Below are 67,054 nucleotides of genomic sequence, written 5' to 3'. Positions count from 1 at the left end.
AGCTGTTCTTAATTGCCACTTAATAGCAGGGTGTTTAATTAGGGTACGACACTACTCCTTTCGGGTTTTAAAGCAAACATCCCATCAGTTTCCTTTGCCGGTCTTAAAACCGGTGTGCAAATCGCGATCAAACCTGCCCTCAGTAGTTAACTCCTGCTTCCCGAAATCGCAGCATCCTACCTGGAGCGGTGCCCCGCGGTCACTCGTGAGCAGGGATGGCGCTGGCCTCGCAGGTCCCCGCATCGGATGCTCGGCTTTGGGGAAGGTCTGAGAGGAGAAAACACCGAAGTGCACGTTTGAAAACGTGATGACTCTGGGCCAGGGTGCAAACGGAGTCCTTTCTGCTGACAGAAAGGCAGTTACAATGGCACGGAACAAGATTTGATGCAGCTGTGTTTGTAGTGGTGAAGGGGGAGGTGATGTGAAGCCCGGAGGAAAAAGACCTGGACAAAGCAGGAAGCCGTGACCATAGGATAATGGAAGAAAGGGAGGTTGTGTATTTTGAAGAGCTCAGAAAATGTGGCTTTAACTCATTGCAAGTAGAAGGGATCTACCCATGTGGTTAACAAATATCCTTAACACTACATAGACTGTACAAAGCATAAGAATTATATTGAAGATCTGGACTACCCTGGGTGATGGCAGATCCTTGGTACTGAATATCAGCCAGGGCTATGTTGTTTGTAATCCTCAAAAGACCAGAAATTACTTATTTTCTGACTCAGAGGAAGGAGAAGGAGCAGCAGCAGGCTTGTAGTTTGCTTAGGATTCCTCCAGAGCCAAAAGGCAGGTGCAGGAGTTTTCAGAGCAGAGTGTTACACTGCAGATGGCTTTGTGACACCTGGGATGTGGAGGGATGCTCTGTCCAGGGAGGGTGCCCTAATGAAAGCAGGGAGGTGAAGAGGGCCTTGTGGAGGAACTGCTGGGGCATCACCAGGACCCTGAGAAAGGAGATGGGTGCTGACAGGAAAAGGGAACCAGGAAAGTGAGGGGTGATTCACACTTGTGCAGTTTCCTTTCAAAAAGCTACTCAGCAGGGTGGGAGATGGGATCGAGAGAGCAGGACAGTCAAGAATGGAGTCGAAACATGTGTGGGATGGGCTGGGGATGAGGGTCCAGGGTTCATTATTCATCGCAGCTGTTGGCTCACAGCCACAGCAATTAGGAGGGAGAACCTGATTTTGTGTGGAAGTGTTCCTTTAAATCTCCATCAGATGACTCCAAAGATGGTGTCAGCTCTAATTACCAAATGCAGTGGGGCTTGCATTAAATAACACTCAGTGGCTGCAGTTACCCTTGTGGCAGCCTCTCTCCTTGTGCTATATACCATTACTTATTGTCTCCTGCTCCATGAGGTGTGCACCACTGGCTCTTCTAAGCTGTTAGAAGTTAGATGTGTTTGGTTTTGTGATTCCTGGTCCACGTAGGTTTAATCTGTGTCCACCACACATTAGAATCAAGCTCAAGTGTGATGCTGTGGGAAGAGTTTCCTTCTGTATTTTTGTTTCCTTGTGGGAAGTTTTGAAGATCCGTATATACATTTCAATGCAGTTGACTGTTACTGGACACAAAAGCAAGAAAGATCTAAGTAAATCTGTCTCGGGTGTTTTCTGAGGGTTAACTGGCCGGGCTGGATTGGAGTTGCTCCTTGCAGGGTTTGCCATGTCCCTGCCCCACCTCTCTGCTCTTTACATTAAGCTGCTGTGCAGTACCAGCCCTGGAAATCCATCAGGATATCAGCAGATCCCCTGCCTCAGATGGCACTGGCCTTGTGCAGCATCTGTGTGAGAGGGAAAGGGTCGTATTGATGGCCTGGGCTCTGTTGTTCCTGGTTCCTCTCTCGTCCCACACGTGCACATCCTGGCTGTGGGAAGGCCAAGAGCTGCCTGTCATTGCTGGCACGTGGCATGAGGCATCTGATCAGTCTTAACAGGTAAAGTGGGAGAGAAGAGCTTCAAAAGACCAGCTGGGGATGGGGGGGAAATAAAACAACAGACTGTTCCAGAGAGGAGATGATGAGATTCAGCATTGGCAACAGACAGCCTGAGAGCAAGGCTCTTCAGTTACTTTACATGATCATTCAACAGGACAATTTCCCTTCTAAGTTTTACAAGTAAGAGTCTAACAAAGACTAAACCTTTAAGGATATTTTGATTGGTCTTTTTAAAGTAAGCTCCTGTGATTTCTGGTGCACCAGCACACTCCTTGTGGCACTGAGTAAGCAGGAGCATGCTTGTTCTTGGTCAGTCTGAAAAGCTTACTACAGTTCACAGTGTTTGTAGAGCTACTTTGATTCCTTAAATACTGGGAACCACTTACATTAGTAATTTAAATCCTAGGAACAGCAAAAAGCTGAATCTGAAAGCAGGTCAGTTTAGAGCTGTTATATGCTCTGCAGAAGAGGTCTATGAAAAGTGAGATATTATTTCACTTTTCTACAGGCATCTGCAAATCAAAATATTATGGCCACGTGTTTAAACCCAATACTATATCTTCAGAGAATTGCTTTATTACAGGGAAATATTCCTATGCATGTTAGTGATGGAATCTTTTCCATAGCAATGTTCTGGCAAGAGAAGTGAACACAATACTGGATAATCATCCTCAGCTGATACTAGTCTTGGCAAAAAGCAAGCTGCTCCTAATTAAAAACTACTTTCAGATGTATAGATAACTTGATCCAGCTGAAGTCAGGTAAGTCTGTGCCCATGTTTAGTGGAAATCCTGTCGGGACAGGTTGCTCTCAGGTAACTGCCACAGGAGTAAACCACGATGGCTATAAAATGTCCTTCCCTCCTAGAGTGGCAGCTTCACCCACACTGGAGGTAGTTGGCCAACAGTTGCATGGGGAAGAAGATGATTAATTTTAATATGCCAGTTGTCTGGGCAAAACACAAGTGCTACACTAAATCCAGAAAGAGATGTAGCAAAGCCAGTAGGTTGTCCTCCTGCCCAAGTGTGAAAGGGCTAAGAGCTTAAATTGCAGCAAGGGGGGTTTTGATTAGCAAAAATCCAGTGGAATAGCTTGTAGAATCTCCATCCTACCATAATTAAATGCCTTAATAATTCTGTTTAAGAGGAGGATCAGAGAAAGTGTAGAGCATTTCAGTTCCAGCTGGTCCTGCCATGGCAAAATAGGAAGAATTGTGTGTTTTTGTTAAGCCACTTGTGTGCCTACTTCTTACAGTGCTGCAGTAAACCACACAGGATGGGTACCAGTGCCTGAATCACAGGGCAGTTTTGGATCTTGCATTTCACTGACCCAGCACCTTCCCTTTGTAGGCTCCCACCATTCAGCAGTACTTTTAGTTAAAGGAGGAAAAGCTGCTTACATGTAGCAGTTCCTGTCAATGAGTGCAGCCCAAGGGCATTCAAACCACAAAGATGTTTCATTTACAACAAGGCAAACCTCCCAGTACTCTTGCTGTTTGAGGTGTCTCCTGGCTGCCCACCAGCCCCCCCTGACATCCTCCTGGTCCTGCCCATGGCCACACTGAGGCCACCAAGGTCATGGCATGTCCTGGGGCTGTGCTTAGTCAGGAGCTGCACTCATTGCCCTGCCCTACCAGTCTTCATAAATACTGATATTGTAAAAAACTTCTATTAGTTTTTATAACAAAGGCACTCTAGAGAAAACTTAATTAGAATGCCCTGCTTCTGCTGGGGACCCTGATGGGCTGGGTCAGTCTGTGGGCTGCTCTGGGAGCAGCAAACAAACAAACAGCCCTGTTCATACCTGACCCCTGCCTTGCTCTGCTCCTGGAGATTCGTTTCAATTGAGCAACACTTGGATCCATTTAAACAGCAGCAGCCTTAAGCTCTGCCTTCTAAATACAACCTGTGACAGTTCGTATTCTTCTAAGGTTCACTGAAAACTTTAGTTCTTCAGCTGAATGTGATTCAATCAAACAAAGCAAAGGTTGACAGAGAACTCATTTGCCTTCCTCAGGTAATCAAACTTTGTGCTCATGTCTAATGATGGCAGTAGATGGAGGTTTGAGCTGTTGGATCTGGTCAGTAGTGGGTTTTGATCACTGTAGTTAGTATTGTGTCTAAAACCATCAAGCAGTAAAATAAACACACTGGCATGTCTGCAAAGCTCACATCTCCCAGATCTTTTCTCAAGCTGCCCAGTCCTTGAGAATTTTACATGTGTTGGCAACATTATCACAGTCTCAAATAATGGAAGTTAATAACACAGATGGGGGAACAGAGCTTTAGCTGGTGCAGTGATCACTGACATCCACTCCTGTGTAAAACTGTCTTTGTATGGATAATATTAAAACTATGTAACTGAAGGTATAACAATCACTTTTTACATATTACAATGGCTGGGGAGAGGCAAATGTACCTGTCTTTGAAAAAGACTGAAATGATCATCTAAAAAACTACAGGCCAGATGGTGTTGCTTCAGTCCCTGGGAAAATCACAGAGGAAGACCTTTCAGAGCCTGTTTTTGGGCACATGCAGGAGTTGAAGATTGGGAACAGCCAGCAGGCATTTACTGAGGGCAAACCATGCCTGGCTAGCCTGCCTTCTACAACAAAATAACTTTGTGGCCAAGGGACGGAGCAGTGGATGTTCTTCATCTCAACTGTAGCAAGGGTGTCAGTGCTGTCACACAATATCCTGGCACCCAGGTGAGGATGTTGCAGCCCACACAGCAGTGGGCACAAAAACTGGCTGGATGTTTGGGCTCAGCACGGAGGGCTGGGCTGCAGCAGGTGAGGGGCATCCAGGGGGCTGCCCTGGGACTAGCCCTCTCCAGGCTCTGGAGGCAGCCATGGGATGTGCCCTCAGCAGAGCTGTGGATGCCACTGGAGTGGGAGGACCAGCCCACAGATCTGGGATGCTCTCCAGAGGGACCCACAGGCTGGGCAGGAGCCTGGTGAATTCAATGAGGAGAAGGGCAGGGTCCTGCCCAGCCAAGGAAGGAGTCCTTGCAGTCACGGGCTGGGAGGTTCAAATGCCCCTTGGAAAAAGGGGAGCACGAGGCAGCAGATCCCAGGCTGTTTGAACTGGACCACAGCCTGTGGAAGGGAAGAATCCCAGCACTCAGCAGATCCATCCTGACCCCTGTGTGCCCTGTGGGGTTCCATTCCCCCCATACCAGGACATTGCCAAATCTGAGTGAGTTCAGCAGAGGGCTGAGAGGATAGTCAGGGCTGGAGCACATGCCTTGGGAGGAAATGCTGAGGGAACAGGGCTGGTTCAGCCTGGAAAACAGGAAGGTTTCAGGGAGACTTCACAGCAGTCCTACCACTTCCTACCAGTACCTGGAAAATTCAGGCTTTTCACAGCAGTGCACAGGCAGGGAGACACAGGGTAGAAGCCAAAAAGAGAGAGGGTTAAGCTTTTTGGGGGTCACAGAAATGAACAGAAGGCTGGAGCACCTTCCTACGAGGAAAGGCTGAGAGAGTTGGGGTTGTTCAGCCTGGGGAACAGAAGGCTCCAAGGAGACCTTATTGTGGCCTTTCAGCACTTAAAGGGAACCTAGGAGAAGGATGGAGACATTTTTTGGCAGGACCTGTTACAATAGGACAAAGGGTAATGGCTTTAAACTGAAGGATGGTCAATTTAGATTAGATACAAGGAAGTTTCTTTGCAATGAGGGTGGAAAACACTGGCACAGGTTGCCCAGAGAGAGGGTGGATGCTCCATCCTTGGAAACATTCAAGCTCTGACTGTGATCTGGTTGAAGATGTCTGTTCTCATTGCAGGGGGATTGGAGTAGATGACCTTTAAAGGTCCCCTTCAACCCTGTGATTCTGATTTTTCAGTCTGGTGCCAGTCAAGCACTGGAAGAGACTGCCCATAACAGCACTCCACATCCCAAGACCACACTGGAGAAGCACAGTTCTAAGTAACACAACAATTTCACAGCCAGCAGTGAAGAGAGCTCCTGGGTCCCTTTTAACAGGACTGACCCTGTGATCCTGTGACACAGAATGCAAGGACAGCAACAGGTGGCTGAACAACAGCAGCAGCCACTGCTCCAGATCTATGTGCTGTTCCTGGATAAAATAACCAAAAACCATGGTGTCTTTTTATGCTTAGAAAACACTACTCCTCTGAAGGAGTTCTGTGACTCAAGAAATCACGTGACAAGCTCCAAAGACACAAAAATCAAGCTCTCAGATGTCTGTGAGAGCAAGTGTTTCCCAAGATACCTGCTGGTCCTGGATAACTCAGAAGAGGGCAGGAAAAGGACAAGAGGAGTATTACGGACTTCTGGTCACACACCAACTTTCTCAGGGAGAAATTATCCCAGGTGCTCTCCTATTCTCCTTCAGCTGCTGCAGAACAGGTATGAGAACAGAAAAGGGTTGTTCAACAGCTGTTCTGCATGAACACACACTGCAGGGAGCTACTAAAAAGTCAAAACACAGCAGTTAATTCCTTAAGTCGTTTATTTATCATTGAAGAAACACACAGCAGCAAGTTCTGTGTTGGCTTCAGTGTGATCAGATCCCTAATCGTTGTTACCGCACCCCAGGTTTGAAGTCAACACAGCCATTACTACAAATCACTTTTCTGGAAAGGGAAAGAATTGACCCTGAAGACAAAGAATTGGGGGAAAATTGAACAATTTCTCCAAAACCACACATTTTAAATATGACAATATTTAAAAATCCTTGAAAGGCATGAATTATCCAGTAATGGAAAAAGCAGTTGTGATGTTGGCAACAGAAAGTACATAGCCATATGCTTACCAAAACACTGAAATGGTGAAAGCTGCAAGTTGGATTGTACACTGCAGCAGTGTATACATTACTGGAACTGTGACTGCAAAATGGCCTCAGAGGTATGATGGATTCAAGTAACTCTACAGAAAATATCCCAGTGTAGCTAATGCTCATAATGTTTATTGTATTTAATTCAAATTTAAACAACTTACTGAATTTAGATAGTGATAAAATAAGTCTCAGAAACCGCCTGCCCTCCAAGATACCTATGTAAAAGAGGGCTTTCCTATTTTTTTTGGCTAATTATGCAAATTAATTTAGCTCTGCTTTTTCAATAATTCCACTCTGTGAACAGAGGTGTTTTCAAATGCGTGTTCTGTGATGATAATACCCCATTCCAAACTAAGAAAGACTCAAAATAAAAAGGGCAGCCTCTTCTGGTGCGAGATAGAAGCCGTACTGAAGACAGCTGTTGGGCTTGCTTCTTTTTATTTTAGCAACAAATGACCCATGAAATAAGCATCATTTGAAATTTCAAAAACTGGCATTTCCATTTCCAACCTTCTGCTGTGAGTTTTGTGCATGATCAATCTATATGAGTAAGTAATTCATGCTTTCATGTTACCTCAAAACATTGGTTAAAGAATTCCAATTGAGAATGTTTATAAGCACAAATATAATCTGGATTCCATCAAATCAAAGCTAAAACATTGGTTAAACTCTGTGATTCCCACTTAACGTCGTACAGTGGTCCACCCTTCCTCATCTGTCTCGTTTTTAGTGCGGCGCACGGGCTCACGCTCCTTCTCCGTTTTCCAGGAGCCCTTCTCCTTCTCCCCGTCTCTCTCCCGCTCTTTGGATGCTGGTGGGGGAGCAGCAGCTGGAGGAGCAGCGGGAGCAGGGGCTGATCTCCGGACTGGCTCCCGCTCCTCTCCCCGTTCCTCTCTCCTGTCCTCAGCGCGGCGCCAGGAGCTGGCTGCAACAAAGACAACAGGACAGCTCTGTCATGCTCCACCAGCACCTGCAGGAGTTTAACCGAGCAGGCCGACCCTGGCACTCTGATTTACTGACTCTCAGCCTTGCCAAGAGGTCATACAGCGAGGATGGCCAAATACATGGTTTAGTTTTACAGGGAAGTAATGACAGGAATCACTCAAGCCCCTTTTCAGTTTTGGGGTGTGGTGAGCAAGCCCAGTGTCATCTTTAAAACACAACAACTGCAGTAAAAATGTTCTATTGATGTACATGGTTTTATGATGTAAAAATATATTCTTATACTATTAGCAGAATTAAAAGCACAAAAGTGTCTCCTTAGAAATGACTGAACCCTGAAAACAGAAAAATCCTTACTTAAAAACACTTGTGGAAAATGTTTAGGTGTTCGCTGCACTAAAAGACAGGAAATTACTCTTCAGCCTACTAGAAATTAGAGGCACTGAATTACATGACTCTACTGGTAACAGCATCTACCACCCTTTACTACAAGAAGAACTGTTCATGTCCACCAAAAGGATGTTAAATGTTCTACCCCAGCCGGGGCATACACCAAACAGACAAACACCAAAACTTCTTGACACATCAAAAAACCCCAAAAATCTCCCCACTGAGAACACTCTGCCTTTCTGCCAGCAGCAGTCCCTGTTGGATCCCACGTTCTGTTCCAGCCTGATCCCACGTGCCGGAGCACCCACACGTGGGGCAGAGACAAAGAGATTCTGAACATTAGAATGCCAGAACTGGAAGATGTGGTGGTGTCTCCAGGCTAAATGTATCTGCTGTTGCTGTATTTGTAGAACGCAGCGAAGGATTAATAAATATACAAAATTAAAACAGGGTAATGTCTGTAATCAAAATAGGTTAGTCATCAAAATTACCACCATTAATAGTGTGAAACCCATAAGGCCTCATTTGGAAATACTACCCTCACATTTTAATGGTTTTAAGAAAAGGGACAGAAATTCCTTCCTGGGATGTCTCGATAGTCTCAGTACAAAGAATTCATTCACCCAGAACACAATCCTGCTATGAAAAGTGCACACTTGAAATGTTAATCCTCTACTGTAGATGTGAAATGCTACTATGAGAGAAAAGAATAAAACTACAAATAGTTAAGATTCTCTGAAGAATCTTCAATTACACAAAAGCTGCTTTTTATCACTTTGTTTATACAAAGGGAGTTTAAATGGCCGAAAATATCTTATTCCCCTGTGACCCCACGCTAGCAGTGTCAGTAACAGGAAGGCTCTGCAATGAATGTGGCACTTCAGGAGCAGTAAAATAAACCTACGTTCTTCCCGGTCTGATCTGAGGGGGGGGCCTCTCCTGAGGGGTGGCTCTCTGTCATCGCTGCGGCGATCCCTCATGTCACGGCCACCTCTGTCCCATTCCTCACGGCGACCTGAATCTCTCCAGCTAGAAGTTTCCTCAGCTGGGCCTCTTCTCCAACCAGCATCATCCCTTTGGCCATTCAAAACAGAAGACTAAATGTTAATATTTTACCTTTGCTATGGAAAGAAGTGATAATAAAGCACAGCACAGATATTTTCACACCCAGTGGTGGTGAAATAGAACTTAACACACTAACATACTTCCAAAATTGTATTTTTCTGAGCCTAACATGGAATTCTCTTGAAAATGGGTTAAAAAAAATAATAACTATAAGCAGTAAAGCATTTTGAGATCCCTTCTGTCAACAAATAACGTCGTCTTAAAAATAACAAGCCAACAGGGCCCCAAAACGCCACTATCCATTTGCTGCCTGAAGTGCTTAATTTCACCCAAACCAACCCCTCTTCCTTTCACTTGGCAATTCCACATTATTTCGTTATCAGCAGGGCAAGTCTTTTTTTTCTTTGGCAGAAACATTCTACAAGTATTTAAACAGAGAAGGCAAACCTGGGGCGCCTGAAACGATCGTCTCGATCGAAATCTCTCTCTCTGTCGAATTCCCGGTCCTTCTCGTTTTCATCCCGATCTTTGTCTCTGTCCCACTCACGGTCTCCTGAAGGTCTGGAGTCTCGTGGAGGGCCCCAGCTGTCCTCACGGGCCTTCTCTCTTTCCCTCCATCCCCCTGTAAGAAAGAAACACAGTCAAAGGAATTTGTGACTGACCTCTGATCTCTCTGTAGACAAAGAATCCTTTACTTCCCTCACGGAAACTGGTTCTTCAAGTTTTGACCCCTGAGGATCCAACTCAAGATGCTTGTAAAAAGTGTGCACATTGAGAGGGAGCCACAGACAAAACACTGTACAAACTGCTTAATGTAAAGCCAGCAATCCACACCTGGTTTCAGGCCTGCCTCTAACAGCTCAGCAGTGCTGATCACACCCTGCCGTCCTCAGTCAGAAACTATAAACTCCACAAGGATCTTGTGCAAAACAAGTGCAAGAAGTAAAGGGAGTAGTTTAGACAGTGGGTTCCTTTGTGAAAATCCACAAGTGAGATATTATTTTTAAAGAACTTACTGCTTTTTAAAGCACTACTTTAAAATATGACTCTTGTTACCATCTAGTTAACGCAGCGCACTCTGCAATATCACTCAGTTATTTGGAAATGGGAGTTCTTTATTGTGCAGCCTGCTTTGGCTTTAAATAGGAAAAAATGGAGTGCAAGTTTTGATGTTTATAACTTTTCCACAGGTTTGGATTACAGAAGTAGTGTCTATAAAAGTTGATGTGCAAATACATAAATAAAAAGAACCAGGAAATCCAAATCATATCAAGCATTTAAATGTAATTGACAGTTCTGAAAAGAATCACAAACAGTTTTTCTAGTCACCATCAACAAGACTTAAAGCTAGAAATAAATGATCTAAGAATAGGATAATTCAGACTTTAAGGGACCTCAGACGGTCTTCTAGTCAAAACTCCACTCCAAGCAGGACTTTAAAGAAGGGTCAACACAAAACCAAAAAAGGAATGTTAAAACCAGGAATATCTCTGTACACATAAAGAGGGATTATTAAAACCAGACCCACCTGAATGAGGTACCAAAATCCTCCTTTGAAGGAGGTTCATTTCAGACACATAGAAGGGGTAGGGTAAGAGTCCCAACGTGTGCTAATCTAGTGAGAATGTTTCTCTCCTATCAGAGCATTCAACTTATTTTGGTTTTGCACACAGGGAAGCGATCAGCATTACTCTGGGACCTTTAGGTATCTTCCAGGCAAGCAACAGACACTGCTATTTGTTTGTTTGTTTGTTTTTTTTTTTAATTCAACCCAATTAAAAGGTTTAATTATACTAAGTAAAGGAGTATCCCCTTTAGCCAAATTAATCCAGATGTTTTCAGAGCTGATTCTCCCACCTCTGCACCAAGTACATTACATCCATTACCTATCAGGGTAACACACACTTCAGAGGGAAGGTTACTATATTGCTGTATTTTACCTGGTTTACCAAATGGCCTCCAAGGACCTGGCCTTGAATCATCACCACCACGCCACGGCCCCCTGTCATCGTCTCTCCTGGAGAGCCTGTCATCGTCAGCGTTACGCCACGGCCCCCTGTCGTCATCCATACCACGCCTGGGCCCTCTGTCGTCATCCAGCCCTCGCCTGGGCCCTCTGTCATCATCCATCCCACGCCTTGGCCCTCTGTCGTCATCCAGCCCTCGCCTGGGCCCTCTGTCGTCATCCAGCCCTCGCCGGGGACCCCTGTCATCATCCGCAGCTCTCCAGCTGCCCCTGTCATCATCCAGCCCACGCCTGGGTGGCCTGTCATCATCCAGAGCCCGCCTGGGTGGCCTGTCATCATCCATTCCACGCCGAGGCCCTCTGTCGTCGTCCGCGGCTCGCCAGCTCCCTCTGTCATCGTCCAAGCCGCGCCGGGGTGGCCTGTCGTCGTCCAGCCCGCGCCGGGGACCCCTGTCGTCATCCAAAGCACGTCTGGGCGGCCTGTCATCATCCATTCCACGCCTGGGACCCCTGTCATCATCCATAGCACGTCTGGGCGGCCTGTCGTCATCCATTCCACGCCTGGGACCCCTGTCGTCATCCGCAGCTCGCCAGCTCCCTCTGTCATCATCCAAGGCACGCCTGGGCGGCCTGTCATCATCCAATCCTCGTCTGGGCGGCCTGTCCTCTTCCCCTTCCCGCCTAGGAGGCCTGTCCTCGTCCCCTTCTCGCCTCGGTGGCCTGTCCTCCGCTGATTCGGTGGAAGGACGTTCCTTTTCCTCCGCAGGACCACGTCGGGGCAGGTCATCCCCCCGTCGAGGCAGATCATCCCCTCGCCGGAAAGGTCTTTCATCATCCCTTGGCTCTCCTCGACGCCAATCTCTACAAAACCAGAGAACAAGCAGAAGCTGACATCCAGGAAAGCTTTACATCAACAGTATCAACCCCTCAAAGCCATTCCTGACTGCGTGTGCTTGATGAGCCGCTGCAAACACATCTACAGAGTGTGCAGTTTCCAAGTGCACTCTGTAATTGCCTTCACTGTTATGGGAAGGCAGTAGGTCACCACCCCTCCTGTAAAGACTGAGCAGTTTACTATCTCCTTCAAAACTACAGTTTGAAGGGGATAACTGCAGTCCCCTGTTGGTTATTTGCTGCAACACCGAGCCTAATCTGACAAACTCAAGCTAAGTCTCAAAGAATGAGTATTAAAAACCCTACAACCATGAATTAAGTTTTCTCCTCCTTCATGACATACCAACCCCACAGTCCAATCCCTGTTTTCTCATGCTTGGGCACAGTTCCAGCCCAAAGGATTGGCAATACTTTCATTGACAAGGCTCCACAACTAGGCAGGACAACGCAGTGAACTCGTGAGTGAATCCACGGCTACTGCCTGATAGCAAGCAGGGTGCCCCAGGCCCTGGCAGGCTGTCAGTGCTTCCAGGGGCTCTCCTTACTGGGATGTACATGGGAAGTACAGAATCAGTGAGCATTTTCCCTGGGCTGTGGAGCCATCAGTTCATCTTTGAAATACGTTTGGACTTGTAACACTGAAAAGATCAGACACAGCTGAACAGTTAGAACCTTTCACTCTTGTCACTTCCCTGGACACATCATTTAGTTTACTGTCTCCAGGATTTTACACATACATTTATCCTTGGTTTTGTCACCAGATCAATTTATTTCTGGAAATTAACCTCCCTCAGCAATAAAAAGGAACAAGGAATAGTACATCACAGAAACGTACTGCTAGGTTTTTCTTGGCAGAAGAGAAGCTGCACTGGAGTTTAACCTCATGGATTTAAAAAAAACAAAATCAAACCCAAAACACAAGGAAAAAACACCCCCATGTTTAGAAATTCACTATGCTACTAGAATGTAAACAAAAGAACAGCAATGACTTGCTACAAAACAACAGATGTAGGACTCGAAGAGGTGAGAACAAAGAGGCAACAGTTTGTGACAACTCTGCCTCTCAAGAATTTTGAGCAATAGCAAGCAGTGCATCTCCTAGTTTCGGAAGAATAAGGGGGAATGCAATTACCATTGATCTGTGAGATAAAAGCCAAGCCATGGAAATTGTTAATTTCCATTTAGACTCAAATTGGATAATCTTCTCCTTTGAAAAGTCTTATTATTTTGCCATAAAAGACATACAGAGTTATCAGTTTCATCAAATGAACAAGTATTTAATTCATTCAGGTATTGTTTCAGGGTTTAGGATTTTTAAATCGCTATTGCTACTCTAATTTTCAAACTATTACTCGCAGGTGAAATTATGTCTCTGTTGTTTTTACTGTTTTTTTCTCATTTGACAACTTCGGTGTTTGTTTCAGCTTTTGCCCTTCTTTCCCTCTTATAAATCAAGCCAGTCTCTCTTATATAACCCATTTTTAAATAACCTCTAAAAACCCCACACACAGATCTACAAGAGCTAAAGCATGCAGACAGCTTTACCCAATAAAGCAGAAACCTGCTGGCAAAGTTCACACTACAGTGTCTACCACTGTTACAGGTTTGTAATTTTGTTTTGCTCAGTTCAGGCAAACAGCAAACAGAGGTCAACTCCCCTTTTCTGTGTATTTTTAATTTCTAGGATTTCTTGACTACAAGCACGTGAGTATTTGTTGATCCTCTGGGACTGCAATCTGTGGCACAGTAACTGATGAGCTGTGCCAAGGGTGCCCTGCCCCTTTTAGTGAGTCTGTATCAGTTGCCATTTCATTGTTTCAATGGGTCTACTTCCTGAGGGTATTTTACGGATTTTCTGTCAACTAGAGAAAGAACAAGAGGTACCACCATAAAATGACTTTTTCTACTAAATCAGCTGGCTTTCAGTTTAACTCCTACACAGCACTTCTACGTTAACCTTTCTTCTCCTCTGTATAAAATTTTACTACATCGTTAGTTTTGTTTTCCTCTTTCAGTTTTTATAACTAAGCTACCTTTCCTGCACAGGGGAGGAACAAATACTGGCAGCCTAATCATAACTCTGAATAAAGCTGCTCCCTGTTCAAGAGACAGACAGCCCTTGCTGGACTCTTCTGACTGTAATTTGTTTCTTCTTGCACCTGGAACCACGCCTGGAAAAGACTGAGAACACTGGAACACGCTGATCACCTGGAATTCAGCACTCTGGGGGCTGTGCTGTAGTACAGTTGCTTGCTCTGTGACTGTAAGGATGTGTGTGCCAACATGGCACATTCGACCAGGACTGTGCCATTTCCATCACAAATTGCCTGTCACACAAATTTTAGAGCTTTTCTCCTTGCATCAGCATCCATAAGGACTTTTTAAGGAATATATATCCAATAGCTGCACTTACAGCTAGATACATGCTGCAAATTAAATCTGATGCTCTGTCATCTGTGTTACTGCCTTTATCACTTGATCCAGAAATTCATGTTGGCATTACTTTACTCAGCTAGGTTTGCAGTGCTGTCTTTGTATCCAACACATTTTCCCTTTAGGGTTAAAATCCAACTGAAGGCAGACTAGGGACTACTAAGGAGTGCACCTTTCTGCTGCAATTATGACTGAGCATCATCACTTTTACTTTGGTATTTCCTAAATTCAGCAAATAGAAAATAATTGAGAAACATTCCTTTACTTAAAATCATGTAGAGATATGGAGTTTTACTTTTATCAATATATCCTTTCACTATTCCTCAGTATGTTCATTTTGGTAAAAGGAAAGTTTTACCAAACTTGCTACATAATAATGCAAAATATTCCCAATTTTAACTCCTCGGCAATCACTTGGCTCCTTTTCTACAGAAGTTAAATGAGACATGACTAAGACAATCTCTATCATTCTGTGTGAAAAAAAATTGCATTGAGGCATATAAATAGATGCATTAAACACTTCACAGAATCACAGACTGGTCTGGGTTGGAAAAGACCCTAAAGATCACTTCATTCCAAGCCCTTGCCACAGGCAGGGACACTTCCCACTAAATCAGGTTGCTCAGAGCCCCGTCCAACCTGGCCTTGGACACTTCCAGGGATGGGGCAGCCACAACTTTTGCAGTATGTGAGTAGTTAAAGGCTTCACCCAATTTTTCATCCAGTTGGAATTTCATCCAATTTTGACATTTTGCAGATGAAGAGAAAGTGAATCCCTACCAGGAATGGCAACACAGCTTTTAAGGAAAGATGGAATGCTATTGTTTATTGAGAGATCATACTTTTCCAACTCATTAAAAAAAATTACTAGAGAGAGTAGGAGTAAATTAATTTGCTTCCACTGGAGTCATAGGAAGCACTAATGGATTTAAATTGCTGCACTGGAAATTAGGGTAAGACATTTATAAAAATCTATCTACCTGGAAGGCTAATGAAGCCATAAAACATATTGCCAATGAGAACCAGCAGTGCTATCTCCACTAGCAAAGGCTTTTAAGGACAACTAGATGTGCACCACCAGAAAAATTTTTAGCTACAGCTCATCCTGATGTGGAGCAGAGAAATGGACATATGTTAAAAATCTTATTTTCTACAACCATATAAACAGTTTTCACTATTAGTGAACATATCCAAAATCCCCAAAATACACAGATGTAAACAAGCAAGGATTTCTTTTTTTTTATAGTGCGAAGTACCTTCAGAAATTTGCTCTTCTCTGTTCAATACAGTCCTTCAGAACTTTGTTTAATTTATGGCACGTATTTTCTGCCCTGTGACTCACTCCGGGACTTGCACAGGTTAAGACTCTGAATTCTGACTTTATTATTCTTATACATTACTGTCAGTTTTCTAAATGGAAAAATCTCAAAGAGTTTCATCATCCAGGAGCCCTGCATTTGCTTGTCATCCTTCCCCATTCTGTATTTATACAACTGACACCAATGTTTGAGTGGGGCAGGAATTTCAATTTAAAAAGGAAACCAAGTAAGCAAGTTATCACACACAGAAGGTGTCTGGTAGCTTCATATATCTCAGCTAAATAAACCAGGAATGTTATCTGAATGCAGCTCCACGATAAAACCTCTCTCTCTTTTCGAGATCCTTATAAAGCAACTTTTTAATACAAGGCAACATTCAGAGATGTAAAGGCAAGAGGTATTACTCAGTTATTGCAGTTTTAGCAGTGGAAACACCATGGGAGCCTACATACTTTGAGCCCAACACAACTGGTGCTTAGTAACCCCCTGGTTACCTTTCCACTGGTGCTCGGCGCCATTCGGATTCTGGCTCCCCTCCTCTCCTCCAGGAGCTTTCAGACTCCCTGTCACCCCAACGAGACTCCTGTGTGTCCAAAGAAATTAGGAACATTCTCTCTGAGTACTTTAAAAATGAAGATTTTCAACATATCATTTACTTTTAGAGCATACAATGTCATTAAAAACTCACTAGTCACGCTGTAGAGAATACTGTACTATCAGGAGACTTGAAGAACTAAAGTATGGTCTTAACTGACTGACTTGATTGTTTCTGGTGCAGTTTAACCAATAATGTGGTTCCCTCTGTGCCACATTCCTCACCAGTAGGGTAGGATATTTGCAAATACACTAACAAGTTTATGAACAAGTGTATGAACAATAGCTACAGTCAGCCATAGCTACCACCTGGTGACTAAAAGAGAGGTTCTAACACTTTCACTTTTCCTGGAGCTTCATCATGGTGGGAATGAATTCAAGGAATGATTTGGTTTTGTGCTTTCTAATCTGATCAGGAAATATAACTAAATACACTGAGAGCTCTTTATGACAGGGACCATTTTGTTCCCAGTATGCACAGAACAGGTGAGGTATTAGTGATTCTTACTGGGCAGGGCAATAATTAATCTGTATTTTTTTAAAATGAAGTTAAAATTACTCTCTCCATTGCTGGATAAAGACAAACCACTTAAACTATTTCTAACACAGCTGTTTATTCCTTAATTCCACACAATAAACTAATTAGGTGAACCACCTAAAACACCTGGTTTCACATAGTCACACAACCTCTCCATAGTTTTCAATGCTTTGGAAAATATTTTTACTGTCAATATGGGGAAATACACAGGTTACCCAAGATCTTGCAGATCCACTCTCTGTGGTTGTCTCTTTAAATGCTTTTGAAGTGACCCCAACCAACAACAGCGAGCAAGGAATCCCAGAACTGCAAATGGAATTTCTGAAGTGGTACAGATATCTCTCTTGGAACCTGAGCCAGCTTTTCCATACAATCAAGTGCCCATGGCTAGGAGACTTCTTATGTGAAAAATACCCCTAATGATTATTTACTTGACAGACTATCAAAACTAGTTATACAAGCTCTGATAACTTATCTTTGTGGTGTTAATGAAGTATGTATTAAACAAAGAGAAAGGCTATGGTGGATGAAATTTTAAACTAGTTCTCTTGAATGATAAGTTCTGAAAAAGTGGAGTGTAGAAGAAGGCTTATGGTACTTAGTTACATTCTTTTCAATCATTAAACATTCATTTGCAATTAACTTTTGCTTTGTTTCCTGTTGAATTGGGATAACATTTCTCCCAATCCAATTTATATTTGTAAACAGAAAGTTCCACACACCTCGTTTTATGTTATTGCGTGTTTCTTTTCTTTTAAAATATAAAACTATGAGTTTATGTTTAGTCTGGAATTTTCCTTCAATATCTACTTTAATTTCTGACTTTGTCATGAGTTACTGCACTTGCTTCCAATATAGTTTTCCTCTTGTGTTAAAGACAATGTTATCCAATACTCGTTTTAGCCTTTAATTGTTTAGTTTTTAAACAGCTTGGAGCTTTTAGTAGTTTCTTTATTTTACACTAATACTAAGCTCCAGATTCCAGATCCTGACAGTGAGTGACAATAATTTAACTATTGAACTAGCCACTCACACAACCTAAAAGCCAAAACCCCTGACAATTCTGCAATGCTAACATCATCCTCCAAATAAATCCAGAGAAGGAGCAGCCAGAAAGAAAACAAACCTGCAGGTATTACCCACCTTCCTTGAAAATGGGTCATCCAAGCCTCTCCTTTCCTCTTCCCGACGTCGCTCCCTTTCCTCGATCTCCATTTCCCTCTGACGTTTTTTCTTCTCCAGCTCCTCCAGCTTCTTGACCCTCTCCTGGTATTCCCGCTGCTCCTGCTCGCGCTTCTCGCGCTCGATGCGCTCCTTCTCCTCGCGCTCTGCCCAGGGGGAAACACAGCTAAAGCTCACCAAGACAAACTCCAGTGCTGTGCTGTACCCACAGAACAGTCACAACATACAGTTTGACTCCTTATAAAAGAGCAAATCCAAGCATTTCACATGATGAGTTTAACAAACCATAGAACCTGTTCTCTGAAAGTATCTTAACTCCAAAGCAACAGGAAAAGGAGCCCTGATACATCCATTAATGAGACACCTTGAACAGCTAGCAAGGAAGAAAAAGTTCCAATACCCTTATGTTAATTCCATGTAGAGACCACAAATGTGCCAGCTACAACAGAAGTAATTATACAACCATGGTGGAGGATCCCTTCCTTAGGTAAGACCAAACAAAAAAACCAGCTACCAGTGTCAAATTTGATACTCATGACTGCTTTGGTTTTCGTTTGTTTTTTAAATACCACACGATTATGATCTTTGATACATGAAATCTTAATCCTCCAAGTGACGAATAGGACAGAAATTCACCTTACAGGATGCCAATCATGTCTTCTCTTCTAAAGCCCTGAAATGGGCTATCAGACAAAGCATTTCACAAAGAAAGGTGTGCAAGTTGCTTACAGCTCTGGAGTTCTTGACATGACACCAACATTCCCTTTCTTTTCTCCTTACGATGTGCACAGACAAGTGGCCAGAGCTCAAACTAAAGGCTAAAATCAAAGACTCAATTTTTCACTAGCCTCCCCTACTTTATCACCTCCTTTATTCATGGCTGGGAGAAGGGCAGGGCAGGAAGCATTGATATGCTTTCATTTTCCCTCCCTGCTACCAGACTTTACCTTCACCTCTGTGCTGCACAGGTAAGCATTCAGGAGGTGTGTTAGGTAACATGTAAAGGCACCATATCTAACAGCAATGAACAGTCTGCTCCACTGACTGGAAGCTGAAAAGATTTCCTCCAAACTGTGACACAGGGACACCAGACACTAGCTGTGTTACACAGATGGAATGGGTCGAGGGTGCAAAGGATAAAATAATAATGTTCCCAGTCACACCTTTAAGCAGCTGCTCTTCTCGTAACCTTTGCTCCTCCTCCTCCTTCTCTCTGTAGTAAGTGATCCGTCTCTCCTCTTTGCGCTGTTTCTTGCGCTCCTCCAGGCGATTCCGCCTCTCTTCTGCCAACCGCTCCTGGAACTGCTTGAGCTTATCCTGAAACACCAACACCACACCTGAGAACACCACACCTGCCTTGTCTAAGAAAGCAACAGGACAGCAGCTGGAGAGCTAAATAAAGCTACAGAGAAACACAAACCAGCTGCAACATTTTAACGCTGCTCCACTGAAAAACAACTACCTGTTTGCCATTTCAACCTCTTCTGCAATTCATTTTAAGAGAATATACCCCAACTTAGAAGACAATCAAATCATCATACACAATTTTAGTCCTTTATCTGCTTTTTCTGAACAGGAATTGCCTAAATAATATTCTACCTGTATCTAAAATATTTTACTTAGTATCATATGCAGTTACTACTTTATTTTAACAAAATACCTTTTCCATTTCTTTATGATAAAGCCAGTTCTTACAGCAACACAGTCAAATATTCAAAGCTATAAACAGTCTCAGAAAATGAGAAATTTTAAAATGTAGAGCAAGAAACAGACGAACAGCTCTTTCCCTGACCTTGTGATCTCATTAGTTTTTAAATTTTGCAATCACAAAATAAACATCGCTTGAACAAAAAAAAATACTTGAACTGTCAAAATAATTTCCAGATTCAAACACACAAATTAAAAACCATAGAGAAGAATTTCCACCTGTTTCTCAGCTTCAGTGTTATTGTCACTACTATGCCATCAGCACAGTAAGTCCAAGTACTTGTGCAGATACAGCTGGCTGTCTTTATGTCACTAATGATCAGTTACAAATAGCTGTATTGAAACGAATGATTTACCTTTTTTCCCATATAAGCTATTTCAGAAATTGTCAAAAACTGTAAATGATAATGTCTAGGAATGGGTGCACAGAATTTCCTTTTTTTAAATAGTCAAAGCAGAAAATAAACAATTCCACAGTTCTGAGCCATTTTAGATACTAATTTGTTTCTAGTTTCATGAAGAATCACTTGGTCACAGTGTTAGTTCCTCACTTTAGGGGAATACTTTGTTACAGTGCCATGTCTAATGTACCTCATAAACTGTTCTTCGGGATGCTTTGAGCCTGGCTTCAAATAAATCTCTATCCTCCAACATCCTGGAGAGTCTGCTCTTGTGCTCAAGGGCTTTCTCACGCTCCAACTGCAGGGTGGTGATCTAAAAATAGAAAATACAGAAAGTATAACTTTACCGTGCATTTGGATTCAATCTACCTCAGCCACTAGAAAGAGAAATTATCTTTTCCTCTTTCAGAGCCAAGACAGAAGATATTGCTGTCCCAGCACAATCCAGTCGTGAAGCCAACACTTCATTCTTTCTTCTCTTGGAATGAGCTGGGGGAAAAAAAGACAGTGCAAAACCCACTATTTTTCATTCATTGCTAAAAATCTGAACAAAAAATTCTTACCCTTTCTTCTTCCTGTTGCTCCCACAGCTCCATATCATGCACTCTTTGTTCCTCATATGCAGTCTTTATCAAAGGAATTTCTTCTAAGCGCTTCGCTCTTTCAAAATAGTCAATCTAAATAAAGATAACACACCTTTAGCATGTCATAATACAAAGCCCAAATCTGGAAGACTCCATCTTCAGCATCCCTCGAAGAAAACCCTACTATCTGGAGGCTTTTCCAATATATCTGATATATTATGGCTACATAACAACCACGCTGGACCACATCAAAGGCCCACTTAACTGAAAAACTGCCTCTAGCACCAGCAACTAAGTGCTCCCCTAGGCAAGGATGCAGGAATAGAGACAGGCACATTTACAATACTCTCTCAGCATCAGCTCCCAGCATTTCCTGTGTTGGAAGCTTTTTTATATTTTAAGCATCAGTGGATTTCTCCTCCTGTCCCTCTGAACTCAAAGAAGCTTTTCATATACAACAATGTCCTTTGGAAAGGACTCCTGTGTGTCTGTGGCTCACAGCATGAAGACTCACCCTCTACTACAAACAGCTCTGAACATGACTCCTGCTGCTTCCTTTGATGCTTCCTACTCCACTACACCTCGTAGTCAGTGCAAGAACAACTGCTCCCACCATCAGCTCTTACAGCAGGGACACTCTCACAGACTGACACCACATCCTCTCCTGAGAAATGTTTCAGACAGAGGGGTACCCTTTTACATGGACATTTCTCACACAGAAGCCAATCCACACCATGGTTAATTCTTGTTGGCCTCCTGTCTAATTTCCAGTTGAACTGCATCCTTTTAGAGACAGAGAGCAGAGCTGCAGACAGTGCTCCAAATGCAGAAGAACCAAGTCCTTACTGCTGGCTGAGAACGTTAAGTTTGGAGCCCATCATCTAACATTCCAAGCTAATGACTGGGGGATTTTTTTCTTCCTGCTTTCCCTACATAAAGTTTTATATCTATCGAACCAGAACATCTTCAAGGGCATTTCCTTTTGTACCACAGCTGATAAATGTTTTTTTGGTGAAGAACTCTGCAAAAAGCTTTTTTGGAAATTTTTGGAATTTTGGAAATCCAACTTAGTTACACCCATCAGATCACCCTAACTCATGTTTGTTTTGACAGCTTCAGAGAACTCCAAGAGGAAGTCCTGGCTTACAATTCTTTTACAGGTGACCACTAACTGTACTGTTTCATGTATTTTCTGCTGTTTTGCCCAGAATGAGCAACAGGTTTACAGGCCTGCAGTGTAAAAGATCCTCACTGGAACCCTTCTAACTAACCTGCCACTTTTTGCTATCGAGTCAGTTTTAAGTGGCCCAAGTCACCAAATGTATCATATAACCCCTGTTTCCTTCTTGAATACAGCAGGAAGTCCTGGGTGAGTCTCACCTTGCCCAGGTCACGTGTTTCTATTTCCTATGACACATTTCTCACACCTTTATAGCCATCCACATTTCAGACAGATGCTTTTCTGCCATCTAGAAGGGCTCTAGCAGTAGAATTTCTTCTGTTTCAGTGAGGACTAACACAGTTAATTAATTTAGTTTCTCCACAATGACCTCTCCTCCTCCGAACATTTAATCTTCCCTGAACATTTTCCAATTGCAAGTCTTCCCACCTAAGACTTGGTTCACATACAGCTTAAGGGGCCTGTTTCAAATCAACTCCATTAATTAGAACAGACTTTTGCACTGAAACTGGAAGCTCAGATGGTTTATAATAATTTATCCTTTTTTAGTTTCAAACAATAATATTTCCAACATCAGTATTTTATATATATATGCACATATGTATATCAACACAGGAGTTCACATTCACTAAATTGTGAATGGACATGGGTTTGTACCCTTCCTACTTTGTACCTTTTTCTCCTGATTCTTCAGACGTTCCTGAAGTTCCTTCTTTTCTTTTTCTAGCTGTTCAACTTGTTTAGCCATAATGAAGTCAGGATCCAATTCTTCAAGATCCTACAATCAAGTAAAGTTATCAATACAAAATAAAGCAAACATTTTTTCTGTTGCAAACATGATTTGTTTGTTTACTTATTTATTTAAGCTTCTCTGCAGTTTTCCCCTTTAACTTTTAAAATAATTTGCTTCAGGAACATTCTGTTTCTTTTCCTCTCTTCTGGGCAACTTGTATTTTATTTTTAAGAAGCTCTATAAAGCATTTAATGTTGATTTTTAATTGAGACACAGTCCAGGTACTACAGAATTGGATGTGGAGGTCTATTTTGTATTTCAGATACCATTTAAGCAACAGGAGAGAGGGAAACAAAACAAAACACCCAAAATGAACCTCCCCCAAACAAACAAATAAAAAGGGACAACAAAAACCAAACCAACCAACCAACGAACCAAACAAGCTGGATTTTATTCCCGCAGGTAAAAAAAGATCCCACCTAAACCCAGAATTCAGGTTTACTTACACTGTCTCACTTTCAAGAGAGGCTGTTTTTAAGACCAGTTACAGTATAAACCCAGAAAACCCCATGAAATTCAGGCAGCCCAGCAATGTAGCACCAAAAGGGTAAGAAAATAACTCAACAGTGCACCAACAAGTCACTTACCTCAATATCAATATCTTTAAAGGCTTTGGCTCCCAGTTCAGTTTTCTTGATCTGCTCCAGGCGCTCCCGAACAGTCTTCTTTTTGATCTGCTCATGCTCCTGCAGGATCCGCTCCTTCTCCCTCTCCTTGGCCTCCTGGCGCAGCCTCTCCTCTTCAGCTTTGCGGACTTTCTGCAGCTCTGCCTCCCGCTGTTCCAGCTCTTCCTTCTCCCGCTGGATGTTCAGACTCTCCAGGCGCTCTTTTCTCTCCTCTATGGTCTGACGCCGCGCCAGAATGCGCTGATGCTCCTTCCTCGAGTTTTTCAAGAAGGCGGTGACTGCCAGCTGATGTTGTTCTTCCTTCTCTTGCTGAATTTAAATTAAAAAGAAGACAATGATGTATGCTGCACCTCTTTAAAAAGGCACAAAAGATAGCAAACGCTTCTCAAAGAAAACTCAAAGTTCATTGTATTCTCCAAACGGAAATACAAGTGTGATGGCAAATCTAATCCCTCGTCCAAGTGGCATCCAAAGTAGTATCAACTGACTGGAACCCTGTTGTCTGTAAAAGACAATATTCTGCAACATGGCTTAGGTGTAATGGTTTACATTTTTCCACCCAAAAATACTGCACACCCAGATGTTACTGATAGTGAAATTCCTAACTGGAAGGGGCATAGGGGTCAATCCTGATTGACTCTGCATGTGTCTGCAAGCATACCACCACATGGACTGTATTTCACCAAAGCTCCTTTGTTTTTAGAGTTTTGTTATTTTCCAGACACACTAATATAAGAGGAAAATATCCTAATTGACACGAAGCACTGTCTGTGAGATGATAAAAAAATGAGTCACCAATTTAGGTATAAACATTGTATATAAACCCATTGTAATGACCTTATAAAAAGCACTAGGCTTCTAGATATTAGCATGTAGACTATTCTCTCAGCAGCCTTCTCCAGAGTACCCACACAGTTCTTTGTGGAGATTCATGCTGTACACATGAGGAGGTGTAATTGTGCCAGCTCCATCAAGCAGCAAAACACTGCAGCCCAATCAGCTCTCTACACTCCCCCAGTCATGCTGATCATGAAATGCAGTCGTGAAACGTGAGCCCCTTCAGAGGTATTTTTAGTAATCTGTCACTTCTAGGGCATTCAACAAAAACACTCAAACATCCATGCTTTGTGGCAGATCTGCAAACATTCAAAGATAAAGGGAGGTGCCAGAAACGGGAAAGTGAAAATTAATTTAACGATTTTGCGAATTATAACAAATGTGGCAAATTAAAAGTTCTCAAGCACTTGAAAAGACTGAAAAGTTTTGATCTGAATGATGAAGGAAAAAAGGATATCAACTTGTTCTGCAGCTTCTCTAACCGAACAGATTGATATTAAACTTGATACTGTTCTCCAATTTTACAGGCACAATGACCAGCACTTATGTCATTTATGTTATTCAGCTTCCTGTACCAACATATCAAGTGTGAGATTGTCATTTCTACCCATGAATGTACAGATAAAAGCATGTTTTTTTCTTTCAAAATCACCATCTCACTAATACCAATCACTAGTTAAATCTTTTTAGGAGAAAACCTACATGGAAGTATTTTTTATCTTAAACACTATAAAACAGGTAATGCATGTTCAAACTAACACAAGTAAGTCAGCATTAGGTGTCATGATACAGTTCTACTTTGTGTGTTTATATTTGAAGAAGATCACTAAGTATTTCAACCTGTATAAAGAATCTAACATGGACATCTTGCAATCAGCCTTTTTTTCCCATACGGAAAAAATATTTGATATGTTTGCTACGAAATCTTTCATAAACACAAAGCAAAAGAAAAAATTACCACTGCTCTTGTAAGAGAAGTGAAGGTTTAACTTGCCACGACCAAAGCATGCTGGAAATCTGAGGCTGATTTACACCTTGCTGCTACAGGGCTCTGGAGAACCTGAAATGTGAGTCCAACCTTGAAGCCAAGAGCCCCAGGGAGGAGAACAGGGAGTGACAAGGACAGGGCAGTTCTTGTGCTGGGGGATCTTTTGTTCATGTTTTTAGACTCCACTCTTAAAGTTACATTCCAGGTTCTTCAAAACAGCAGTTTCTCCAGGAGGAATAAAGGAAGCAGGCTCTTGGATTTTCAAATATGCATGCAAAATTTTAAACAAATCCTAGCTCTGTAGGCTCACCTGTGGGAAAGTTATTATTTGGTATATCCTAAGCCTGATACATGCAAGACTGGCAACTCATGATTTTAATTATAACCAAACACTAACTAGATGAGTTTTTTTAAGAATGACTTTGTTACGAGCACAAATAACTGATTACCACTAGGCTGAAAAAAATGAAAGTAAAATGAACATCTAATCTGAGAAAACACATTCATTAAAATATAAGCTTTAAGTGTTGAGTTATTAGCTTATGTTTCTACTTAATCCACAAACAGGCAAATGCAGCCCATCATTACTGTCAAATTAGATCAGAGATCATTACCAAAATGCTCTGAAAAACAGAGCAGTACACTTCTGAAAATAAAACAAATGTACAAGAGCACCTCTTCAAATCCTCGCAATGTCACGTTAAATTAATCGTTTAGAGAGCTCACTGCCATTCCTGTGCCAAGGAAAGATAAACCAAGGAACTCCTTCAAGTATGATCTCACAACTTCAAGACAAGCTTGCCTTGCTAAACCAGAAAAGCTGTTAGAGCTCTGTTAGAACAGGTGAGCATGTAGCAGATGCAGAAGGACACTTTATCACTAATAAATTCATGAATGTGACCATACATGTGTATGTATGAACACCTCAAGGATCAACTGTTTGTTCTGAAGGGATGGGACAGCAGAACAACACTGTTTACCACTGCACTGAGAACAGATTACTGGAAGGAACAGTTAATCAGACAAGCAAAAATTTAAAAAAAGGCTGGATAAAGGCAGCAGATGAACATCACACAGTGCACACAGGGAAAATGCCAGATTTTGTCAACATTCTCATAACACTTTAAGCAACTTACCATTAAGTGAGGAGGCTTAATGACTGCAAGAGCCTTAGCCAGAGCTGAGGACATAGCAGTCAACTGGTTTCTAATCTGCTCAGAAGGCATGCTTTGGAGCTGAGGGCCTAGTGGGGCATCTTCTCTAGTACAGTAATTCAAATCTGAACCAAAACTCAGTGTCCGGGTGGTGTGATCAAGGCGAACCTTCGCAAAAAAAAAGGGAAGGAAATGACTGTATTAATTATTGAACAATTTCTCTGTTGCTCTGCCTATGACCAATATGAGTCAACAGAAGCTATAAGCAGAAATTACTCTAAAAAAAATTAGCTACACCATTCTATGAGAAATGCCAAATTAGTAGGAGAAATATAGCACTGTGAATAAAAGTTTGTTTTATTTCTATGGTTTATACAGGAAAAAACCCCAACCAACCAATCAAAAAAAAAAAAAAATCCTTCTTCCTGGAAGAGGCTGAAATTCCAATGATTCCATGAAATGAGCACTTCAAGCAAACCACTCTTGCCTCTTCCTCCACATCAGCAATACACAAAACAAGAACCCTAACTTTAGTGCAGGGAACTGCAACACATCTGAAATATAAATTCAGGTTGTGTGTTAACCTAAGTGAATTAACTCAGCCTCATCTAAAAACCTAAATGGATAATTACTAAGCAACCTCAACTAAAAACTACCTGCACCTCATTGTTGTTCTCTCAACACAGACACTTTACCAGTGCACACCTCAGACACTGGTGCTTCACTTCAGTCCCTTGGTGAGACACAAACCAACGTCAGCAACTGCTGGCTTTTCAGTCTTGCACAACTAATGCAGCACAGGCAGCAATTCACATCCCTGTTCGTTAAACTTGCTTCAGGATATGCTGGACTAAATGAATGGGGCTCACAGGGCAAATTTCCACAAATTTTATTTTCAACTTCTAGTTCTACTGGACTTACATTAATGGCTGTTGACCTAAATCAAAAATACACATGAGAATGCAAATAATCTTCAGTTCTTAATATAGTGTCACTCTAGCTTATCTCCATCTATCAGAATCAATTCTTTTCCTTGGGTTACACGTCAGCCAGCTCATTTGCATCCCATGTAATTCATGTGAGCCCATTCACAACTTCTCATGAGTCTTTTGACAGCACCTACTTGTAAGTCACAGTGCCTGGCAGCATCCACGATACAACGCTCCAGCGTGAAAGCATCCACGAAAGGAACCAGGGTACACAGGCGAGCAAACTCAATGCTCTGATAAATCTGGGCCACCTGAGTGGGAACAGAACCATCAGGCATTTTTTCTCAATAAAAAGAAATCAGAAACATAAGTTGTTGTACAGGCCTTAGAGTTAATTTACCAAACTGTCGACAAATGAATGTATACATAATAATACAATTGCAAATGCTCTTTCAGGATTTTATTTCTGTACTGTATTCAAACTTAACCTAAGATTAAATGCCATTCCTGCATGGCTGCTTTGTATGAAGGAGACTGGCAGCAGTAACTACACACAGCTATGCTGCTAATTAGCCTTCAACTGTTTCTTTAGCACACCAGAAATAACACTGCTCTCACTTGTAATGAAAGCAGGTCAATGAAATGTGCATCCTGTAAAACACTTAGATACAAAAAAAATCAAAATAAACCAAAAACCAAAGCAAAATACCCCCCCAGACCTTACTCCAAAGCGAAGTTTTAAGCTTGGTAAGTAATGAAGAAAAAACAGGCAAGGGATTACACCACTGTCAAGTACAGCTACTATGGCTGTACCTAAACAACGTACAAACTGAAGATACAGGTTATATACTGGGGAAAAGAAAATCTCAAAATCATAATGGTCTTCTATTTGATGGGAAAAAAAATTACTTCAGCATGAAAGTTTCCAACTTCCTCTCCTTCCAAAGCATTTACTAACTTATGTATACTTGGGAATATACATTTTCTTTACTCGTACCTGCTGCAGAAGGCGAAGAATGGTATTGTTTTGCAGGTGAGGAACATAGAGCTGCAGTTCAGGTTCCTTTTCAGCCTGGTCTTTCACCCAGTTGAGAACCTACCAAAAGTCTGAAAAGTTACTCCATCTGCATCGACCCGTACAAACTTCACCATTAAAGTACAAAGCATGGCTCATAAATATTTCTGGTTTACACCCTATGAAACAACAGCACTTCTGCCCAGAGAGTGCAGGGTTTTACTGAAGTGCATCTGATAGAACACTCATTTATAATGGATAGCAAACAGGTTTTGTATGAAGGCGACTGACAGCACTGGCAACGTTTACCACACTGCTAATTTACCTTCAAGTTCTTTTTAGCACCTCAATTATCTTTGTTCCTCTATTGAAGAAAAAGAACATGATGTGCTTCATCAATTGCAAAATTTGCACTAACCTAATCAACAGCTCTCACATTATTCTACCTCCCAAGCCTCTGTATTTTAAGAGTGAAAAGTCACTGGTATATCTTTCCACTTTGCACACAACCCACTCACCTGCACGTGCGTGCACACAGCTTTCTCACTTTCCATATTTAAACAGAATTAACTGACTATCACCTCCACCAAAAAAACCTTCTGATACATTCCCAAAACTCTGCATCTTTATGGGACCCTCTGAAGAGCACCCTAGAGACCTGAGTGAATTTTCATTCTGTTTCAATAACGTGGTGCAACTCGTATATCAGATGTCACCAGCACGTCACAACGGAACCCAACCAAATCAAGCCTTCTTTTGAAAAATCTGGCAATAGAAGATGCCAGTTGATATTTACCACAAATCAATATTCAAATAACAGACTATTAGTCAAGACCAGTTACCACACAGAGCTGCCAAACCTACCTTGCTGACACGGGCGCTTAACTTGAGCGGGTGAAAGTCTACTTCAAGCCAGTTGTAAAGTTCTTTCACTTCTGGGACAACATATTGCACTACGTTGAACCTGACCTACAGTCAGCAAAAAAAATCCAAAGATCTCAAAATAAATGCAATATTAGTCAACAGTTATGCTTTAAGACTTTCATATTCAAGAAGTTAAACAGGCACCACACGTACATTTTAATACAGATTACTTCTCATTGCAACATTCTGAACTGCAGTGACAGTAACTCTACATTACATCACTTAAATGTATTTAAAAATGGAAAAGGAGACATAAAACATATAAACAAGGTAAACAAACTAGAGCACCATCCTCAGCTTAGCCATTTCCAAAACATAAGGCCTAATACACTTGTAGGCCTACAATCTAAAATCCTAGCCCAAACTAAAATCACACACCTCTATTCATGATTAAATTTCTGAAGCCTTAAGTTGTGGTTTCGAGGCAAACTGGAGAGGTACTGGAAGAAGAATTAACTTACACTGCAAAATGAGCTTTGAATGTATGTTTTAGACATGCATGTGAAGGACTGCAAAAAATGATGATGTCTGATCTGTTTATGAGTATCTGGGGGGGTCTGAGGATAGATCAATCCAGCCTCCCTTCAAATTAAACACAAGGAAGTTTTCATAATCACTTAGATTTGCATGGTCTGCCATTTGATATATGACCTGTGCTTATCCAAAATACATTTAAAAAAGAAACATTTGGTTCAGTTAATTACACACCTTAGAGAAGGGAAAAAAAACCCCAAAGTTCTAGTTCGTAACTCATTTCAGACCCCTCAGAATTTCAAAACGACATTTGTTGCTTGGGTGACATAAAGGACAATCTGGAATCTGACTCTTTAGTGCACCCAAGAATTCACTGTCACTGCCATTTCCAAACAGTCCCTGTGAATCTGCAGGTTTAACGCCGCACCGTAAGTCACACAACGAACCACACTGCTGTCCCCCAACCAGGCACAGTGCTCCAGAAGGAAAGCAGGACACAGTGTTATAAAGCTGCTCCCCTGGCCACCACCTACCATATCATTGATGAGACTGGCACGGGTGGGTGGGGCCTGCAGCCCCAGCAGGGTTGCCAGGCGCCGCTGTTTCTCCACGATGATGCCATCCATGTCCAGGAGGCGAGCGATATCCGTCCTCTCAGGAGTTATAGGGATTGACAGAGTGGCCAAAAGGACTCGAGTAGACATCCTGTTGACAAAGTAGAAGCACAAGAGATGAACTGCAAGTGAACACTTAATAATTCCTGTTCATGTACGTGCCAATTCAAGAGAGGAACGAGTAGCATTTATAATGCAAAACTGTGTAAAAATACCAGCAATAACCAGGATGCCACCTGCACCATGAGAGGACAGAATGCAGTGTTCCTCAGGAACAAGAGGAAAGAGTTTTGTAACTTTGATATGTATGTACATATGTATACATACAAAGAAATTATAAAGAAATTTAAGCTGCTTCTGTAAATACCGAAACCCTATAAAGTAATGAAAATGGCACAAAGCAGCACCTTTAAAAACTTTTAGATGCAAATCCATCCCAGTCATTTTGAGTGAATTTATTTTTAAAATTTACAGTGTAAGACAGATGTACTTTTTGATGTAACAAAACAAGTGGCATTAAATACTTAAATTCTGGTCCTACTGCCCAAGTGAACAGGAATGTAAGAATTTCCATCAAGTATTATTACGACCAGGTTTTGATTCTATAAAGGCCTGTAGATGAACTTCAGAGGTTAAAGCAGTCAATGATTCTGCACACCTCAAAAGCCTTGCCAGTTCATCCCTATTACCAAAAAATTAAAGGCCCTTTGCCCATGCAAAGTTTACATTAGCTACTGTGAAATCTTGTGAAATAAATCCCACCACTCAGAAGAGAAAAAGGAAACAAAAAACCCAGATACTCATTGACTTGCTTAGCTTCCAAGGCAGTAAGAGAAGGAAGCTCAACTAAGGTGATCCTGGTGTTCACAATACTTACACTGTAGCTCTGTAAAACATCCTTCTTGCTCTAGATTTCTTTTGAGGCAATTAGTAGTGGCCAATTTAGGCAGAGCTGCTCATAGGTCATGCCTGTCATCTGCTTCTTTTGGGGTACATTTTAGTTTATTTTTGAACCTAGGGGGTTAAAATTAGAATCTAAGATCACATTATATATCCTTCCCCACCTCTGCATCTCCTCTTGCGTGAGATTCTTTCGCATTTCTCTTGATAAGTGATAAAGTCGGTGAAGGGTGGATGCATGAAAGAGAGCATTTCCTGATTTCCAGAAGACAGTTGAAACTTTGTGATAGTAATTTGCCATCAGTTGTGGTTTGGGTGGTTTCTTAGACAGTGCAAATAGTCCATGAATATCTTCCACTGCTTTGAAAGCTTCCTAAAGAGAAAAAAAAAAACAAATACACTTTTAGGAAGTTTTTTGCAACACCCAAAAAAAAAAATGAAAAATATGAATTTATTAAAGGTTATAAGACTTCAGTTTTGCCAGCTACCTGAAATTACATACTTCTTTCCTAATAAAGAAATCATTTGGACATACTGCAACTCCATTAACTATATGTTTAGAATTTAATGATTAGTTTGTGTAATTTTTCAAAAACTTGTTTCTTTCAGATTTTCAAGCTACAAACCAAAAGGAGAAAAAAAAACCAAAAATGAAATAACAAAAGTTCTACTATTTTACTACTATATCAAATGTACTATTTATTGGCTCTAGCATTTTTCATAAAAATAGTTTCTGTGATCAAAAAAGGGTATAGTTTCCCTAAAACACAGGAAAACTTGGAAATGCCTTAGATGTAATTACCTATACCCCTAAAATGGAAACAGCACAACAGAGAACGTTCTCCTAATTCACAAACCCAAAAAACTACAACCTTGGCTTTTAAAGGAATTTCTTGGCTTTTTAAGGAATTTGATGTTAGAAATGTTGGCAGAGGTGAAGGTGTCATCATAGAATCACAGAATCAGCTGGGTTGGAAAAGACCTCTGAGATCATCAAGTCCAACCCTTGATCCAACCCCGCTGTGGTTCCCAGCCCATGGCACTGATGCCACATCCAGTCTGTCCTTAAACACCTCCAGGGATGGAGAATCCACCCCTTCCCTGGGCAGCCCATTCAAATGCCTGATTGCCCTCTCTGTAAAGAATTCCTTCCTAATATCTAACCTAAACCTCCCCTGGCAGAGCCTGCCCTCTTGTCTTACTGATCATTGCCTGGGAGAAGAGACCAACTCCTACCTGGTTCCCCCCTCCTGTCAGGGAGTTGGAGAGTGAGGAGGTCTCCCCTGAGCCTCCTCTTCTCCAGGCTCCTCACTGTCACAACTCCAAGTGACTTCAGCTACTCTACCATTTACTGCTCCGAGCAAAGCTTGGTTTGAAACACAGGACCATCAGACTAAGCATTCAACATGCAAGTAGCACCATGTTCTAGACATTAAAACTTCATTCTTTAGCTATCATCCTTTCTCCACCTTGCTACATGTGCCATGGACCGTGAACTGCACGGAGCAGGTTCTGGCAAGGCCGGAGGGCACAGTGTGATGGGGAGAGAGAGTCCTGTGCATACCTGCCACAGCTCCATGCTGATGGCACTGTCGAGCTGCACAAGCCTGGTCTCCAGGTGCATGGACTGGCTGTCGGGATTGTTGAGGTTGATGGCTGTGCTCTGGTTGTGGTGGCGCTGGATCTGCCCCAGGTGCATCCGCAGGTTGTCGCAGAGCTTACGGAACTCGGCCTTGCGCGTGTACTGCAGGCAGAACTTGAAAGCTGCAGCAAGGAACAGCACAAGTTAAGGACGGGCACTAATGGTGACTTCATGGTAGTTCTAAACGGGATTCAAATATGTAAATCAGCACATTTAAAGAACCTTCATTTGCAGTCAAAAGATATGTCAAACATGATATAATCTGTCACACATAATGAATAAGTGACACTGCAGAGCACTTCCATCTTGACCTCAAAAATGAAGATGTTTCTACACAATTAAGCCTAATGAGCATAGGGAACACTGAAGAGTCTCTTTAAAAATGTTGTAATTTATGCACTGATTCTATCTTTTATTTTGAACTAAGAGTAAATGAAATCCTGTGTACGGCATGAATTCAAGTTTTGGCTTTGTAAAATGTAAAATTCTCAAGTCATCTAAATATGGTAAAGTTAAAGAAAGCTTTCAAATGACTGGAAATGACACAGAAAAAAAAACTGTCTTTGATCCCGTAGTTCCTCTCAAAAATCAGCTTTTGCTCTGCCACTGTCAGTCTGGAAATTCTAGAATGTCTCTACTAAAAACAGACACGAAAGGAAGCCTTGACACTGTAGCACAAAGGCTTAAATACACCAAAGCACCTAGAACTCACCTGACAGTCATCTTTCCTGAGGTACTTGCACAATTTGGATCCAGAGTTGCAAATCTGACTTTTTTCAGAAATACCAAGTCCTAAGTGATACATACAAACATTTGCAGAACCACAGTCTCATAACTGACTTTCTGTATCCAACGAAGGAGTTGGAAGACAGCAAATGGATCTGGTATTCTGATAAAGAGTCATTTGATGATGAGGAAGTAACATTTCTGACCCCTAATTAAAACTGAAACCACAGACGATGGTCAGCGTTAGCAAACTGCTGCTAAAATGGTGCCATATACAGTGACCAAGATATCAAAGTTCCAGAATAAGTACAGCAGCTGTACACAGGATAAAAACATTTGGCGTGATCCCGACAACAGAGAACCAGGGAAAGATGACTTTATCTCCTTCAACCCCATCTGAATCCACTGGACCTCAGGGTGGAGTGGGAAATCACACACAAAAAATTATCTCATCTGATCCAATCCAGGTGGCTGATTTGCAAGAGCATTACGGTCACAGTCCAGGGGAGACTGAAATCCAGCAAGTGGAATCCTATAATACACACGTAATAATGGCCCAGACATTCAGATTCCAGTTGGTTCTCACCAGCAATTAATAAAATTTCTAATAGATACGCTGTGAGGCACTGGATCAGTAATTGTTGGGTCGGAACCACCCTAGGGGTGTGTGTGGAGGTGGGAAGGGATGGGTCGAACCTCAGGGAGGTACCTATCCCTCATGGCAGCTACTGGAACCCACAGGAGAAAGCCCTGGAGCAGCTGCCAGTTAAAAGCAGCCAGGAAAACTCCAACACACCACACCTCCTGGAGCCCCTAACCCAGCCTCAGATCGGCAGGGACAGTGAGAACACTTCTCTCTTCTTGCTCCCTCTGTTTTGGGCAGCTCAAAGCTGGAGGGATTGGATTTTGACTAAGTGTTGTGGATTAGTAAGTATGTGCTGAGTCAGTACTCTGGTGGAATGTTTTGCCTGGATTGTAGGATACCCTTTTGAACTTTTGCCACATTCCCTTATTTTCTTCCCTAAACTATCAGTTAGAGTACCTTTTGAGGAAAAGTCTGTGGCTTCTTCTCTCGGCAGTGCCCTCACTCCATGCGACACCTGCACTCCCTGATTCAAGGATTGCTGGTGTGTCACAGTGCTGGGTTTTGGCTGTGGTGTGAGAAGGAACTTCTGAAGTTGTAGTTGATTTGGCCCCACTAAGAGCTGTGGTACCCAGTACTGCAAACCCTACAAGCAGCTAAATTTTGCAGAACTGGTAACTAAAACTCGGAGTGTCCCACTTGTGGATGGCAACTCTAGATGTAAAAGAAGTGGGTTTTATGATTCCATGCTGGGAATATGACAAGGCTCAACTGGCCACTACCTGTAAGGGAGGGCAATACACCTTCAGCAGACCCACACAGGGCTATAAACGTTCACCCATGATTGCACATGCTGTGCTTGCCAAACTTTTACAGGTAGTTCCACTCCCTCCAGACATGAAATTATGTAATACCCTAATCACAATCCCCCCCAAAAAGGTGGAGGAATAGCAACAGCAGTGCAGCATGTACTTCATGAAGCAGAAGTAGAGATTTCACCTGAGGAATGTCAAGGCCAAAGTGGACCAGATGGACTAAAGAGATCTCTGTTATTCAGCCTGACTGCATTTAAAGAGACAAGACAGAGATGTTCCAAATAGGAAAAAGGACTTTTGTCATCAGTCTGAGCTGTTAAACAACTTGAGCCACTAAGGGGTAACTTGTCTGGACAAACTCTCTCTCCCTTTCCCTCTCTCTCTTCTCTTCCCTTTTCAATGGATCACCAAGTTCATACTGGTGTTTGAGCCACAGGGTGATGCAGAAGCCTAGAAGATAACAGAGCTAATGCATGTCTCAAACATGGACAGCTGGATAGCCGTGGAGACAACTCAGGATTGTTGGCAAAAACAACCAAGGAGTGTTGGTAGTAACACACTGTGAGAAAGAACAGGATGTGGCTGGAAAAGGGGCCATACAGGGGTAGGGCAGCACTTTTCTAGGACAAAGGTCCTTGTTCTGGCTCCTGGAGATAAGCACAACTCAGTAGAGTGCAGGCACAGGAATGAGGCTGAGAAGTAGGGATGGACTGTAGGGGTGGGAGCCAAGACCACCCAAGACTCCCAAGGCCCTCCAACCCACTTCCAGAAAGGTCCAGAAGAATGGACTGGGCATGATAACTGATTTGCATAGGAAGTGAGAAATTCATCTCCAGGGTGGGGAAAACTTACCTGTAAAAAGGTTCCCTCCCACAAAGCCCAGGTGTGCATGCACCCCAGAACCCTGGACACCCCATCAGCTAGGTTGACACTGGAGCCAGGACCGCTGATCTCTGTTTATTCCTTTATTCCTCTCTCTCCCCTTTTCAACTCCTCTCTCTCTCTCTTCTCTTTCACCCTATCCCTTTATCTGAAGTGCACAGCTGTGTGCTTACCCTTCTAGCTCAGGGACTAACATACCAATTTCCATGCCAAGTGTGTAATTTACTAATAAAACTTCATAAGCTTTTGGGGACCCTCTGACTTTGGTTGCTCCTTTCAACCACGAGCATCTGTGAATCTTGGATGCTCCCCTCCCCTTGAGGGTGGGACACCACATCATTACACTTTAAGTTTCCATCTTTTGGACCTACCTTGCTGTGCAATGTCATGGTACAGGCGTTCCACTCGAGAATTATTTCGGAGAAGATCCAAACACTGCCTGTAGGATTCCCAAAGAAATTTAACCCAGGGTGTCAAAAGCAGTCGGTCAGTACGATCCTGAGTGTCTTCTCCACTTACAGCACTCAGAAGAACACTGTAGTCAGGGCAGGGAGTAAGGAAAAACAAAAAACCAAAAGTGGGTTACTCCCTACGATTCTCATCAATTTTTCTGGACAAATCTGAACAGAAAATTGCTGTTGAACAGTCTATTGCTTATTTTCAAACTGGTCCCTCAGACGGCTCCCTTTCCCTTTAAAGGATGTAGATAATGTCCTTGCTTTCAAGTTTCAAAATCTAGCCCCTGCATATACAACTGACACGTCCAAGCTCCAGAGGTAACAGACTTCAGAAACTTCTGTATCCTTCCCGAGTAAGCCAAAGGAAATGAACCCCAGGATTTTCACCTTCCCTTTTCTACCAGGGAGCTGTGCTAGAGTGAGGTATCACTGTCAATACAGACACTTTCGTACTTGCTCAGAGCTCCTTTTTAGCCACCAGCAACGCTGCCAGAGTTCACTTCTTGTTGACATGTGACACAGAGGCACTGTGTGCCTTACAATCTACAGACATCGAAAAACAGAACACTTAATCCTTTAAAAATTTTGATATGAAAAAGATGCTTAAATAAATGTCAAAAGCAAGATGTGATAATCTTGTATTTAGTGGCTATAACTTCATTCTCTCATCAGAGAAATACAAGATTGGTTCCTGAGACACTTGAGACCAATTCAGTGCTGTGTCTCACGTGGTGCCTTTATGCTGAACAGTCCACCCACCATGACAAACTGACAAAGAATCACCTTCCCTAAGCCTTCATTTTTAAAATTCTTTTTGAACTATGCTTCTAATATAAACTCTCAACTCCTGTAGCTCTTTTCTACTACACCATTTCCAGTTCTAATTTGCTTCCCTGAGCACCAGTACTATGTGCAATATTAAACACATCACCAGTGGCTTCTCCAACAGATCAAGTGGTGAATTCAGCAAAAAAGTATGAGAAGGTTAGAAAACAGGACCTAGAGAACAATAAAGAAACTGTGCTTGTTCAGATAAAGAATTGTGATTGAAAACACATTCTCTAGTCCTCAGTCATAGAAAGGAGAACAAGGAAAGAGCAGGCAGTCCATCTTCACTGTTTAACTATTAGTGGGATTCCTCTGTAACAATTTAAGGCTCTGGAAAAAACATGAATGGCACTGCCATCCTGGAACAACTACTGAAGACAGGTCTGGAACCCTTTTTTTTCTTTTGTAACCAACTTCTCCCAGAGAGCTCTGCTGTCAACATATAAATCCACAGCCTTCTACTCCAGGTCTTTATGAGTATTACTTGACTACTATAACTCTATTCCTACAAAGGACAAATAACCTCTACTTCAATAATTTCTTCCCATTTTCTATCATCAGAAGATAAAACTTTTACTTTTTTAGTTCCTGTGCAAAGATTTTAATTGAAAGAATTCCCACTAACTTCCTTCTTGCTTCCTGTCTCCTTTTGTCAGTACACGTCATCAATCTTTCACTGGGCAATGTCTTAGTCCCCTTCCAATTCAGCTGCAAACATCCCTTCTGGTAGGGATCAATAGCTTCACCTTTCCCCAGATTAGATGTCTGGCCTCCTCCAAACTCAGCTGGAATGCTTTAAAACATGTCTTCACCCCCGCCTTGTTACCCCTTTTCCACAGATGTCATCCACACATCTCTGTCCTCTGAGTTAATGTGAGCATTCCCTACATCAACAGGCTCTTGGAGCTAACATCACTTTGCCTGAAGCAGAATAGGAAGTTCTCCCACAAAACACTGACTACACAATGACTTCTCAGAGCTGGAGACTTGTTTCACCCTAACCCAGCACTACTTGCCAGGGAAGGTCTACACACACAACCTACAGCAGATGTATTTACTGATCCTTTTTTCCATTCCTCTCTGTTATCATTATCCATCCAATTAATTCTAACTCTGAATGTACTTTGTATGCCCTTTCTTCTATTATTTCATCAGTTACCCAAGCAATTATAAAGTAACATTTGCTTTGGTTTGTACATGCACAATGGGGAGAGAAAAACTGGAGGTTATCAGATACAGGAATTACATTGGTCTCACATCATTAACAGCATTTATACATCAACTGGTAATGAGAAGCTTTCCATAATAAACTTTCCAATACCACTACAGATGCAAATCAGAGCAGACACTAGAAAGCAGTGACCCAACTCACAGAACCATTCCCACAAATTTTCTATTCTTTACTACTTACTTTCTTTACTTTTCTTTACTCTGGCTTAGGATTTTGTTCAGTGCAAAATTCCTGCTTTCTCCCTACTTTGAAAACCTCTAGACCACCACTAGTATTCCATTTCAAATCCACCACATTTATATCTCAGCTTTGTGAATGAAAATAAGTATACTTTCTGTGAATTACTACATTTTAAAGACAGACTGCCCACCTTTCTGGAGTTTGAATGTTATCCAAGTCTTCTATGTCCAGTACCATCTGCTGGGATTCTTCCTTAGCTGCTTCTGTTTTTTCTTCAGCTAATTTTAAATAGGCTCGAACAACATCCTCCAAAGACTTGATGTTAACCTACACCAAAGGCAAAAAAATGGGAAGATGTTTCCACCCACAATAGGCAGCAAATATTTAAAATGTAAACGCTACAAACTCAAGAGCATCTAAAAGGCAGATTAATTCTAACTCAAGAGGATTCAGTTACTTTTAGATTGTATCAGCTGACAGATACCATGCTTGCTATAAATAAATAAAACAAAAAATCAGAAAATGTACCTGCTGGCAAATATTCTTGTACTGGTACAGTCCTTCTTTTGCCAGGTGACTCTTGCGGAGATCCACGCAGAGCTCCAGGTACTTCAGCATAATCGGCTCGTGGATCTTCTGCCATGTTCGGTGTTTCTTACTTTTCATAACATCATAGAGAACATCGAGGGCAGGCTGCTTTTTGCCAACCTCAAGGAATTCTGAAAGTAAAATCCCAGTTAGCAAAAGACTTGCACACCAGAAGATGCATTTTTTTATGCTTAACACAAGAAACTTTCAGAATTGAATTAACTCTACCCAAAGCTCCTTGATGGTTTGTCTCAGTGCCAGTCGTTCAATGACACAAGTGGCAAACAAACCTCTCCGTTTACATGGAAACCTGAGGATAGGGGAGAGGTCTCTCCATTCATCCCGGCATGACTGAGCACTTCAAACAAAATAGTAAAATATACACATCCACTTGTTCAGCTGGTTTCAGAGGCAGGGAGGGAAGAGGGAGGGGAGTCAGGGAGGAAAAGGCACAAGGAAGGGAGGAAGGAATGGAGGGAAAGAGGGAGGAAACTAACTTCACTCGGGAAAGTTTTAGTGTTTGTGGGTTTGTTGGGTTTTTTTAACTCAGAGTGGTCTAGCACTTCTGTTTATATAAGGTACACCAAAAGCTGCTGCAGTTCAGCTGAAGGGTCAAACACTTTTTGAACCAGCCTTGCTGCTGGAACCAGTGGCCCATTTATTCATCCCTAAGCAGCTGCTCTTACTAACAGGAGCTCTCAGCACCACAGCAACTCCCACCCCTGACATCCCACACATTCTGCTCAGCACAAAACCCAGCAAACCACCCATGAGCAACCACAAGGCAGCAACCCACATACACAGACCCCCCACTAAATGTGCTCCTCACTGCAGCAAAGCAGGAGAAATGAACACTGAGAATGGGAAGCAAACAGGTTTAAAAGATAAGGGGAAGTGAAGTACAGCCAGTGGGAAAAGTGTTTACTCTTAAAGGCTGAGGGGTGGAGCCAGTACTTCCCATGAAGTACTTTGGAAAGCACTACATTCCTAAGAAATAATGGCAGAAACAACTAAAGTAGGGGCCTGCTCAAGGTGCTCAGACATCAGACAGAGCTTCCCAGTTTTGGAATCTCAAAAGTGAAGTTAAAACACAGCAAAAGATGTAGTTTGAAAGCAGCAGTGTGGTTTTAATCTAAAAACCACCATAGCACGTATTCAGGGCTCAGTTTATGTAAAAAATGAGCTTGCATAAGATGAGCAAGTTCCTTTCTAGAAAAAGCACCCTGATACAGTTGAAGATAATTAAGGCTACGGTGTGGCAGTATCCAGCAGTACTTTTACTCACCAAGGGAATTTTAATAAAGCTGTCCTCCAACCCATAATTTACACTGCTATTCTATCTCAGTGCTGCTTTTCAGACAATTACTGCTCAGCTCTACATTTTATTTAAGAAAACACACTTGAAAGGCAAGTTTAATCCTGCAACAACACCAGGGCATTCCAACCACAGCTCTCAGTGGTCGATAACCAACTGGACAAAGCACAAAACTAATTCATATTGTTTTGAAACTTTTAATTAACTCTGGCCAAGCAGGTTCTTACCAGTAAGTCAAATAATTAAGGCTAATTTAAGAGACACTTCAGTAAAAGCACAAAGTGAACCTGAAGAGTCAAATACAGCACACACCACCATGCCTTGCAGAAGGAACTGTAAGTTATGGACACTCAGATCTGTAACACACAAATTGCAAAGCTCAGCCCATAAACAGCTGTCAGTTACATTTTTTCCATTTTTTTTTCTTTTATACCACTTAAAATGCTAAAAGGTAGCCAAAAGAGCAACTGAAGCTCTGAGTGGCCAAGAAGCAGCTGATACACATCAACAACTGACCTACTGCTAACCCAAAATCCTGAATTAAGCTCAGTTTTTAATGTGAAAAAAATGTATGTCATTACAGGAGGTGACATGTCATTACAGGAGGTGACAAAGATGTCACGTGCTTTGCAGTATCTCTAACAGTGGGCAAGCTCAGTATCTGCCACAATAAAACACTCCCCAAAGGTGATTCCATCCTTGACTACAAAGCAATGCCAGATGTTAACAAACGCTGAGGGTTGACCTTGACCTACATTTAGCATTTATTACGAGAAAACCACCTTTCTTACATATCTGTACATACTTAAAATCATTCAAGCTCTTCATATTTCTGAACATCACCTTTGTATGGTGAAGTCACTGGGAACATGGAGCATTAAATGATCCTAATGCTCACCTGAGCCTTACATATAAAACACACTCTGGAAACTGCACTGAGTGTTCCGATTTGAAATGTCAGTTTAACATTAAGCTGCTTCCTGCAACACACAGTCTGCCTCAGGTACAACTTTCCACCCTTTGTTACGCTTGGACATGATAAGATTGAGCCCCTGCAAGACTTGACACTGCTTGTCATGCTCTGTGTTCAGTCCACTGAAATTCAGGGTTGCCAGCGTTTGTCTGGAGAACACTCCCCTAAGTTCAACCAGAGTCCTTCAGTTCATCAGAATTATTTAGACTTGCAGCAGCACAAGAAATGTGAATTTAAATAAATACCAGGAATGCCTCAACAGAATGTCAGATTTGAACAACTTAAGGTCAAAGTAACCAGAAACGTGACTTGTACACCAAGTACAATTTACTCTACCCAAGAATTCTGAAGTTTAACTGGTGTTTATATACTACTGTACGAGCATCTTTTCCAGTAGCAGGACTGATGCAACACAGTTTCACCCTGGAAAGCTGACTGATTTTATCTTTCATCGCATTTTGAAGCCGATTTTATCTTTCATCTTTTACCTTTTGTGAGAAAGATTTTGCGGCGAATTTTAGGTTAGTAATTTTGGGGACGTGCACTGCTTTTATTCGGAAAGCACTACATTCCTAAGAAATAATGGCAGAAACAATTAAAGCAGGGGCCTGCTCAAGGCGCTCAGACATCAGACAGAGCTTCCCAGCTTCGGAACCTCAAAAGCGAAGCTAAAACACAGTAAAAGATGCAGTTTGTTCAAATACTAAGCAATTGAAGCATGCAGAGACCCCCAGAGCCTCTCCAGCTGCCGCTTCAAGACCAGCAATTTGTGGACGCCTTTAAGCGCGACAGCGAAGGGTCTACAGGGCCTTAAAATAGGATATTGTAAAAAAAAGAAAAACTAGGATACTATTAAAAAAAAAAAAAGAAGTGGCAAAGCCAGCTGACAAATATAAAACCGGGCTGGTTGTGTGCCAGTTGGGATTGCCGGCCTGTCTTCCAGGGGCAAGCGAAGGCGCCTGGCCATTCGCATCCTCACCGCAGTCACATGAAGGACGGGGGCCATTACGCGCCGAGCCCACACGGGGCTGGCACGGCGTCACCGCGCCCGCGGGTGTCCGTGAGACGGGGCCGGGCCTCTCTCCCTCCCCTCACCGCCACCCCAACCCCCGCCATGCGGCCCGGCCCTGCCTTTGCCCTGCCCCCCTGCCCGCGCGGGTTAAGCTCGCCGCGGCGGGCTGCGGCTGTTTGTGAGTGCGAAATGACGCGTTCGCCGCTTCAGGGCTTCTCGGGCCGCTGGAAGTACACCGGCATGATGGCGGCGCGGCGGCGGCGGCTCCTCACGGGCGGCGGCGGTCCGCGCGGCTCCTCCTGAGCTCAGCAGGCGGCGCGCGCCGCCGGAAGAGGAGGAGCGCCGGGTAGGGGGAAGGAAGGTTCAGGAGGAGAAGGAAAGGGACGCGGAGGGAAGAGGGTTGAGGAGGGGAAAGGGACTGACGCGCGGAAGGGGAAAGAGGCGCTCAGCGAAGCGCGCGAAGCGCCGGGCGGAGTGTCAGGGGAGCGGGTTAGGATTGGGATGGGATCGGGATCGGGACGGAGGTCGGGGGGGGGGGATCGGGACCGTGAGGGGATCGGGATCGGGGTGAGGAGGGGCATCGGGACCGTGAGGGGATCGGGATCGGGGTGAGGAGGGGCATCGGGACCGTGAGGGGATCGGGATCGGGGTGAGGAGGGGCATCGGGACCGTGAGGGGATCGGGATCGGGAGGGGGGTCAGGACCATGTGGCGATCGGAGGGGGATCAGAACCTTGGGAGGAGGATCGGGATGGGAGGGGGATTGGAACCGTGAGGCGATCGGGATAAGGGAGGGGGATCGGGACCGTGGGGGGATTGGGATCGGGATGGGGTCGTGGTCGTGAGGGGATCGGGATCGAGATGGGAGAGGATCGGGAGGGCGATTAGGACTGGGAGGGGATCGGAATCGGGATCGGGAGGGGATCAGGACCAGGGATGCAATCGGGACTGGGACGGGATCAGGAACCGGGGGGCGCATCGGGATCGGGATGGGAGGGGGATCAGGACCTGGAGAGGTTCGAGATTAGGATGGAAGGAAATCGTCAAGGGGATCGGGACCGTGAGGGGATCGGGATCGAGGTGGGGAGGGCATCGGGACCGTGGGGCGATCGGAAGGGGATCAGGACCATGGGAGGATCAGGATCGAAATGGGAGGGGGATTGGGACCTTGAGGCGATCGGCATCGGGAGGGGGATCGGGATCGGGATGGGAGAGGATCGGGAGGGGGATCAGGACCGTGGGAGGATCGAGATCGAGATAGGAGGGGATCGGGAGGGGGATTGGGACCGTGAGGCGATCAGGAGGGGATCAGGATTGGGGGGGGATCAGGAGGGGATCAGGACCATGGGAGGATCGGGATAGGAGGGGGATTGGGACTGTGAGGTGATCAGGATTGGGATCGGGACCGTGGGGGGATCAGGAGGGGATCAGGACCGTGGGTGGATCGGGTTGGGAGGGCATCAGGAGGGGGATCAGGATTGTGGGGGGATCGGGAGGGGGATTGGGACCTGGAGAGGATAGAGATCAGGATGGAAGAGATCGTCAGGGGGATTGGGACCGGGAAGGGAGTGAGAACTAGGAGGGTTGGGGGATCCCGCTGCGAGCTCCACAAAGCCCGTTCTGAGTGAGCCTCAGGTGGTACCGGGGTGCGGGGCAGGGCTGTGCCCGTGTGGGCCGGGCAGCGCCGGGTTCTGTGGTGAGCGATCCCGGGTGAATCGTTCCCCTGCCTTGTGCACTGTTGTTGGCATTGCTGTTACTGTTCATTTGTTATTTCATTTCTCTTTCCTGTAAATTGTTCTTGTCTCAACCCATGACCTTCACCTTTCTGTGCCTCCAGTTTTCCATCCCACCACAGGAGAGGGGAGCGAGTGAGCGGCACAGGGTTTGGAGTGTTTCAGTGGGAACATTAAATGGGGGAATACCATTCCTAAACCACAGCAGCCTGATTGGCACCCAGCAAGGAGCACGAAGGCTTGAGGTAACAACAGATCAGTGTATGCAGTGTTGTTCTCCTGCTGACCTCCAGTGCTATAGGTGGGAATTCATTAACAATCCTACCCAGTCTGTGGGGAGAACAGGGAAGGATAATTTTCTCCAGCTTTTCACCCCCTGTTTCTCATCCAGGCTTGGTACAACAGCTGAGACTTTTGAATTTCCTTTGGATGTTAAGGAAAGCGTGCTCTTGTTACTAAGTCTGCCAGGTCTCCTCGGTGTGGTCTACACCATGTTTAGAGTTAGTTATGAAAGAGATTTTTAGGAAGGTCATTCAGAGGTCTGCCTCAAGGGTGGATAGTCATGACTGGCACGGAAGGTGGGAGAAAATGGGTCAGGTTTTGAAGGACTTTTCTCCTCCAGTGGTTTGGAGGTTTCTCCCTGAACCACTACAGGACCCTTGTAAAGCGATAAATGCGTGAAGGAAAAATGCTGTGGCAGTTCCTGAGAGGCACAAAGTTATGCTGGGCCCTGGCTACTGTTTATCAGTCACTGCTGGTCACTAGACAGCACCCTCACGGGGAGGGGGAAGAGAGCAGAACAACAGGCATTGTGGCCACTCCAACTACAGCTGAACCAGAGGAACAACCTGTTCCATAGCAGTTGCCCCTGTAAAGAAGAAGAAATCCAAGACAAAATCAGTTCACTAAGTGAGGGATGGAGAAGAAGTAGGGCCCTCAGAACAGGAGGAGGAGGCAGCATCAGAGATAATCACCCAATCCCTATCCCTCTGTGAACTGCCAGGTACACAAAAATGTTTCAGCTGCCTGTCAGGCAAGCACTTTGTGACCTGGCTGCTCCAGTGCTGGGATAGCTCAGCCCACAGTCAGATGCAAGACAGTGGTGTAGCCAAGCAGCTGGGGATTGGGAAAATGAAAGGAATCCTCAGCCTCTGGAGGCAGCTTCTGTCAAGCATGTGGGAAAGGTACCCTTTCAGGATACCAGCTGATCTAGGAGTGAACCCATGCAAATGGATCACCATGGAGCAAGGTATCCAGTACCTGAGAAAATCAGCTGTGCTGGAGGTACTCTGGAAGTGTTTAAGGAATGAGCAGTCCTCTGTACATCAAGATGAAGTCCAGTGTACAAAACCCACGTGGTGGAAGTTTCTACGGACCGTGCCATTGTGGGATGCCAGCTCACTGGCAGCAATGTCATGGAAACAAGGAGAGCCAACAGTGAATGATTTGGTTGCCCAACTCTGGCACTATGAAGAAAGTCTCTCTCCCCCTGTATGGGCCTGTGTCTCAATCCCTGCACAACATGCCATGATGAGCTAAGCAGAGACTCATGTGAACTAGAAGGTGGGCATCAGTTTCAGGGAGAATTCTAGTGCATGACCCTCCATTCTAGAGTCAAAAAAAAGATGGAAGAAAAGAGCCCAGCTTTGCTTTTTCAGGCTCCCTTCACTTGGAATTTTCTCCATGTCCTGGCGTCCTTAGAGATCTGGTGTTCATGTTGTACACAGTGTTCTCCGTCAGGTCACGCTATTGGTTTACATGACAGTATTTTAGTATGGGCTGCTTTAAAGCAGAGTCATCACTGAGCTATTTATAGTGCTGAACTGTCTTCGTAAAATTAATGAACTGAATAGTGCTTTTCTTGTCTTCATAAAATTGACTTAAATGTCTGTCAGGTCAGAGACAGCCCCAGGTCCGGGTGGCAGCTTTCCCAGCACCAGAGGCTGCCTGTGCCAGCGTGGCCAGAGCCAGTCCCTGTCCTAAGTCCTTGCAGCCCTCTCTGGGGGGCACCTTTGCTCTGATGGATGTGCTGCCTGGTATTTATTGCTGGGCTAGAGCTGCATTTGCCATTGGGTAGTCCACCCCCCTTTTTTGTACATCTCTGAAGCTCCTGAAAGCCCTCCAGGCTGGGATCAAGACAATTTTGTGTTGAAGCAGCTTTTATGATCTGAATCCTCATGTCCCTTCCTACATGGTAGCAGAGTATATTAAATATGTGTGTTTTAACTTTATGACTTTATGAAAATCATATGGCAAGCTGCCCTTTAGTGTATTCCTCAGCCAGGCAAGGACCAGGCCTGGCCTCTCTCCCATGTTTTCTTCAGCAGCTTCTGATGACCTCTAGTTATCCCAGGTATTTTGGAAGTTTCTCCTCCTAATCAGTGGCTGCTCTGTGCCGTGGTATTCCTAGAATCAGTTAGGTTAAAAAAAGACCCTTAAGGACATAGAGTCCAACATTCAGGTACCACTGTTCTTTCAAACTTTAAAATGAGATCTTTTCATCCTCAAATAAACTTGCTGATGCATGAAGTAACTCAGGAATGGCTGTTCTGCTTCCATGAGTGTTCCTCACCTCATTCAGCTGCCTCTTGGGCCCAAGTCAGCCTTCATCCACACTCTGTAGAAGCACAGGGAGGCCTGTGTTTTGGGATGCTTAGGGATACAGCTCCTGTCCAGGACTTCAGGATGCAGCTGCCAGCAGGGCCACCTCCTTTTGTGTAGCGTTTCCCCTGAGCTGTGCCCCGTGACTTACAGTGTGAGGTGGCAGAAGAGGGGGTTATGCAGGTGATGAGGGGACTGGAGCACCTCACTTCTGGGGAAAGGCCGTGGGAGCTGGACCTGTTCACCCTGGAGAGCGGGAATCTCATCAGTGTCTGTCCATGTCTGAAGGGAGGGTGCAGAGGATGGAGCCGGGCTGTGCTCGGTGGTGCCCAGCAATGGGACAAGAAGCAGCGGGCCCAGACTGGAACACGGGACTACAAGGAAGAACTTTACTGTGCAAGTTACCGAGCACAGGCTGCCCAGAGCAGGTGTGGAGTCTCCCTCACTGGAGATAAGGACACACCCCTGAGCGACAGGAGGGGACCCTGCTCGAGCAGGGAGGTCGGCCCGGAGGAGCTGCAGCGCTCCCTTGCAGCCCGAGCCGTGCCGGGGCTGTGCGGTGCGGGCAAGGACGCAGCCTGTGGGTTCCCAATCCCAGCCCCGTTCCCCACGGCCGGAGCCGGCGGGCCTGGGGAGGAGCGGAGCGGGCGGGCGGCCCCAGGGCGGGCGGGCGAGCCTGGGCGGAGGCGGGGCGGCGAGCGGCGGCCGGGCCGGGCCCTGGGCGCAGCGGCGGAGAGGCGGGGGGAGCGGGCCGGGCCGGGGCCCTGGGGCGGAGCGGGAGCGGCGGGGGCCGGGGCGGAGCGGGCCGGGCCGGGCGGGCGGGAGGCGGCGGGGCGAAGATGGCAGAGCCGGAGGCGCAGCTGCTGCGGGCCGTGGGGCTCATGGTGAGGGCGCCGCGGGCCGGGGGCCCGTGTGGGGCCGTGTGGGGCCGGGGCGGAGGGGCGTCGCGAGCTGCGGCCGGCCGGGCGGGCGGTGCCAGGCCCGCCTGTTGCCGCGCTGAGCTCGGCCGGGGTGCCTGAAATTCGCGGCTTCCCATCTCTGTGTTGCGACATCAGAAATAGGGAAAAACCATAAATAAGCTTGTTCCTCCGTGCCTCGCTCACGCTGGATGTGTATTCAAACTCCCGGCGCTTCTCTGACCTCGTTAGGCGGGTCAAGAGCGGATATTTATTAGGGTTTCAATAATAAAGCCCGCAGCAGAAGTGCTGCCCTGGGGCTTAGAGAGCAGAGGCAGAACTGGATGTCTAGGGTCAGGGTAAGGTGGATTTTTAATCTGGTTCTAGGAAACAAACCTGGTTAACCCATCGATTTACTCCCTTGCTGCTGTTTGGCATTCTCACAGTGAACATCTTTCCACCATAGAAAAAGACACCAACGGAGATGCTTTGTGGGTTTGGTGTTATCCGTCCGTAACAGCTGAGCTGAGGACTCTGTTGCTGCGAAAGTGCTGCCTCACGGATGAAAACAAATTGCTCCATACATTTGTATTTGGCCAGTACAAAAGGTCTTGGTTCTACATCACGACTGTGGAAGTTCAGGATTCTCCAGCCTTGAAAAAGGTAGGACTTGGTGAGGGTTCTCAGTAGAATGCAGGGAAGATATCTGCAGGCTAAGCAGTGTTTTCCTATTGAGGGAAACATGAAGAAGAGAAGGGATTCAAGCTGTTGTGTGCTCGCAGATGCAGCTTTTATCCAGGTGTCCAACCAGTCCACGTTTCATTTTTTGCCAAGACATGTATTGGATGGAATTGCAGAAAGATTGGGACACTCATTGCCCAATTTAGATTCTTTGTGTTAACATGGTAATGCTTTCCCATGTCATTATTTCTAGTTAATTTGTATTTCATTGTCAGCAGTTTGTTTCTCTCTACAAAGTTTTTTTCATTGTGTTCAAAGTCTTGTTGGTATAGAACTCGGTGCTTTTTTTTCCAAAGGGTCAAGTTACACAGGTACTTTATTTTTCATTGCATTCGTAATTGGAAGACAGCAAATATGCTTGTATCTGCTATCTTCTCCCTGCTATGAAAATCATTAAACTGTCAAGTTTATTCAATTATTCAATTTTCATATTTCATGCTATATTGTTAAGCAGAAAGATAGTGGGGCAATTTAACATGCCCACAACAGAATATTTCTTGCCTTTCCTCACTCCAAGCTTACATCTCCTATGAACCTTAAAGGTGTAAAAAATATAAAATAAAATAAAGTGTCCCAGCGCTGTCTCTGACAGCAGCAGTGGGAGATGCTGTTTGAGGAGGACATGTGAGCCTGGTCATTGTCTGCAGACTTTGTCTTATACTGTCCCAGCCCACAGTCATTAGATTAAGGAAGTTTAAAGAGTAGTTCTGGTTTTGGCCCTGCTATCTGTGTGGTTTTTTCCAGTCTCTTTCTAAATGTATTGATGCTGTCTGCCTCCATAGCAACAAATTATGGAATTTCCCTACCTGGTGTGAGGGAAAAATAATGCCTTTCTGTTTTTTTAATAATCCCATGAAACTAGAGGAATGCAACTCTTGTGGTGTAGGTTAAGCAAAAGACAGTCTGTACTAGAGCTGAGGCACATCAGAAACCCATTACCCAGCCATCTAAGTTCCCTTAAGAACTTAGAGCTGCTGCTGCTCACTTTTTTGTGGTTTTTTAACTGAAATGCCTTGTCAGTACTGCAGGAAGTTCAGTAGTGTGACAAAGGCTCGTGGTGGGTCAAGAACTAAGCTGTCTGTGTTTGTGTCATGCACAGGTGACCCACTTTTCCATTGTCCTGACGGCCAAAGACTTCAACCCAGAGAAATACGCTGCCTTCACGAGGATACTCTGCAGGTCTGTACAGCTGCTTTGAGGTGCTGCTGTGGCCAGGCTTAGAGCTTGCCAAAGCAAGAGGTTAAATCTCATTGTGTTGCCTTTGTTCTAACAACCTGCTGGAAACCCAGTCCTACCAACAGAATCAGATTAAATAGATCCTTGATTTAAGTTTGTCTTGAGTTCATGCAGTAAGTGTTGGGTGAGTGTCAGATATCAGTTAGGTTTTAATGTGTGTCTTCTCCAGGCACCACCACCCACACACTCATTTTCTCTGAGAACTTGCTTTTTAAAAGTGTAAATATTTGGGAAGAGGTCAGCGCTGGACTCAAAGGTCACCGTGTGTGTGGTGAACAACTTGCATCCCTCCACAACATGTCTGCTGTAGATGCTTCTTGCAGCTCCTCTGAGCTAAGCACAGCCCCTGGGGATGGTTTTGCTTTCCCTCCAGGGAAATGAGAGCCCTTTGCCTTGTCCCTCTTCCAACCAGTCTGCCACCTTCTCCTTCCTTCTTCTGTTCACTCGCTTTCCTCCACATCCACATTCTCATGATCTCTCTCTGCTTCTTTCTTTGCCTTCCCTTGAGTTTCCATATTGGTCCGGTCCCACTTCTTGATTCCAAGAGTATTCCCTGAGATTTTGCAGCTAATTGGATGCAATTGTGAGGTTATTGTATACTGGGCACCTACTACATATAGCGTAGACTTGGGAATGCCTTCAGGCTTTACCAGTTCTGCAGGGCACTGAAAAACTGAGGTTGTTCTTTTTTGGTGATACATGAAATATTTAGACTTGCTGTGGATTGCTTTAATGCTGATTTATCAGCTAACACTTCCTTTCAAATCCAGAATGGATTCTTCTAAACATGCTAATAATTGAGTTTCAAGTGTGATGCAGCTTTGTGCTACAGGTAACATGGAAAATGGGTAGTTGGCAGCTTCAGTGCTGTTCCTGAAGTACCTTAACCTGTAAAACAGGTTACAGTGGAAGACAGCTAAAATTGGATGGGCTCTGTTGGTGTGTTGGTTCTTTTGTGTTCTTTGGGGGGTTTAATGAGTATCAAGGACATATTCGTATTTTTCTTTCATCATTCAACAAAGAGTACAGAAGAATGTCAAATGATACTGGGATAAAAAATGAAAAACTAACTAGTCAAATGTAACATGTCTACATGTAACAGCAGGAGTTACCATGGTAGTTGCTTTTTCATAAGGCAGGTACCTTTTGAGTCTGCAAAGAATCCTTAGTCTGGAACACGCCTACACCTTTGGGGTTTGTTTCTATCTTAGTCAATGTTGGTTCTTTCCTAAAACAGGAAACTGAAATAAGAATACAAGGTAGTTTTATACCCTGAAAAACAGACCTGTATTTGTGTGCATGTTGGAAGGTTTCTAGTTTAGTATTTAAAACCTCATCTGGGTGTCCAAAATTAAGAATTCTTGCCAATAATATTGCTACTTGTGATACTGACTTTTAATTTTTTATTTTTCATATGTGTACATGTATTCATATGTTTGCAGTTTAAATCCCAGACTCTCTTCTTTTCACACAGGATCTACTTGAAGCATGGAAGCCCAGTTAAAATGATGGAGAGTTACATTGCAGTGCTTACAAAAGGGATCTGCCAAAGTGAAGAAAATGGATCTTTCCTCAGCAAGGATTTTGATGCTCGGAAGGCTTACCTTGCTGGTTCCATCAAAGGTTATTTACTGCCAGGAGTCTCTATCCTGATTTTTTTCCCTACACTATAAAATGCCATCTAGTTTTCCTGTGTGCTTCAAGTAACAATGCTAACCTGTGCTGTTATTATTTAGCTTCCTCAAAAAACAGCATGCATATCTTCTGTACAATGATTTTCCCCTCTTTTCTAGATATAGTGTCTCAGTTTGGAATGGAAACAGTTATCCTATATACAGCACTGATGTTGAAGAAGAGAATTGTAGTGTACCATCCTAGAGTAGAAGCTATCCAGGAGTTTACCAGGTACTTTGTCTGTTCCTTCCTTCACACCCCTCCCCAGAATCCAACAAATTTTGAACCTTCATTGAGAGAAAAAAACCATATTTTGAGGAAGAAAATCTTTCTTAAACCTGTTTATTGAAATTCTGTTAAATCCCTCTTAAGGCTTTAGCTGTATGTTCCTCAGCTCAGAGAAATTCAGCTGTGGAATGAGCAATAAACTCTGCTTGCACTGAGGGCAGAAATCTCTGTAGTTCCTGTATATCCACCCCAAATGAGACCCAGTCATAATCATTTATTCTCATGGCATGCATTTCATCCTGTGAAACTTCAGTTAGCATAAATAAAAATATACTATGTGCCAAATTTCCCCAGGACCTTGCCTGCTTTGGTGTGGCATCGACAAGACTGGTCAATTCTTCATTCATACGTGCATCTAAACGAGGAGGAAGTGGAAGCCTTAAAAGCCTGCACAGGTAGGGATAGTTTATTAATCAAAAATATAAAGAAAATTTAATTCTGCTTTCTTTTGCTGCAAGGTCTTGCACCAGTGCACTTCGGAGGAAAAAAGGTTATTTTGCTATTAATGCTATTGTTCAAAGTTAAACAGCATAATTTGCTTTAGAAAAGGCAAAACAACTAAACAAGTGTATGGGAAGATAACTAGTTAATCTGGTGGGTTTGGGTGGATCCACATCAGTCTATCCCCAATCACAGATGCAAACCAGCCTTGAGACTTTTTGATGTTGTGGTCTGAGGAACTGAAAGTCTTCCTGTTGTACAAAAGCAGCTCACTTTAGATAAACTGCATTTTTTTCGTCCCAGCTTCTACCTGTCACTTGTAACTGAATCTTTCTTTTTTTTTTTCTTTTGTGAGTTCCTAACTCTGAAGTGCCAAATTTTTATGTTGATGCCAGTGAGGTCTCTGGCTCCTAAGCACAGGCAGACTTTACTGGCTACGTAGGAGTTTGGTCTGTGTGACACGTTGCTGTGTGTGTGCAGGGCTTGGTGCATAACCCAGGAACAGGCCCTTGGCTTATGCAAAGTTTAACATGACTCATTATGTGGCCATTAAGAGGCTTCTCTATGCAGGAATAATGAGCAAGAAGACTACTCATCTTCAGCATTTCTGCTGTGTGCTTTTTTCAGCTCTCTAAACACCTTCCACGGAGAAAAAGCTCTCTTAGTTTGCTCACCTGGTTTGCTATAAATAAGAAAATCTGCTGGGTTTATTCCTCTGTTCCAATCTAATCCTGACTTTGTGACAAAGGGCTCCAGAGTGGTGATTCTTTTAACGAGAAAGTTCAGTGGCCTTTTCATTTGCAAAAGATTAATTTTAGTAGCAAGGTAGGAAGAGATTTTAAAATTCCACATTGATAACCTTATGATATTGCTTGTAGTGTCAGTGGTTCATTCATGTTCAAGGCAATTTTAGAAGCTGATTTTGAAGCTCCTTGAAAATGAAGCATCTGCTGAACACACTTGTTGAGTGACTGATACTATCAAGAGCACAACCTCCTGGGTCCAATGACTGTTGTATGAAAAACTCCTAGAACAGACTGTAGGACTGTGATTTTATCTTGGTTTTGGCGTGGGTTTGTTTATGAAGATCCTAATCTTGATAAATTCTGCTCTCTAGGTTACATTGCTGGATTTACAGATTCTGAAGTGACCAGCAGACCAGACCTGTATGATGTGTATGTGAATTTGGCAGACAGTGAGATTACCGTTTCCCCTGTAGTAAAAGGTTGGTTGCTGTTTGTATTTGGGATTTGGAGGCCACTTATCCCCAAGTTTGTAGTAATTGCTGAACCTGGCTGTAGATCAAGCCATCTTGATCCTTCTTCCATCCAGATTCTGAAAAGTTCAGTGTATAAGCTTCTGTCTTTTAGTCTTATTGCAACACTGGTTAAAGTTGGAAGCAAATGCACAGTTGAGACTTCATAACATCCATGTTACACAGTTATATGGAAGAGGCTTCCAGCTGGGTGCAGATATGTCACTTGAGTCTTTAGGAAAACACTGCCCTAAATACTTGGAGACTGGGGACTATTTGAAAGAAAAACTTCTGTGTTGCTGGTCATCTCTCTGCTCCTTATCATCTACTTAGGGCCACTTCAGGGGTGTTGGCAAAGCTGTTGATATGCCAGGATACTGCCTTTACCAGTAGATTTTAAGTAGTAGTCATGAAAAGACTCTTCAATTCAGCTTGTTGTTCATATGCTTTTCTAGATATCCCAGAAAAGGTGATTTTATGTGAATGTGTGGTGTTGTTTCCTTTCTTACACAGAGGCAATGACAATGGGAAAACTTCACAAAGAGATCGGACAACTGATTGTTCAATCTGCAGAAGATCCAGATAAATCAGACAGCCAAGTCATTAAGGTTAATATTTTATTTTTAAATCTAGTTAACTTATTTGTATTGCTAAACCTGGGCGGAAGGAGGGCGTGGGAGGAAGATTGTCCCTGAAATCAGTCAGTCTCTTCTACTCTCTGCCTTTTTACAAATGAGCATTTTATTCATCATACAAATTTTTTAAGGATAACTTACTTGGTTTGTATTATCTGTTGGGTAACTGCATTGCTGAAGAAACTTCAAAAAGTCTATTGATTTTTAGACTGGTTTCCCAGTTTTATTCCACAAGGCATGGATTTTGCTCAGTGCTTTGTCAATAGTATTGTCAATACCTTGAAAAAGTCCTGCTGAGATAAGGCTTCTCAGCTGTAAAGCCTGATTTTCATCATGATGGCTTTTTTCACTTCTTCCCCTATCTTAATACATTATTAGACATTTCACAGCTGAGTGATTTAATCACAGAGCTCAGTAAGGCCAGAAGAGGAGCCTGTGGAGTGGTTGTGCTCCCTTTATCCAGCACTGCACAAGAGCAGGCTGAACAACTGGTGCACGTTTGCCTTAGAATAAATGTGAGCTTTATTTTAAATGAACTATTTATTTATCATTATTTCCTTTTTTTTCCTGTATTGATTAATTTTTTTAATAGGCATATGCGAAAACATTATCATGCCTAATACTATGTTCACATTTGCTTGTTATCCTTCCTCAAGGTTAGATTTCTCTTACAAGAACTTCTGAGAAATCCAGCTGAAAAACCAACCCTGAAGCTTCTGTCTTTTAGTCTTATTGCAACACTGGTTAAAGTTGGAAGCAAATGCACAGTTGAGACTTCATAACATCCATGTTACACAGTTATATGGAAGAGGCTTCCAGCTGGGTGCAGATATGTCACTTGAGTCTTTAGGAAAACACTGCCCTAAATACTTGGAGACTGGGGACTATTTGAAAGAAAAACTTCTGTGTTGCTGGTCATCTCTCTGCTCCTTATCATCTACTTAGGGCCACTTCAGGGGTGTTGGCAAAGCTGTTGATATGCCAGGTTACTGCCTTTACCAGTAGATTTTAAGTAGTAGTCATGAAAAGACTCCTCAATTCAGCTTGTTGTTCATATGCTTTTCTAGATATCCCAGAAAAGGTGATTTTATGTGAATGTGTGGTGTTGTTTCCATTCTTACACAGAGGCAATGACAATGGGAAAACTTCACAAAGAGATCGGACAACTGATTGTTCAATCTGCAGAAGATCCAGATAAATCAGATAGCCAAGTCATTAAGGTTAATATTTTATTTTTAAATCTAGTTAGCTTATTTCTATTGCTAAACCTGGGTGGAAGGAGGGCGTAGGAGGAAGATTGTCCCTGAGAATCAGTCAGTCTCTTCTACCCTCTGCCTTTTTACAAATGAGCATTTTATTCATCATACAAATTTTTTAAGGATAACTTACTTGGTTTGTATTATCTGTTGGGTAACTGCATTGCTGAAGAAACTTCAAAAAGTCTATTGATTTTTAGACTGGTTTCCCAGTTTTATTCCACAAGGCATGGATTTTGCTCAGTGCTTTGTCAATAGTATTGTCAATACCTTGAAAAAGTCCTGCTGAGATAAGGCTTCTCAGCTGTAAAGCCTGATTTTCATCATGATGGCTTTTTTCACTTCTTCCCCTATCTTAATACATTATTAGACATTTCACAGCTGAGTGATTTAATCACAGAGCTCAGTAAGGCCAGAAGAGGAGCCTGTGGAGTGGTTGTGCTCCCTTTATCCAGCACTGCACAAGAGCAGGCTGAACAACTGGTGCACGTTTGCCTTAGAATAAATGTGAGCTTTATTTTAAATGAACTATTTATTTATCATTATTTCCTTTTTTTTCCTGTATTGATTAATTTTTTTAATAGGCATATGCGAAAACATTATCATGCCTAATACTATGTTCACATTTGCTTGTTTCTCTGTTCCTCAAGGACATTTCTCTGAAGACAAAAGAAATCCTGGCTATTTTAGCCTCACTTACTGAAGCTTCTGATGGCAGTGAAAAACCAACCCTTAACTCTGAGGCCCTGAAACAAAAGCGGTTTCCACCAGCTACAGAAAACTTCCTTTTTCATCTAGCAGCTGCTGAGCAACTGCTCAGAATCTGATCCTGATGCACTGGAGTGTTATGGACCAATTCAGAAAGGCTGTCTCTGCCACACAGAGAGGTACACCTGGTATTCTATAAGGAAAAATGCAAGGTATAGGAGTGAATGTTACTGTGATACAGTGCAGAATATTGGAGCTTGACTGGGAACATGGAGACGTTTTTGGGAGCATTCCTGGTGTCATTATCCTTCCTCAATCCTAACTGTGTACAGATGGCTCCTGTGTTCCATGCCATGGCATGAGTGTACATACAACAGCAGGGGCCTGTGTGTCCAGGCTGTGCCAGACATGATGGCAGTGGCTGTTTGTCCTGCACATTCCAGAGCCTGGACAGCTCTGACTTGTCTTCCTGGGCTCTGGAACACGGCTGCAGCTGTCAAAGCAGCACAGTTTGGGTGTGTTCATCTCTGCACAGGGACACACTGAACATGCAGTGGGCTGAGTGCTCCTTCTGGCCTTCCAGGTGTGTCAGCCTGTGGGATGCTGCTCTTGCTCTGGGTTGCCTGATTCCTGGAAATCCCAACTAAATGGACAAGTTCTCTTCTTTCTACTTGAAGGTGTCTAGGTGTGGAAAAAAAAGGATGTCTGGGAAAATCTGATGTGGTAGCCTTAGTACCTAGAGAAAGGGGTATTTTGAAGCTCAGGTGTGAGTTGAGCACCTCTTTTGGACTCCTGCCTTAGAGGTTTTCCCCCCTTCCACTCCATCCCACGCCTCCGATAAGAGTCCAGGATTACTGTGTTTAAAATGGGGCTGCCCAGGGGGGTCACAGACAAGGGCTGCTTTACAGCTGCAGTCATTTAAGAAGTTGTTGGGGTTCTCAGCTGAGAAGAGACCTTGCCATTCATTCCTGATCCACACAAAAAAGTCAGATGAGTTAAAGCCTCATGGATCAGGAATGTCCCAATGGGAAGGTACCACAGGGAGAGCATCAGCTTTTTAAACTACTGGAGCTGTAACACAGGTACTGTCTGGTGGTGCTCGGTGTAAATGAGATGGAGGTGGAAACTTTTGAAGAAATAGTGAAAACTGGGAAAGAGTTTAGAGAAAATTTAAAATTTGCCTACTTGTTTGGTTGCACAGCCATAACTCAAGAGATTTCTTTTTGTTTCACTGAGCAGCCTGAAACTAACTGACTGCTTTGTAATCTTCTGAGAAGAATTTAGAGTCCTTGTAGGGAAATGCTCTGAGCCAAACAATCTGTATTTGTTCAGAAATGTCCACAACAAATCAGTCAATTCTGCAGTAGCACTTTGTTATATGAAAAAAAAATAACCTTTTTCCTGGCCTTTGTACAGATAGGCTGTAGCATGTAAAAAAATTCTGAACAGTCTACCCTTTAATTTATGTAAATTTTTTTCTTGACTCGTTGTGACCATGGAGTCACAACTGGGATTGGGCTATAGCTTGGTGTTTAGGTTGGAAATGTACTGCTACATGTTCAAACACTTTTATCATCTGCTGATTTTATTGTCAGCACTGCACAGGATGTATTTCCCTCTCTCAGCTTCAGTGCTTTCAAAGGCTTGTCCTAATGTTCTTGCATTTTCTTAATGACTTTTGGCATTGTTTCTTCTCAAAATGGTTTAAAATAAAATAGAAAAATCTGCAAGGTCAGGACAGGGAAAGATTTTGGCTGATTTCTCACTTCCCCTTCCCCAGGCTGGGTGTGCAGTTGCTGGTTTTGCAGTCAGATGACATCCTTTCTTCCCCCTAGAAGCAGAGACCATGTAAAATGAAATTTGTATCTTCTCATCTTCCTGCCTTCCTGCTCTCAGTTAAGTATAAAATGGTGAATGGTTCCTGTGGCATAACATCTCCACCACGTCTGCAGAGATTGGATGGTAGATAGTGAACAGACAGAGGCTTGCAAAGGGGAGCAGGGTCAGCACTCAGTACCTTCAGCTGACATTTTGCTGAGTAAATTGGGTTACTTGCTTTCATGCTTTCACCCCTGAGGTTTTAGTCCCTGGTATGACCTGCCCTGCCCTGTTTCCCCCCCAGGCAAGTGTGGGGGAGAATGTTCTGATGGAGAGCTTTGTAACCTAGAAAAACTTGATACAGGACATGTGGCAGCATCCATCTTCAAACTTCTGGCTGCTTCTGCTTTTAACCTCTGACTGCCACTGAAATGGCTACTGAGGGTTGTTCATGGTGTATTGTGAGGTGTCAGTGGAAGCAGCTACACTTCTAGATAAAAAACAAGCCATAAAGCTCAGTGTAGGAAGGTCACAGCTGCCTCACGCTGCTGCACACCCTTCCCTAGGGTGTCAGGAAGCTGTACACCCTTCCCTGGGCAGCTGTCTGGCTGGATCTGAGTCAGAGGCATCTTTGGCCAGGTGAGGTCATTCTTTGTAGCTGCCGAATGGTGTGAGACCCACTCGGGAGGAGACTCCCAAGACTGGCAGCAGCCCCTTCCCGAGTGTCACTGCAGCACGTGGCACAGTGTCTGCTGTCTGAGGGGGAAGGAGCTGCACTGCAGGACTCTCCCTGCCTGCATCCTTCCTTCCTCCATCCCAGGGCCTGTGTGGAAAAGCAGCATGGCCATGTTACAGACCTGGGGGTAAAGTAGAGACACAGCTCTGGCTGGGAAAGGCTTTGATCTCGGTATTTCCTAATATGGGAGTGACTGAGGTTTTTTGTTTTGTTTTTTTTCTTTTTAAGCTACATTAAAGGGACCTGGAAGTCTCATTGTATATTCCTAAATTTCAAGAAGACAAGCTGAGTAGGTGGGGCAGAGATAGCATATTGTGCTGTACTGAGACTTAGTTTTCCTTGAAGCAGGAAGCTTCCATCTGTTCTCATTCACCACACCTTAAACTGGTTCCACCACTAATGCACTGTCACTTCACACAAGGGTCAGCACTAAGGCAGGAGACAGACCTGCCTTGGGCTGGTATGTTGTTAATCTATTCCAGGTTAGGAAGGGGAAGGTTTCCTGCAGTTGCTGACTCTCCTCCCAGGTCCCTCAAACATGGTGCTTTGCTGCTTGTCCCAGTCTTGTTCCCCTCACTTGTACCTCTGGACTACCAGGAGTCTGGTCCTGGCAGTTCCAGTCTCAGTGACTTTAGTTCAAGGCTGAGGACGCTGGGGCCTTTTTAGGATATTTTCCCTTCCCTGACTTGGGAAGCAGCTGAATCACCCAGGCTGACAATTTAAATGGCAGGCCCTGCCCTTCTCTTCTGGAAAATTCTGGTTAGGGCAATAGAAACATTTATGGGAAGGGGGGAAAGAGATATTTAATGATCCTGAGGGAGCTGTGTTTAATATGGCAAATTTCAACTCAGTCCTCAGTAAGAAGCTGGTAGGGTCTGAGAATGGGCAGCTGTAATAACAGACACTGTTACCAGACCTATTCCAGAAGCCTTACTCACAGAGCTGTAATGACATCAATTTGCTTAAAACATCCAAGTGTGGTGCCAGTGAATTTATAGCTTGTCTAGTTACCATGACGACTCAAAGTTCACCAATATATTATCTTCTATTTGTTGGCTTTGCTCTGCTGTTGGGTTTTGGTCTTTTTTCCTTGTTCCCACTGTGGTTCACGTAACTAGCATTTACTTTAGCCATTCCTAAATTAAGTTTAAAAAAGATGTGGGGAGAGGTGCAGGTCTTCATTGTAGTGCTAATTAATGTTTACTGAGAGTGGAATTAGACCCCATCTGCATTTACCTTTGGTATGTGACTGAAATAGGATTAACAGAGAAACAGGGGTTTAGAGAATTTAACTGTAGGATTTTGGCTGTGCCTCCACTATTAAAAGTTTGGAAGGAGATAAAAACCTTCACTGGGAGAGGCAGGCTGAGGCTTAAGCCTGTTCCACCTGACCCTGTGGTACCTAAAGAGCAGGGCCAGCCTCCTCCCCAGCATCCTCCCAGCTCAGGAGAGCTGAGGGTGATGTGATCTGGTCAACTTGTGTCTCCTGTTGGCTGCTGTCAGAGATAGAAACATAGAACAGAATCATGGAATGGTTTGGAAGGGACGTTAAAGATCATCTAGTTCCCACCCCATGCCACAGGCAGATGACATTTGGCTCAGCAGACCCTCTGTACCACACAGTACCATTCTGTTGTTGACTTTGATGGGATTTTACTGAAGAACATGACCCACAGAGGCAGGGCTAAGTGAGCCCTGTGGAGTTCAGCAGGTGGGAATGATCCTTTACCTTTAAAAAATCACTCCACTGCAGTAGTGCAAACTCTCTGACACTTAGGGTTGGCAACTTGCAGACAGTATCCATATGGTCTTCCTGGAACAGCCTTACAGCATGCTCCCCTCAAGTTCCAGGTCCTTAGGATGTGCTGTCCCTGTCCTCTTCCCTTGCCTGACCTTTCCCTGTAGTAAGTTGTTAAAGGCTCAGAAAAAAGGCAGAACTCAAACAAGAAACGAAACTCAACCCCCAACTTCCTGCTTTTGTTCAGAGCCAAAAGCACAGCAGGAATCCTTTTCCTGCAAGAGACCAGGCCTGCTATTTTTCCTTACTTTGTTCTGTGCTGCTGCCTTCCTGTAGGATAGACTGGATTGGGAAACCATTGGTTCCCTCACACTGTGAAAAGAACTCTAATCCCCCAGCAATAGGAGAGCAGTGACCTGTGCATTGCACTCTAAGGAAGTTACATTATGGCAGGGTTTGGAGGCTGCACTTGTGATAATCACTGTCACAGAAATAATTTGACATTATTTAGTGCATTTTTCCATCCTTGTCACACACAGCTTTAGCAGCACCTCATGTAAGTATAGGCAGGGGTCAGAGAAGAGACAGCTCAAAGATCACTGAAGATGTCACAGAGTCTTCTGCCACATTTATGGAGCTTCTGTCCACCTTGTTCCTCCAGAAGGTATGACCTGGATTTTGGGGCAGGTCAGCAAACCAGAGGAAAGCAGCTGTACCGGGCCAGATCAAAGATCTGTTCAGCCAAATGTCATAGCCCAGTGGCCACCAAAGGCAGGCACAAGAAGAGGCTGAGAGCAGGTGAATAAGCTCTTTATTCTTTCTACTCACCTGTAGTATGGAGCTTATGAACTTCTGCTGCTGTGGCTCCCATGAACTTAGTATCCTTCAATGGATTTCTCTGATGGAAATGTCCAGTTTCCTCTTAAACTCATGTTGCTTTTAGTATCCAAATGTCCTTCGAAGTTCAACTGTGTGTTGAGCTGCTTGCCACCACCCTAATTCCACTCCTGGTGTTAACAATCACTCACATTCATTACTTTTCACTCACCCATGGGGTGTTTACCCTGCGTTTACCTCTGCTACTGTAAGCTCTTTCTGCAGCTCTTCCCAGACAGCTGTAGGCCCCTGAACAATGTTGTAGGATCAGCAAAACGTGTCACTGCAATGATCAACAGGGTAACCCTTATGCCACATATCAAAAGAGCTTTCTTTTGTTTGGATGAACGCTGTCAACCTGCAGAAGTGGGAATTCCTCATTGTCCACAAGGTCAGAAAGACATGGGATTTCCCAACGGCTTCAGCGTGAAAAAACCAAGTTGTAAAGCTCAAGGGGCATCAGGCCTCACAGCTCCTTCCAGGATGTTGAGAAAGCCAGGAATTAATTGGCAGTCAAGTTTGACACCCATTTCCTGAACACTTCTTAAACAACTAAATTTAGCCAATATTACATTGCCATCAGGGTTGCTTTGCCTTGGTATCACTTTAAGGGCTGCCTCACTCATGTCTCATCCTTGAAATGGGTGTTGTTAAATACACTGAAACACACAAAGTGTTCTGAGAAGAACCAGCTTGACTTTACCCAAAGGAGTGTTGTTAAAGCCTTCCCCAGCTGTGTTCCTGGAAAGCAGTGTGCCAAAACCTGCAGCAGTGACAGGACAAACTTGTGTACTCAACAGTCTTTTAATGAAGGAATCAATCACCTGAGGAAGCACAGAACACAGGCTGTGACTAACACTGTGTTATGGTGCTTTCTGGTACAAATGCCACTTCCAGCATCAAGTGATGGGTGTGTTTCTGCCCCCAGGATGGGGCTTGCAAAGCCCTGGTGCCAAGTTCTGCCTCTTTACAGGCCATACCATCATACACCAAATCTGGTACATAGGCCACCACAGATCCACCATTCAGTCCCAAATGCCAGTGGGGTTTGTTGGTGCATCCATCATTCCCTTCAATCAGAGCACATGTTTATAAAGGAAAGCCCATCTCTAAATCCCCCTGTTGTAGAACAGCTCTGTTTCTTCTGTAGATGACAGAATCTCTGGCTCAAGGTCTGCTCTCTTTATCTGCAAGGGACAGGAAAAGGGAATCAACACCACCACAGCCTGGTAAACATATGTGAAGTATATGTTAAGCCCTTGTGCACCTTGCACAAATTCAGTATCTGGGATTTGGGGCTCTTTGTTTATTTGAGGGATTTTGGTGGTGGTGGTGTTGTTTTGGGGCTTTTTTTTTTTTTTTGCTTCTCCAACATTTTCTACATGTGCACACATAAGGGAAAAAATACCTTTTATTTATGAACAGTGACATTATCTCCACTTACTATAGAATCATGGAATCATTTAACGTTGGAAAAGACCTTTAAGATCACCCAGTCCAGCCATAAATACATTTGGGTGGCAGCCAGAAGAACTTCTGCTGTGGGCTGAGTAATTGGGAAGCCTAAAGGGAACCAACCAACCAACACTATCAATACATCATTTCTCACAAGTCCTCTTACTTATGTTCTGTTTACCCTTACTGTCATAAGAAATTAAGAAATCTTAAAAAAAAAAAAATTAAATGCCAGAAACTTTAGGCAAATATAAGAAACCTGTGAAAATTGCAAGGCCCCAGTCTGTGATTTTCTGAGAATGTTCACACAGTGCTGATAAGAGGGAGGAAATAAATGCTTAAGGAACCCCAGGCTCCTCTTTCCCAGGGAACAGATTACACTTCCCATTTGAGCAAGGCAGAGAGAACAGCTGTCACAGGTGAGTTAATTTACCTCTCCACTGAGTTCACACTGACTCTGCATGAAAGAAAAAATTCTCATCTACATCCTTCCTTTCTCCTGCAAGACTGCACACAGTGCTGGAAGAGCCTTGGCTTAAATCTTCAAGACAGTCCTCCTGACCTTGCTTGCTTCAGACTGTCGTGAAAGTCTGTTAAATCTACATTGAAAAGTGTAAATATAAATAACACACAATGCAACTCAGAGCTAGAAGGTCCTGTGAGCCTCTGCCTAGTACATGGGCCTTCACAAGCAGCCTTTCCACTGCCCATTTTGGATGTACCACATTAATCCTGTGGATTTTTTTCAATTGTGGCCCTCAGGCTGCTGGCCATAGCTCTGGAAGGACTGTTTAATACCACAATAATCCTAAATCAATTCCTATGAAAGGACTTACCTCCCCACACTGTGGGAACATACTGAGTGAGACTGGCACCATCCCTGCTAGGACTGATGTAATCAAAACCATTCTCACTGCAGCCAAAGCATGAGGATTTTTCACCAGTTTTGCTCTGTCCAAGACATTGAAAAACTATGTCAGTTTGGGCTTGAAAAATAATCTGACAGTGACACAAAGAGCATTAGCCACTATTTTACTGGTTGAAATTGCACTGAAAGTAGTAATAACCTATGCTTACGGATCCTAAAGATGTTTCCTAACTTCATTTCCTGTGTTCTTATTCCTAACTTCCTGTGCTTTCCCCTTGTTTTGTATTTGGCTGCAGTGTTTTCCAAGCCCAGATTGTCAAAATGAAGAAATAAGCAAGACCAAAGTGAACAAAAGGAGAGAAGGTGCATTAGTGCTTTAAAGTGTCTCGGTTCTTTGATTAAGAGTTTTCTTGCATTACCCTCTTTCCTTTCACATTTAGCTCCTGTGGGCAATCCTACTTTGCTTTGTGCAAAACTTTATTACTTGACATATATTTAAAGTTTTATCTTACATCTCTATTTATGTCCTTTGCTAACAGGAGTCCCATAAGGTAAAAAAGGGGATAGGGAATCAATTCAGGCAATACCAAATTATATGCCATAGATGATCCCTACCTGTACTATTTACACCACAGAGATTATCCCTACCAAAAGCTCGTGGCAGGCTAGGAATTTTCTCAGAAAGCATACAATGTATTCTTCCTAGAATACAGGGATTTAAAATGTTGCAAAAGCAAGAATGTGTTCTACAACCTATGGAAAACACTTTGAAAGCTGGGATCCAGCTTTAGCCAAATCAAGTGCCACATTACCTCTTCAAAAATACAAATCTGAGCTACGTGCTGGGAACAACCTTGACACAGACCCTGGGACTCAGATCAAGGTAGGGAATGTAGGTGCTGGGAAACAGCCTGTCAGGAGAGCACAAACATGTTCCCTGCATGGGAACAGAGAGGAAAACCTCACAGTCTGGCACAACCTCCTGCACACCCTCAAAGCACAGATGCAAACATAACCAGGTTCACTTGCTGATCTAAAAGAATCACAGCAGCTGAGCAGAACTTCCCAGGCAATCCCTTCTACCAGGGCACACAGGAACACTGCAAACCCAAGAAAAAACTGAGCAGGCACCCCCAGCCCCTCTGCAGTGCCTCTTACCTTTGCACAAAGTGCACAAGCACTTCTGGCAGGAAGAATGTTGTCCCAAACAAGACTGCTCTGGACAGGGCCGTTTCCCTAACAGCCTTCAGGGAGAGAGAAAAACAAATACTGGTAAAGCTCTGTGCAGCTCCAAACACTGCCTGCTTCTGGGAGCACTTTTTTATCTAATACCTTGGAGTTCCAAACAGCTGAATGGGGGATAAAAACATTTATTCCAGGAATTCTTCCTTAAATGGAAACTAAGTGGCAAATACTCCACTTATCACTAAGAAATACCTTATATTGGTGCCATAATGAGTTTTCTTGCTATGATAGTAATTTTGCTGAGACTTGCTTTTTCTAAGTTATTCTGAACTTCATACAATTGGTTATACCTTCTGGGCATCCTAACTAGCCTGTGTCAAATCTGAAGTTCTCTCTCCAGCTGTTCACAAATCTTTATGGTCATGCAGTTGCTTCCTCCCCTCTGGAAAGCAGCATAGAAAAGGAGGGTCACTGATAGCATCTAAAACGTGTCTCCTTGCTCTAATTCCTGTGCCAGACTGTAGTGGATGTTGATGAGCAAAGCAAGGAGCAAATACAGAGTCAGCAACTGCAGCCCAAGGATAAAATGCAGTATCACACTGCAGATCAGAGCATTCCCCTTAGGGAGGCACAGCTTTTATTCCCACTGTAGAAGGTGCACATGATGTGCACAGTACAGGGCTTTTCTCTGAGGTGCCCCATCAGAAGAAGGTCCAAGAGTCTTGTCTTCTTCTGAGGTGACCAGGGAAAGCAGAAGTGCCTGTGCCAGCATGACTGTGGCTCAACTGGCACTCAGTACATTGGTCTGGGAGGCTGTCAACCCTTGAAGACAAAAAGGCTGTGGAACCTGGTTCCAGAGACCTAGTCCATGCCTGCCCAAAGATTCGGCACCTGATCTGGGATTCCTCATTTCAATATATCCAACTCTGTCTACTCTCAGCATCACGTTCCATTCTCAGCAGGGAATGGAAGCAAGCCCAGGGAGCCCTCCAGCCCCTTACCTTCTCACCAGCATTCCGTGACACTCCTACAACCTTGCCACTCCTGTCCATCACTTCTATTCCATTCTCAAATTCTGGGCTCCTCACCACTGCTGCAGTAAATGCACTCGTCAGACCTGCAGGGTTAAAGAGGACTTTGCTTTAAAAGATCCAAAAGGACTTTCTTGATAGTAACATTCATAATTATGTGCATCTTACATTTCCAGTTCAACTGTTCACAACTGAATAACCTGGTAGCTTAAGAGACTGCCCAATAAAAACCTACTTGGGATCTTAATCTTTGTTTCAGAAGCTTGAGCAAGGCCCCAAACCTAAAAGCTGCTTTGGAAAACTCTGGGTGGACATCTCATATATGTCAGAACAGAGGAGATGACGTGTTTCAATTTTCCCAATTTCCCCCTATGAAAGGCCAAAAATTTTTTTAATGTCAATAGAAACATAATTAATGACATCAAACAGTTAAACTTGTCCTGGTGCAGCTTCACTGTGGCAGTTGAGCTGTCCCAGTAATGAACTGAGTCCCACTTCTTTGCAAGGTTAATGATATTATGGTGTTACAAGTCTCCCTTTCTGCACTCCCAGCAGTTTTGCAGCCCCAGCCTGAGTCAGGAACTCTGCCTGTGCATACCCAGGGCTGTGTCACACTCTGGTGTCACCACACCAGGTCATGGCAGTGCCAGTGCTACTGCCCTCCTGGCAGTCCTGATGGCTTCAGGTGTATGTGCGAGCCAAAGAAACATTCCAAGTGCATCCCTGGGGATCTCTGGAGAAACACTGGCATGTCATGCGTGCAAAGGTCACGAGGGGGCTCTGCAGCTCTAAACTGAAACCAGCAAGACTCAAACGAGGTCAGCAACAGTGTTCAGTGAGCATTAACCTGCACAGAAAGGAGGGGGCCCAGCAAAGGCAGCCAGAGAAGAAACAGCAAGATCACCCCTGTTCCAGGGCAAGATAACTCCACTGTCAGGTGGGCAAATGGCCCTCAGACCAGCTGCACAACACACAGTTTCTTTCTACTCACCAAGCAGAGGAGCAGGTAGAAGTTTTCTGACGATTAGTTGTGTCAATGGACTCTTCAATGTGTAACGATTCATGAAAACAAGAGGGAGAGCCTAAGGCACAGGGAGGAAACAGGACCTTTATCAAAAATGTGCAGCATTTCAGTATGTGCAACAGGTCAGGAAAATAAATCTTTGACTTAGTACATAGTTACCATCTATGAAAATAAACAAATGCCCTGGTTTAACATTCCGACAAAATACACACATGTTCTCTAGTTACTGAAGGTGCTTGTAATCACTCTTTAGATAAGAATACAAAATATGATAATAAAAACAGCATTAAACATTATTATGTAGAGGACAGCAGCAGTGGGAACACAAAGACAGAAAAAAGAAAACAGTTACCTCTGACTAATATTGCTTGGACATTTGTCCAACTGCCTCGTGTCACACATTGCTCTCTCCCTCAAACAGGAAACCTGGCTTACTTCTGT

At 43.6% G+C, this 67,054-nt stretch overlaps 3 protein-coding genes and 1 non-coding gene across 5 annotated transcripts in view; 1 reads left to right on the top strand and 3 right to left on the bottom strand.

The window, feature by feature from the left end:
* Positions 1 to 6,392: 6,392 nt before the first annotated feature.
* Positions 6,393 to 39,248, bottom strand: EIF3A (eukaryotic translation initiation factor 3 subunit A). Its single transcript, XM_018078481.3, has 21 exons — positions 39,060 to 39,248; positions 38,722 to 38,858; positions 36,206 to 36,369; positions 32,751 to 32,950; positions 31,351 to 31,559; positions 30,206 to 30,377; positions 29,139 to 29,243; positions 28,257 to 28,355; positions 27,454 to 27,570; positions 26,313 to 26,498; positions 23,313 to 23,660; positions 22,606 to 22,710; positions 20,732 to 20,845; positions 20,359 to 20,481; positions 19,224 to 19,377; positions 18,022 to 18,206; positions 16,241 to 16,329; positions 11,075 to 11,961; positions 9,582 to 9,756; positions 8,974 to 9,143; positions 6,393 to 7,662 (listed from the first exon to the last, which is right to left on the bottom strand). The coding sequence occupies exons 1-21, from the start codon at positions 39,195 to 39,197 to the stop codon at positions 7,421 to 7,423; spliced, it is 4,119 nt and encodes a 1,372-aa protein (XP_017933970.2). The 5' UTR covers positions 39,198 to 39,248; the 3' UTR covers positions 6,393 to 7,420.
* On the bottom strand, positions 27,778 to 27,909 carry LOC112841225. The gene has a single exon (XR_003212837.1). It is a non-coding gene; the product is annotated as a small nucleolar RNA SNORA19 (small nucleolar RNA).
* An 8,343-nt stretch (positions 39,249 to 47,591) lies between the features above and the next one.
* DENND10 (DENN domain containing 10) lies at positions 47,592 to 57,124 on the top strand. 2 transcript variants are annotated; one of them, XM_029962028.1, is made up of 10 exons: positions 47,592 to 47,636; position 47,927; positions 48,115 to 48,311; positions 49,489 to 49,568; positions 51,100 to 51,248; positions 51,419 to 51,530; positions 51,882 to 51,982; positions 53,146 to 53,253; positions 53,797 to 53,891; positions 55,825 to 57,124. In XM_029962028.1, exons 1-10 carry the CDS (start codon positions 47,592 to 47,594, stop codon positions 55,999 to 56,001), a joined length of 1,065 nt encoding a protein of 354 aa, XP_029817888.1. In that variant the 3' UTR covers positions 56,002 to 57,124. The 2 variants fall into 2 exon arrangements, with proteins under 2 accessions (XP_029817888.1, XP_017934020.1); XM_018078531.2 differs by lacking the exon at positions 47,592 to 47,636 and having other exon boundaries at positions 47,742 to 48,007.
* A 4,711-nt stretch (positions 57,125 to 61,835) lies between these two features.
* The window catches only part of SFXN4 (sideroflexin 4), a 10,822-nt gene continuing 5,603 nt past the window's right edge, over positions 61,836 to 67,054 (bottom strand). Inside the window, exons 10-14 of the mRNA XM_029961995.1 lie at positions 66,581 to 66,671; positions 65,560 to 65,675; positions 64,532 to 64,617; positions 63,342 to 63,456; positions 61,836 to 62,237 (exon numbers count right to left, since the gene is read on the bottom strand). Coding sequence (XP_029817855.1) covers positions 62,160 to 62,237; positions 63,342 to 63,456; positions 64,532 to 64,617; positions 65,560 to 65,675; positions 66,581 to 66,671 — 486 coding nt within the window. The 3' untranslated portion in view covers positions 61,836 to 62,159. The remainder of the gene's footprint in view (positions 62,238 to 63,341; positions 63,457 to 64,531; positions 64,618 to 65,559; positions 65,676 to 66,580; positions 66,672 to 67,054) is intronic.

This window comes from Manacus vitellinus, unplaced genomic scaffold (genome assembly GCF_001715985.3).
Source record: "Manacus vitellinus isolate BGI_N305 unplaced genomic scaffold, ASM171598v3 scaffold_40_pilon, whole genome shotgun sequence".
Taxonomy (NCBI): Eukaryota; Metazoa; Chordata; class Aves; order Passeriformes; family Pipridae; genus Manacus; species Manacus vitellinus.
This window is presented reverse-complemented; position numbering and strand designations above follow the sequence as displayed.

What these genes read in the sequence shown, in the direction of transcription:
- EIF3A (XM_018078481.3), bottom strand. Translation starts at nt 39,197, where the DNA reads ATGAAAAGTAAGAAACACCGAACATGGCAGAAGATCCACGAGCCGATT. An exon ending in AACATTCAAACTCCAGAAAG is followed by an intron (nt 36,370 to 38,721) that starts GTGGGCAGTCTG and finishes CCCTGACTACAG; the next exon opens with TGTTCTTCTGAGTGCTGTAA. An exon ending in CCAGGCACTGTGACTTACAA is followed by an intron (nt 26,499 to 27,453) that starts GTAGGTGCTGTC and finishes TTTTTTGCGAAG; the next exon opens with GTTCGCCTTGATCACACCAC.
- DENND10 (XM_029962028.1), top strand. Translation starts at nt 47,592, where the DNA reads ATGGCAGAGCCGGAGGCGCAGCTGCTGCGGGCCGTGGGGCTCATG. An exon ending in TTCACGAGGATACTCTGCAG is followed by an intron (nt 49,569 to 51,099) that starts GTCTGTACAGCT and finishes CTTTTCACACAG; the next exon opens with GATCTACTTGAAGCATGGAA. An exon ending in CGTTTCCCCTGTAGTAAAAG is followed by an intron (nt 53,254 to 53,796) that starts GTTGGTTGCTGT and finishes TTTCTTACACAG; the next exon opens with AGGCAATGACAATGGGAAAA.